Source organism: Cantharellus anzutake (assembly GCF_015039405.1).
Source record: "Cantharellus anzutake strain C23 chromosome Unknown EI90scaffold_84, whole genome shotgun sequence".
NCBI lineage: Eukaryota > Fungi > Basidiomycota > Agaricomycetes > Cantharellales > Hydnaceae > Cantharellus > Cantharellus anzutake.
In genome coordinates, this window is record NW_024067034.1 from 283,507 (window position 1) to 349,932 (window position 66,426).

A 66,426-nucleotide genomic window follows, 5' to 3' on the forward strand; every position below is an offset into this window, starting at 1 on the left:
TGAGCTGTTCCTGGGTGAAGACTGGGCAGAAGTTTTGCGGATTGAGGCAGGCATAGTCCCTATCCCACTCTTTGGGATAGACATCCCAGCATCTAGTCAACACATCAGGCTTGGCACTGAGTCTACCAGGATGAAAAGGGACAATCATGTTGAATTGGGAAAGGAACTCGGACCAGCGGGCTTGCCAGCAAGCGAGGAGTTTCGTGGTGGAGAAGTATTCCAGGTTCTTGTGATCCGTAATGACATCGATGGGGTTGGTGGAACCTTCAAGATAGTGACGCCAGGAATGGAAGGCTTCTTAAATGGCTAGGAGCTCCTTGTCATGTGTGTCATAGTTGAGTTCCGGCGCCGTCAACGTCCATGAGCGGAAAGCAACAGGACATATCTCTTCATCAGTACAACAAATAGAAATAATACCTGATATCGCATAGTCCAAAGCGTCAGTTTCAATGATTAGCAGCACATCAGGAACCCAATGTGTCAATATAGGAGCGGAGGTGAAAGCGTCCTTGAGGTGTTGGAAGGCAGAGCAATGTAGGCGGGCACAGCTGGTACCATGCAAATGAGCCGATTATCGCGATTCTACCACTCTCATCAAGCACCCCACTTCCAACACACATCTACCACTGTTTCAGATACCCCTTCCACATGTTCCATATTTTTTCCGATTTTTTCAAGCCATTCCTGACCACAGACAACCATCAGTTTCCAAATTGGGCAACTGTCACCCGCATATTCCGCCGCTTCCTCCATATCTCCATCAATTCTCCACCGATCTGGACAAATTTGGTATTGTGGGAAAGCCATTGTCAACACGAGTCGAACGATGTTACGAGTGACGGATTTGGTTCAGCGGTTGAGGCGATCGCCATGGTTCTTTATTTCCTTAACAACATCAATATTGCTCTGATATTACTTTTTTTCTTAAGTGTCCCTTGTGGATCTGTTGCCGTCCTAAACCCGTCGGATCATTCGGATTTCCACGTATTTCTTTCATATTTATAGTTACCCTCTTTCCTGTATTTACAAAAAAGGACTCCCCCAACAGAGAGAGGTGCTCCCCAACGAACATGAAGTTTTAGCAAGAAGTTTACCAGTGCCCAGGGTGGCGAATACGAAGCCAAAGAAGCTCAAGACATAGTGCAGGGACAGAGTTCCCATTAGTTTGATTTCTAGTGAGATTTACGAGTTTTTTTTTTTCATTTTTATCACATCACACCCGGACCATTTCTCCTCCCCCCTCCTCATCATCCAAACCTCCCCTGAGCATTCCCAACTCTGTGGCCCCCTCTCTTTCTCGTTAGGGTGGTAGATCCCTTGCCCCCTTACAGCGACAGTCATCAGAGAATACCCAGGGTACTCCCTTATGAGTGAGGTGGGTGAGAGGAATCACAATGTCGGAATACTCATGAATGAAGTGGCAATAGAAGTTAGCAAATCCCAGAAAGGATTGGACATCCTTTACTTTATGTGGCTTGGGCCAATCCTGGATGGCTTTGATTTTCTCTGAGGACATGGACAATCCATTTGGAGAGAGGATGTCCGTCGTATCAGTATGGAACTCACACTTCTGTGGATTGGCAAATAAGCTGTTAATGCGGAGTCTATGCAGGACCTTGCGAACATGTTCCTCATGTGAGGCCATGTCAGTGGAGTAGATGAGAATGTCGTCAAGGTAGACTACCACACACACATTGAGGAGATCAGCGAAGATGGAATTCATGAACCACTGAAATGCTGCAGGGGCATTTGACAGACCAAAGGGCATTACAAGCCACTCATAGGAACTGTAGTGCATGTGGAAAGAGGTCTTCCACTCGTCCCCAGTGGCGATGCATACCAAGTGGTAGGTGTGCCAGAGATCAAGCTTCATATAGACTTGGGCATGGCTGAGGTCAGAAATGCGTGGAAGTGGATAGCGGTCTTTCTTCGTGATCTTGTTGAGGCCTCTAAAGTCAATGCAAAGATGGAGGGAACCATCCTTCTTGCAGACAAAGAGCATGGGGGCGGCGTGGGCAGAGGATGACAGGCAGATGAATCCCGATGCCAAGTGCTCATCGAGGAAAGTGCATAGGGCCTCAAGTTCAGAAGGAGAGAGAGAGTACAAAGTACCCAGTGGTGGATGCGTACCTTCCTCTAGCTCAATCTTTAGGTCGAACTCACGATGTGGCGCAAGCATATTGGCTTTCTTCTTGCTGAAGACGTCTGCAAACTCATGGTACGCCATTGGTACAGCTGAGAGGTCGGTAGGCTCAGAAGGAACAGACGGATTAGTAGCTGCAGCACGCAGCTCACTGAACAGAACAGAAGTGCTCATGGCAAACGCTACTGAGCCTTCAAGTCAACAGGCCTTGGTGAAAACCTCGGCACTGACAAGCTCGATAGGCAGCGCATGGCTAATGGATGGTTGTGGTGTGTTGACAGACGGAATGCTTACTGACGGATCAGGATCCAGAGGTTCAGCGGAAGCGCTTATAGGTTCTAGGTGGGATTGTGTTGGCGCTTGGAAGGTTATACTACTCGATGCCCAGTCAATCAATGGATTGTTGCAGGTGAGCCAGTTATGCCCAAGTACCAGAACACACGTGCCATCTAGTGGAGTGACATAGAAAGTCGACAGAATGATGACACCAGACAGAAAGCGGAGCAGAAGGTTGATGGCCTGCGTAATAAGGTTATTAGTAGTACCATCAAACAAGCGGAGTTGAAGTGGGTCAACAGAATAGGTTTCAAGATGGTTCTGATTGACAAAACTACTATCTACGAAACAATTGGATGAGCCGGAGTCTACTAAGGTGGGGTAAGTCCCTCCAGGTAGAGTGGCAGCGACATAGGCAGAGTCCAATGAAGAAGAAGAAAAAGGAACAGTGGAAGGAGGAAATATTTTTGAGCCAGGGACATTCCCCCTTGAATCAGGAAACAGTTGAGAGCCAGGGGCATACCCCTTTGAAGGCGAAACAAGTGGAGAGCCAGGGACATTCCCCTTTGAAGATGGAAATCAACCATAATCAGACACAAAAAAAATAGGAACAGAAAGAGAGTTAGAAGAAAGAGTGGACGCATTAAGGCAAACCACTCAAAGCGCACTTTCGCGGTTGTTACGACCGTTCAAGAGTGCTGGACTCGAAAGATCAATGACTAGTTTTTTGCCTCATCAGAGACAATGAGTTCGGCATCAGGCACCTTGGTGATCGCCTGATGGGCCTTAGTTGCATTGGAAGATGATTTTTGGCAGTCCCTTGCCATGTGGCCAGGCTTACCACAGAAGAGGCAGAGTTTGTTGTCGACTCGGCGTTGACACTCCTCAAGAGTGAGCTTACCATCTTTACCGAGTTTTGTCAAAAGGTCGGAGATGAAGGGAGTAGACTTAGCACCGGATGGCTTGTCCTTAGGCACTTTACTACCAGAGGTGACAGTGGAGGAAGGAAGCGATGAAGAAGTCAAAGAGTTCTTGTTGCCATCAGACTTGGTGGGCTTAGAGGATGACAGAGCAGAGGGAGAGGCAGCGTTGTTGTGGGAAGGTCATATGCTGTCTTGGCAGCGTTCCCAGTAATGGGTGTCAAGCTCTTGTGCAAGATCATGAAGATCCCACAATGAATCAGGCCTACCAGATCGATAGATCTCATCCTTAAGACGATCAGGCAACCCATCATAAAAAAGAGACTGAAGCACGCCTTCACTGTATCTGCGTAACTGTGAAGCGGAATGGTTGAACTCAACAATATACTTGCTAATCCTTGGTTGTCCTTCATAACCAAGGTTTTGAGTTGGTGCTCCGTGTTGCGGGCAGGGTTGTGTGAACCGAAGTTCTTGCAGAGTTCCTGGATGAAACGTTCCCAGTCATCTTCCCAGGGAGGTGCTTGACCACCAGGTGTGCATAAGAGATCAGGTTCGAACCAATTGAGTGCGGAGCCCATTAGGAATGACTGAGTGTAGATAACCTTCTTACAGTTGGAGCTAAATGCCTGGGGATGTCCCGGAAATTTAGTTGACACTGAACTAGGAACGTAGGGAGTTTCTTTTGGTCCAATCCATCAAACTGGTCAGGCTTGTGCACCTTCATGCGATAATTGTTGATCGGGGCAGGTGGCAGAGGTGGTGGCTGACAAGGGACGTTGGACTGGGCAAGAGCTGCAATGGCTCGAGTTAACTGAATCAGGATGCTTGCCTCATCTTGCATGTTAGCAGGATCATCAGGATCAGGGTCGTTACCAACAGGACCATCAGGAGGTGGAACAACTGGGTCGACTGGCGGTGGCAGCCTTGACAAAGATGGTGGAGGATGAGGTGCAGAAGGTTCGGGAACTGTGGTGGCATCGACATCACCTTCCACTTCAGCCTCAGATCGGGACCTTGTTACAACAGGTGTCGACGATCATTGGCCTCTGCGGTCAGCTGTGAAGCTAGCAAAGGGTGTGTTGATGCTGAGGTCATAGTCGTCAGGAATCCCGAGACCAGATTGGTGTTGCTGGGTGGAGGTGGATGGTTTGCGGGTCTGCGAACGAGTTATGTAGTGTCTAGAAGCCATTTGGAATGCGCAGTGAGTTCGAATATACTGTCAGAAACTGTATTCGAGGTGATCACAGGAAGCAGAGCGGAGTGCGGTGGCGTGAGTGTTCACTTAGCTAATGTGCAACTCCGTTGCAAGGTGTCTTGGGAGATGGGACTTCGGCTTCAACAACTCAGCTGGAGCGTTGTGCCACACGTTCTAGGCTGTCCCATATTTCAGGGTAGCGGGAGGACCTTGCAGCGACGTTACTCAGGCGGGGATGAAACTTAGAGGTGAACTTAAGATGAGAGTACTTTGGGGGGATTTCTAGTTGATATGCGAACTAAGGTACATTGACAGTAAACTACAAGTATAAGTACAAAAGGAGAACAGAGAAGGGGCCGGTTGGTCCAGCGTGGGACGGGAGTGGAATGGTAAGTGCAACAAAACTAAAAGAGCGATGAGGACCAGGGAAATGGAACAGAGGACAGCAAAGTTGGGAGGCAGAATGAATGGCCGACAATCTAGGCGCCAATATGGTGGCAGATCAATGTCAATATACGAATAAATCAAATGTCAATAAAGGAATAACTGTCATATCCATACAATCCCGACCTCCGCTCCGGGCTCCTGGAACTCCGAACTCCGACTTCCGGAGCCCTACTTCCCTTCCGTCACTTTCTCCTTGCCAACTCCCAAGAGGTTATCCCACCTCCAGCTCGGACACCACCTTTGGTCCGACTCCAGAACATTCCGGGTCCGACCCCAACCTTGACACCTTCCAGACGAGTACGCAAAACCTATGCTCCCGACTCCAGACCTCCGCTCCAGAATCCTGTTCGCGTCTCCGTCTCCGGAACCTCCGGTCTTAGCTCCGACCTCAGACTTTGACCCCACCTCCGCTTATACCCATTGTATTGGTTAGCTCATTCCATTTAATTACGTTTGCCAATATTCCGGAGTTTAACTTCCGAGTTCGGACTTTCCGGACTTACGTCTGACCTTGCAACTATTGCATTGCTCCATTCAGTTCCACTATTCTCCCTCATTCCTATTTGGGCTGCTGCTTCCTTTCTATTCAGTCAGCTAGCCATTCCCCACTCCCAACCTCCTTCCTTCCTCCTTGGGCCATGGCCCTTCATTCCTCCTTTGAGAAACACCATTGAGTCAAACCCTTGACCCTCAGTGTTGTTCCTCTTTCCATCTCCCTTTGTCTCCTTTCGTCCTACCCTCACTCCTTTTGATTCCGGACCCCTCCTTATATACAATGTACATAGTAACTTGTAACCTCAGTCCGAAATCGACCTGAATTCCCCCAAGAGACTTTCCCTCTGCTAGATCCGAAATTAGGGACCCCCAGGACAACCAGCAATGGCACAGCGCTCTGCCTGAGTCGCTGAGGCCGAGGTCCTTCCATGCTAAGTCTCCGATTCCATTCTGGAGTCGTCCAAATCCGCACGTTCTAACAATAACCAAGTGTCAATAAAGGAATAAACCAAATGTCAATAAGGAGCAGATCAGTGGCAACAATATTGACCACTAGTAAGTTAAGCGAATGAATACGAATAAAACGGTGTTGGCCAAATGGCTGAGGAACTCAAGTGGTGGTGGGAGAAAGAAGGAGGTGCCACTATGGGACTGTAGACGGGAACCACTATCGGCACCGCTAAGTGATGGACAACGGCGCGATTAACAGGCACGAATAATGGGTGCAAGAATGGGGGTGCAGATGATAGAAGTGGTAGAAGGGCAGGGACTTTGCGGGGCCATGACAGTCACTATAATGACCAGGTGCTGAATTGGAAGGTGAAGGGGTGTTGATCCTGCTCATGCTCTCCTCCCACTTCTGGTTCCACCTTGTAGATAACATTGCACAGTTCTATATAGAGACAAGTGAGCCTCAGCTGCAAGTGTGCCCACTTTGGCACATAAATTTTGATTGCATATCAGTGAGGCTCAGTGTCCTTGATATATAGCCCTCATTGGGCAAGGAGCAAATTTAATGCTAACCTGATCAAGTTCACTTGTGTATTTCTTTGCCACTAATGTGGAGTTATGCTGCTGGTGGGAACTTTCAAGGCCCTTGCCTATGTTGGGTTCTACCATAGCAGACATGTATTCCAGGTAGTTGTGCACAATATTACACTGTGAGAGAGATTGAGATGAGTGCAAATTGAGTTCTATGTTACTTCCCTTGGTCTAAATACTCTCATCACCAATGCACTGTAGGAGAAATACTGGTCACTCTATGAAACCGCATTATGGAAATATGTGAGAAAATTACAAAACCCCTGTACAACAAGAAGAAATGAAAGGATAGCAGAGTTAGAATTTTAACAAATTTTTACAAATTTTTACAACAACATACAACAGATGTGAAGATAGAAAATTAATAAAAATACTTCAAGCTTAGCATAAATAGGACGAAATGCTTGGGAGAATTTATAGCAAATATTCAAGCAAGAACGAGGCCAATTGGGTAAGATTTGACCATGAAACCAACCTGAACACCTCCATGGAAACCACTTTCCCATGTCTGCACACATAGGCAAGGCTGGAAGTACTGCAGAACAAAGATTCTGGAGGAACTGATGCAAAACCTGATGTTGTGTTTACAGTAACTTGTGAAAAGTGATAGATGCTCCATGGGATTCCATGGAATTTCATGGATCTTCTGTGTCATATCCATACCAACTCCACCCAACCTCTGACCTACTCTGCCACCGTTCCAGTTCACTTCTGGTTCATCCTCTCCCTCACCTCCACCATACCCTCTGGTATACTTCCAGTCCACCTCCACCTCCAATCTCTGGTACCTTCTCCGGTACCCCATATCCTCATCATAAAATTTTATTAATATTTCTATCTACCCAACATTACTACAGACCTCCTAGGACCTCCACCAACCCTGCAAAGGTTTTCCCATTATCCAATAGCTGTCACTGATCCCACCCTTCATTTACCCACTCCACAGTGCTTGATAAGGCAATTCTCTCACAAGCTCGCCAACCTGGCAAGTGGGTAAGTCCATCTTGGGTTTTCCCTTTTGTTAGAACGTGCGGATTCGGACGACTCCGGAATGGAATCGGAGACTTAGCATGGAAGGACCTTGGCCTCAGCGACTCAGGCGGAGCGCTGTGCCATTGCTGGTTGTCCTAGGGGTCCCTAATTTCGGATCTAGCAGAGGGAAAGTCTCTTGGGGGAATTCATGTCGATTTCGGACTGAGGTTACAAGTTACTAGGTACATTGTATATAAGGAGGGGTCCGGAATCAAAAGGAACAAGGGTAGGACAAAAGGAGACAAAGGGAGATGGAAAGAGGAACAACACCGAGGGTCAAGTGTTTGACTCAATGGTGTTTCCCAAAGGAGGAATGAAGGCCAAGGCCCAAGAAGGAAGGAAGGAGGATGGGAGTCGGGAATGGCTAGCTGACTGAATAGAAGGAAGCAGCAGCCCAAATAGGAATGAGGGAGAATAGCGGAATTGAAATGGACAATGCAATAGTTGCAAGGTCCGGAGTAAGTCCGGAAAGTCCGAACTCGGAGGTTAAACTCCGGAATATTGGCAAAGGTAATTAAATGGAATGAGCTAACCAATACAATGGGTATAAGCGGAGGTGGGGTCAAAGTCCGAGGTCGGAACTAAGACCGGAGGTTCCGGAGACGAGACGTGAACGGGATACCGGAGCGGAGGTCCGGAGTCGGGAGCATAGGTTTTGCGTACTTGTCTGGAAGGTGTCGAGGTTGGGGTCGGACCCGGAATGTTCCGGAGTCGGACCGAAGGTGGTGTCCGAGCCGGAGGTGGGATAACCTCTTGAGAGTTGGCAAGGAGAAAGTGATGGAAGGGAAGTAGGGCTCTGGAAGTCGGAGTTCGGAGTTCCAGGAGCCCGGAGCGGAGGTCGGGATTGTATGGATATGACACCCCCCTCCTCACATTTGTCTTGTATTATGTATATAACATAGTTGATGGCACTTCAGTGCAAAATTGATGACTAGATTCCCCCAGACTCCTTCCCAGTCGCTCACATGATTTCTCCAAGGTTTAGCCGCAACTTATGTTGCCTCCGAAATCTGTCGAGCGACTGGTACAACTTGCAACATGTGATGTTCCCATGCTAAGTTGTAATGAGTTGTACATAGGTTATGGAATATAATTTTTAGTATTTACGCATGTGGTCATTGCACCCAACCCAACCTGTGGAGACTAAGGGAGCACATCCAAGGTTGTGAAGTCAATATCCGGGTGTGTGCAAAGTTTAACAGTTTATATATCACTTAGTTACCAGTCACTTGTTTGTGTCCGGTGGCATAAGTGGTACAGTGTTAGCTGAGGCTATGCAGTTTTTTTAAGTGGCACATGTTTGATTCTCACTTAGGGAAACTTTTTTCGGGCCTCCCATGGAATAATTGTGTGAAATGGTTGTTTTCTGTACACTAAGGAGTGGAGGGTATGAAAAGAAAAGGTTTCCTGAGTGAGAATCGAACATGTGCCACTTAAAAAAACTGCATAGCCTCAGCTAACGCTGTACCACTTATGCCACCGGACACAAACAAGTGACTGGTAACTAAGTGATATATAAACCATTAAACTTTGCACACACCTGGATATTGACTTCACAACCTTAGATGTGCTCCCTTAGTCTCCACGGGTTGGGTTGGGTGCAATGACCACATGCGTAAATACTAAAAATTATATTCCATAACCTATGTACAACTCATTACAACTTAGCATGGGAACATCACGTGTTGCAAGTTGTACCAGTTGCTCGACAGATTTCGGAGGCAACGTAAGTTGCGGCTAAACCTTGGAGAAATCATGTGAGTGACTGGGAAGGAGTCTGAGATTCCCCAGAGTTTGCACCCCCCCATTCTGAAGTTAAGGACCCAACACTAGTGTTACTGAACATTGGCACAGTGCTCCCCTCCGAGTCGCTGAGGCCACAGTCCCTCCGCTCATCCTCTACCTCTGGCCTCCCTTCCAGGGAAAGGTCCAGACATGCTCATTCCCTCCTTGCCATGTTCTGACAGTATTTTTCACTGATAATGTTCCTTTAATGCTGACTATGTCTAGAGTGATTCATACCCATTCACAGACTCATGGCTTAGTTCTGGATGCAACACCAAGAGCAGACACCAGTTCTGGTCGTCCTGTTCCAAGTAGACGTGCTGGAGCTGAGTCTCCTAGTCCTATTTCTCGTACCATTCCATCTACTACTAGCTCACGATCTTCCTCTGAAAGACGTTCATGAACACGTTCACATTCCTTACATTCTCAACCTAGACATTCATGCTCCTGCTCTCAAGCTACATGTGACTCTTTTGTAGGTTCTGACTTCGACCATGTTGTCGCCAGTAGCACACACGACTTGGCCATCATCATCGAGGCTGTCAATGAAGATGGGTTGGTTCCTCATGAACCCATCCCTCTTGTTGACCTTAACCTCCCTATTCCACAATGATGAAGTTGAGCAAGTTCCTGTTCCAGTACTCGCCCAGTTAGCACAAGCGATCACCTATCTTGCTCACTCCACCACTTGTCCCACTCCGATCCCTGTTCCAGTCCCTGCTCCCATACAACCTCCCACTCCGTCCACCTCCCTTAGAACCAAGGTCCAAGAACCCAACCAGTTTGACAGGGTTGATCCCTGCAAGCTCCACACCATCTTGGTCCAGTGTGAACTGAACTTTCAGGACCACCCCCTGGCCTTCATGAGTGACTGCTCAAAAATTATTTACATGCAGTCATTCTTGATGGGGATGGCCCTTGATTGTTTCGAACCGGACCTGCTGGAAGGGCTGCCTGAGGGCGCTTGACCTTTGTGGATGGATAACTTTCAGGAGTTTGTCTTAGAGCTCAAGGAGAACTTTGGCCCCCATAATCCAATGGGGCTGAAGATGAGATCCTCCAGTTGAGTATGAAAGATGAACATCACATAAACAAGTACATTGTTGATATGCTACACAGTTGCATGGTTATGGCGAGCCTGCACTTCATTGGTTCTTTTACGACGGACTGCCAGAGTGTCTCAAGGACGATTTCTCACATGTCACCAAACCTACTTCACTTTCTGCCCTCCGAAAACTCGCACAGATGTTCAACATGCGATATTGGAAGCGTAAGGCTGAAGCTGGACAACATGTTAGACCTCCACCCTCCTCCACCACTACCTTCGACAAGTCTGCTGCATCTCAATCGGCAAGTACTTCCTTCCATCCTTCCTCTACTCCCTCCACCTCCACCTCTGCTGTGGTTGCAAAGCCTCCTAAAGACCATAAGAAGTCTGAAGGACACCCCACAGCCAAACTGGACCTCTCTTCAAAACTCGGTGAGAATGGCAAGCTAACGCCGGAAGAGCGTAAGCGCTGTTTCAATGGGAATCTTTGTATGTTTTGTGGTGTGTCTGGCCACATGGTCAAGGACTGCCCAAAATCATCTTCTCATGCTTCTAAGGCACAAATTGCCCAAACTGTGCGCTCTATGGCTCCTCCTGTATAGCCAAAAAATTAGTTTGTGACTCCGCAGACTCAGCATGAACCTGGGGTTGCATTACTCCCTTGCATGCTATCAAAGAGGTTTGCTTAAGTGCTGCCTTAATATCCAAAACATCCTCCCTCACCAGTCCCATCTCTTTCGTCCCTTTTTCTTCTTCTCTTTTTTCTGAAAATGGTCTACTCTCTCCTCCTCTGTCTCTCCCATCTGTTGTTGATCCAGGAAAACTGTTTTCTCCAAATGGTCTACCTCCTTCATCATCTGTTGCTCCAAATTCTTTGTCCTCACTTCCTCTTTCTCCTTTGTCCATTACTTCTGTCCCTCCTATTAATAAAAACACCCCTGATGAGCAACACCAAGCTCTCATTGATTCAGGATCATCAGATTGTTTCATTGATGAAAAGTTTGTGAATAAAAACAACCTGTCAACCTATCCGGTTTTACCTTTGTCTCTCTTGTTTGACAGGACCACAAATTCTGTCATCACTAAAACAGTGGACATAAAACTCCATTTTGCTTCTGGTAACATCACCCAGACAAATTTCTACGTCACCTCATTGGATGGTACTTGTTCCATGGTTCTAGGACACAACTGGCTCACCTGCCACAATCCGTTGATTGACTGGGTAAAGATATCTCATTCCGAATCTCCAAACATACCAGTCCTGCCTCTGCATGCACCCCCTCTGTCGCATCTGGAACCTATTCCACCTTTTGACTCCACTACTCCAATTACACCAATTGCATCTGACTGCCAGGCTCCCTCCATCAAGTTCATTAGCCGCTCTGCATTTGCGAAGTTGTGCAAACTCAAAGGTTCTACTTCATATAGCCTGAGCACACTCCTGTTAGAAGCTAAGCTCCATGCTGCTTCTTCAGCCCCCAAAATTGTTGACCTTTAGGCTGTTCCAGAGCAGTACCACAAATTTGCAGATGTGTTTAGCAAGAGCAAAACCTCTATACTAGTGCTGCATCATGAATACGACTTAAAGATCAACCTTGAGGAAGGCACATCACCACCCTAGGAACCCTTTACTCTCTCTCTCTCTCCCCTGGAACTTGAAGCTCTTGCATGTTCTTGGAGGAACACTTAGCTTCTGGTTTCATCCACCCTGCTACATCCTCCCATGCAGCACCAGTTCTCTTTGTCCACAAGAAGGACAGCTTGCTCTGCCTTTGCATTGACTTCCAAGGACTGAACAAGATCATGAAGAAGGATTGTTATCCGCTTCCCCACATATCAGACCTCCTTGATGCTCCTAGCCATGCCAAAGTCTACACTCAACTCAACCTCCACCATGCATACCACTTGGTCTGTATTGCTGCAGGCGACGAGTGGAAGACTTCATTTCACACCTGCTATGGATCCTACAAATGGCTAGTCATGCCATTTGGTCTGACTAATGCCCCTGCAGCCTTCCAACAATTCGTCAACATGATCTTTGCTGACCTCTTGGACATTTCCGTGGTTGTGTATCTGGATGATATCCTCACTTATTCCAAGGACATTGCTTCTCACCAGGAGCATGTCTGTGGGGTTCTCCGGAGACTCTGTGCTAACGGCCTCTATGCCAATCTGAAGAAATGCGAATTCCACACCAATACATGGAGTATCTTGGCTACTGCTTATCTCCAGCTGGACTCACCATGTCCGTGGAGAAGGTTAAGGCTGTCAGGACTGGCCTGAGCCCCATGTCAGGGCACACCCGCCTGACCCAGCTCCACCCAGCCCCACCTGACCTGGTACCCCGCTGTCCACCCCCCTCACCTCCCCTCTCTTCCTTCTCTCTCCTCATCCCTGCTTCCTCACTTTCTTCCTATTTTACTTCTTCTTTATTCTCTCTTTATTTCACATGGATGACCTTTCTTTATACCAATGTACCATTGACCCATTTGCAGCATGCCCATGGCGCTGTTGTGGGGACAACTCCGTGTACCGCAAAAAGTCGGATTCTGCGGAATTTGGTCACCAACACGCAGTACATCTCCGCTGACGCTCCCGATACTCATTCTATCACTATCCAACACTCCATACACTCACTCCATATTTTTCCTTATTTTCCCCATCATTCCCGACAGCCCCAAGCCAAATTCCCACGCCCAACCACGCTGCTAATTTCACCCCCTCTCCAGATCTCCATAACCACACATACAACCCAGCCATTTTTCTACCCGTTGGTGATGCTCTACCATCCTTCTTCACCCCCGGAGCATTTCCCAGAATGGCAATCCCATACCTGGATGATTCAGCATGGAGTATAGTCTCACATGGTCTTGACAGCACCTGTCAATGGCCACATCTCAAGAAGTACTGCACCAATTGGGATGAATAAGGGCTCGTTGAAAAGCTGGAGACGAGGAGGTTGCTGACGGGAGGATAGGCGGGCGCTGTGGCGAACTGTTGCGGAGTTAATTTTCACAATTCCCATTTCGGACCCGTTGTCACATTTTCCCCATTCATTCATATTTCTTTTATTGTTTCTTTGTTCCCAATTGGATATTCATCATTTACGGTTGCCTAACGGCCCGTTTACATTCCCCCAGTCCATTCATTCCATTTCAAACATATATAAACTAGATAACAGCTTGTACATAACAAGTTAGTACTGAATAGACCCATGAAAGAGAAAGCAGAAGTTGCATCCAAGTGGCAAAGACGCCATCCACGACTCTAACGCCTCCCCTGAGTTACTTGCTTACGTCTAAGACCCCTCTTATCAGAATCCTCAGCCTTGACGTCCAAGAGAGACGTAGGTGAGTGTTTGTTTGAGGTTCTAGCAGACCCGGTAGCGCCCCAGGACCAAAACCCAGCCCCACGAACCACACCCGCACACACTACCACCCTCCCCCTTCTCTCTGTCTCGAGTCTAGGCAATAGACCCGTTACAGCACACCCAGTCCAGGCACCCCAGGTGACTTCCCACTGTGCCCAGCATGCATGCTCACACTGGATGCCCTCAGGATCTCCCACAGAGACACCCGGGTGGTTACAGCTGTGTGCGAGGGTGATGTGGCATCCATCATGTGACCCAAGCCGCATGTACATAAAGATACCTGAAGTGGGAACCAAAGAAGTAGCCTTCTTCTCACCTTTCCACTTCAGGTAAGTAGTATAGCATTCCCCTTTTAATAACAATAACACCTTTCCACTTCAGTCTAAGTGGCCAGGGACCATTTTCCCGCATCGGGCCTGTCAGTATGCACGCCCAATCTGCCCCCTGCCAGGCTCTCAGCCTGGGCTTCCTTGACCCCAGACGAGTCCCTGACACCCTGTAAGGTTAAGGACATCCAGTCCTTCCTTGGCTTCACAAACTTCTATCAGCATTTCATCCACAAGTATTCTGACATTGTAGTGCCCTTGATGTGGCTCTTCTCTGATGAATGTCACTCCGCTTTCCGTCTTCTTAAAGATGCCTTCACCTCTGCCCCATCCTTACTCATTGGGTGCCTGATGCTCCACTCATCATGGAGACAGATGCCTCCGATTATGCAGTATCAGGGATCCTCTCCATCCATTGTTCTGATGGTGAGATATGCCCTGTCACTTTTCGCTCACGTACATTGTCCCTGCCAGAGTTGAATTATGACACCCATGATAAGGAGCTCCTTGCAATACATGAGGCATTTAAAGGTTGGCATCATTACTTAGAAGGATCTGGAGATCCAATTGACATTGTCACTGATCACAAGAACCTCAAATACGTCTCCACTACGAAGCTCCTGATGCAGCGTCAAGCCCGTTGGTCTGAGTTTCTATCACAATTCAACATGATAGTCCACTTCCGTCCTGGAAAACTCGGTGCCAAACCTGATGTGTTGACTAGACGTTGGGATGTCTATCCCAAAGAAGGGGACATGGACTATGCTTGTGTCAGTCCACAGAACTTCAGGCCCATTTTTTCATCAGAATTTCTCACATCGTCCCTACAAGCTACCTGTCAGAGACCAGATCGAGATGAAGGAATGTCTCCAAGGTGGAGGGCTTTGGCCTCAGCAACTTATGCCAGGAGCGCTGTGCCAAGTTACACATCCATGCCCTAATTTACTTACTGGCAACGAGAACTAAAGGGGGTCAACTCTAGTCGATTTTATTACTGAGGTGTAACCTATGTACAAGTTTAGTATATATAGTTACAACAAGGGCGGGCCTGTAAATGGTGGGGCCAAGTGGAGCAGAGCTAATGGAGTTAAACATTAGCTGATTGAATATTACCAACAAGTTGGGTTACGGGGTTAGTGGAATGGCAGGCGATAACCCAGAAACGGAAAGGAGGGATAGGCCCAAAGGTGGGCTTGCAGGGCAAGCGAGTGAATTGCCCAGCGGAGGCAGGAGTGCGCTAGTGGACATTGGAGCTGTCCGGAAACCTTTGGGGCTCCGTACTTAGGGAGGCATAGGTAATATATTGAAAAGAGGGGGTGGTGACCATCGAGGGAAGCGGAGGTGATTATGGAATATGGGAGCTCCAAGGTTAGTGAGGAAGGAGCGGAGGTAGTCCAGAGAGATTGGAGGTAGTGGAAGTCGATGGCCATGGATGGATATGACACTACCTATCTGGCTGCTTCCATTATCAAAGCTAGTTCCATGGTCGATACAGAGACACTACACATGGACATCATCTCCACACTCCCCTTGGATACTTTTGTATCTTCACATCTCTCCTCTCCCATGCCTCCTGACTCTTGTTGGTCACTAGATGCTGAAGGCCTGTTGAGGCTGGACCACTGCATCTATGTTCCTGACCTGAATGATCTCCGACTTCGGATCTGGCATAATAAACATGATCATCCGCTTTCAGGCCACTTTGGCCAGAATCGGATGCTGGATCTGATTCATCGAGATTACACCTGGCCCAGAATCTGCACCTTCGTCAAGAATTATGTCTCATCTTGTACATCATGTGCCTGTGCCAAGGTCCCTTGTCACAAGCCTTTCAGCTTGTTGAAACAACTCCCCATCCCCAAACGTCCTTGGAACTCCATATCATAGAACAACTCCCCTCCTCCTCCGGTTTCACTTCCATGCTGGTCGTTGTGGATCACTTATCGAAGCAATGCATCTTCATCCCCACATACGATACCATTGAGTGCAGATTGAATTGCTAGTAAAGCATGGCAACTCAGTCTCAAGCAAATATGTGAAAGAGAACTGTTATTATATTACCTAGTAAAGCATGGCAACTAAAGGTAATATACAGAATATAAATTTAGAATGAAACTAAAGAATGTGGTGTTACTAACCTCAGTCTCAAGCAAATATGCAAAAGAGAACTGAGGGAAAAAGGAATTGAATGAATGGAAATTCCCATGTAGTTTGGGAGTGGAGTAGTCCGAAATGAATACAAAAGTGAAAATATTAGTTGGCCAGCCAGACGAATTCCTTGCTCAGCCGTGGGAATGTGGCTGTACAAACTCACCTGGCTGCACTTGCGTGCTGTTCTCCAACAACCATCACCTCACCAGAGCTGGTGAAGTTGTTCCTCCTCCACGTGTTTTCCAAACACGGAGTTCCTTCCAGGTCCAGAGTTCATTTCACACTTCTTGGTAAAGCCCTTGACATCCACCTTCACTTCACCTCTGGTTATCACCTGGAAGGAGACAGACAAACTGAGCATATGAACCAGAAGCTAGAACAGTCCTTGTGCATCTATTGCAATTATCAGCAGGATAATTGGGCTGAGCTCTTGCCTCTTGCAGAGTTTGCCTACAATAATGCTCCCAGCGCAACCACTGGCATCTCCCCTTTCTTCACCAATAAGGGCTACTATCCAAACCTCTCCATCCATCCAGAGCGAGATCTGTCTTCACTGTGCCATGGTCCGGGTGCTAGAAAACAATCAACAAAATCTCACTAAATCAGTACTCACTCCTGGTCCTTCTTGGACAGTCGTCAGGAGTCAGAGACACTGTATAAACTCGTATGTCACCCTCTGGCATCACTAAACTTATCAAACAACTTGTTACTTGGTGGGGGTGTCCCTTCTCATCGGGGGAGTCCTTTGTACCATACATGACAATGTGTGCTATAAGGAAATACAAATAAAAGCAATGAAAACAATATCAGAAACAATAAACTGAATGATGGAAATAGTATCCCTCCTAATTGAGCATCCAACAACCTTCTCCCGCCGTCCGAATGGACTCTCCTCGCTCGTAGCTTTCCAATGGTACTAATTTCATCCAAATCCATCCAGTGGTTCTTGAGATATGCCTGGAATTGGGTGGCCACTACATTGACAGGCGTGGGAATCTTGACTGTAGGGCTGGAAATGCATCGGAAAAATTGGGAAAAATAGGAAAATGGTAGAAAGGGTATCTGAGACCGTGTATAAAGTGCCTCGGGTACAGGGTGTTTGTCAGGGTGTCAGGATAGCGATTTCTGGGCTTGTTTGTATGGTAGCAGAGATTCCTGCCTACAATGCCCAGATCTGATATCAGGGTCCAGCCGATGCTAGGCACATCCCAGCCCCTGATTTTGAGGTCAGTACTTTGGTCTAAATCAAGGCCAAGTACTTCCATTCCACCAGACCTTCAAGGAAGTTGTCTGAGAAGAATCTCAGCCCCTTTGAGATCATTGCCCACATGGGTAGCCACTCCATCACGCTTCACCTCCCTGAGTCCATGAGAGCATTCACCCAGTCTTCCATGTGTCTCAAATCGAACCAGCCACTCCTAATGTCATTCCAAACCACAACCAACCTCCACCTCCACCGATTGTGATCGACAGACAACCTGAGTTCGAGATTGGAGAAATCCTCGACTCCAAGATCAACTGCCATAGATGGGGTTGTAACCTCATCTATACCATGCATTGGTTAGGTTATGAGGGTACTGACAAGGAATACTCTTTGCTCTTAGCTTCGGAACTTGATCACACTCCTGATCTCGTTGCGGCTCTTCACACCTGCTATCTGCACAAGCCTGGGCCTGAGTATTAGGTTCAATAAAATTTTCTTCTTCTTCTCCACCACCTCTCCTCCTCCAGCACCAACATCCTCCTAGGACCTCCACCAACCCTGCAAAGGTTTTCCCATTATCCAATAACTGTCACTAATCCCACCCTGTCATATCCATACAATCCCGACCTCCGCTCTGGGCTCCCGGAACTCCGAACCTGACTTCTGGAGTCCTACTTCCCTTCTGTCACCTCCTCCTTGCCGACTCCCAAGAGGTTATCCCACCTCCGGCTCTGACACCACCTTCAGTCCGACTCCGGGACATTCCGGGTCTGACCCCAACCTCGACACCTTCCAGACGAGTATGCAAAACCTATGCTCCCGACTCCGGAACCTCCGGTCTTAGCTCCGACCTCGGACTTTGACCCCACCTCCGCTTATACCCATTGTATTGGTTAGCTCATTCCATTTAATTATGTTTGCCAATATTCCGGAGTTTAACTTCCGAGTTCAGACTTTCCGGACTTACCTTGGACCTTGCAACTATTGCATTGTCCCATTCAGTTCCGCTATTCTCCCTCATTCCTATTTGGGCTGCTGCTTCCTTTCTATTCAGTCAGCTAGCCATTCCCCACTCCCAACCTCCTTCCTTCCTCCTTGGGCCATGGCCCTTCATTCCTCCTTTGAGAAACACCATTGAGTCAAACCCTTGACCCTCGGTGTTGTTCCTCTTTCCATCTCCCTTTGTCTCCTTTAGTCCTACCCTCGCTCCTTTTGATTCCGGACCCCTCCTTATATACAATGTACATAGTAACTTGTAACCTCAGTCCGAAATCGACATGAATTCCCCCCAAGAGACTTTCCCTCTGCTAGATCCGAAATTAGGGACCCCTAAGACAACCAGCAATGGCACAGCGCTCCACCTGAGTTGCTGAGGCCGAGGTCCTTCCACGCTAAGTCTCCGATTCCACTCTGGAGTCGTCCAAATCTGCACGTTCTAACACACCCTTCATTTACCCACTCCACAGTGCTTGATAAGATGATTCTCTCACAAGCTCACCAACCTGGCAAGTGGGTAAGTCCATCTTGGGTTTTCCCTTTCTTCTCACATTTGTCTTGTATTATGTATATAAGTCATGTACCATAGTTGATGGCACTTCAGTGCAAAATTGATGACTAGATTCCCCCAGAGTTTGCACCCCCCCCATTCTGAAGTTAAGGACCCAACACTAGTGTTACTGAACGTTGGCACAGTGCTCCCCTCTGAGTCGCTGAGGCCACAGTCCCTCTGCTCGTTGTTGTGGGGACAAGTCCATGCAGGCCAAACTGACATTGATTGCACACTTCACCCCCTACTGCATCGGGGACTAGGATTGGTGAGTAGTGGTAATAGTAGGAGCTGTAGAGACTGTAGAGGTGGTTCTGACGAGTCCAAGATCGTCGGATTTGGTGGAGTGGTTGAGGAGATATGACCTTTTCTTTATTTTCCTTACTATTTTCATTCATTCATGCATGTGACTTTCCTTTTATATTTGTATTGGACTCTTCCATGACGACTGTACAGACAGTTAGTTAGAGTTACACAGAGTATCAGCATCGTACTCCCAAGGACCACATACCTACCCTAGAGATAAAGAGAGACCTACCCCCCCCCCCCCCAGACCTGAGGTGTGAGTCTAGTTGGATAGACCCATTACATCGTCCTCTACCTCCAGCCTCCCTTCTGGGGAAAGGTCCAGACATGCTTGTTCCCTCCTTGCCATGTTTGGGAGGTCTGGACTCATGGGTAGTCACAGGCTCCCATTGGTGTCCATGGACACCCATGGGCATTCATAGGCATTCATGGGTGCTCATGGGTGCTCATGGACACCCATGGATGCTCATGAACTCCCATCAAGGCCATTTCTGCAAAGCTTCCATATGCTTGTTATTTTACATTGTTAAAAAGGATTTGATACTCAATGCTGCCATTTTGCTGTAACTATCCCTATGGCTCATGGCATGGGTGATTGAATATGATGCACAGATGATTAGAGGATTTACATTGTTCAATTGACTGTTACAAGTATTTCATGGATTCACTACAAGCAGGCAGGCAGTCATATGTATACTATGATGTTGCATTATTGGAATTGAAATGCCAATATGTCAGCATAACATGAACCAGAAAATCATGATTGTTAGGGTGCATGTGACTCAGCTGTGAACTATAGAGTTGGAACCAGGAATTGAGTTGCTCAGCTGCTTCTGTATTGAAGGCACACTGGAGAACTACTTTACCATCTTTTCCTTTGATAGGGGTGATGAGGTTAGGATGTCTGCCATCAGTTGGTGCAGGGTTGCAGAATGTTTGACATCTGATCTCTTCTTTATGGTTTTTGAAGTGGAATGCATCAACCAGGAACTGAGTAGTGGCAAACCAGGTATCTGCAGCACCAGTTGACAGCAGTGTACCAAGGATTCTGCAAGCTTTGTCAACAACAATATAAGTTGGGTGAGAGTCAGCAGTGGGAAATAGATTGGTGCTCATCTGAATGATGTTGGTTGGACTTTCTGACACTGGGAACTTAGCCCAAGCAATCACACATCCACATGGCCTAGTCACAATCTCAAGGCAGTGAAGGTGGTGATATCTCCATGTATGACATATATGCTTTGAGGTTTGAGAACCTTGTTGTCCTTCCCTATCCTGAAGGCCTTCTGGCTGGTGGTGAGGGGTAACTTGTTCAGGATCTTCTGGTTCCCCTGAATCCTGCTGAGCAAGTTGATGAGCATTGAGTACCCATGGCTCTGCTGTGCTATGCTTGTTCCCCAGTCTACTGTTGGCATCATAATGTGGCAGTAACCATCATATGCTCTCACCCAGTAAGTTGAGAGAAGATCTTCCATCATCTTTGATGATCAGGATCTGAACATGCTCCAGTAGGTGGATTTTTGGTTCTCTCCTGTAGACAATCAACAATGCCACAATGGCCATGGCTCATTTGGTGGTTATGGCAGAGTTTTTTGGAGTGAAAATCAATGGGTGCATTAGGGCAAAGGGGCATTGAGCAGAGCCAATGGCCCATGTTGATACCATTAATGAAAACCATATCTACCCCTCTTGTCTCATCAATCACATCAGCACCCAGATGCTACACAGACAGTATGGTCAGCAAGTTAGTCAAATCATTGAGGCTTGCAACATACCAGTGGTGTTCCAGTGACTACAGCAGGAACTACATCATTCAAATTGTGTGATACCTTTGAGATGCCAGTTTTTACTCTGAAAGGATGGAAACAATTCACACAGAAATGCTGCAGTGCATTGGGGATTATTTTGACATTCCCAGGAAAGAAATGTGACCCAATAGCACCTGTCAATTGAGTAGTGGTAGTGTTTTGAGGTTTCTCCAGCTGAACCCCAGGTGATTTGCACATCTGAATGGACTCATGGTAAACAAACAAAGTCCAAGCATGTGTTGGAGTCAACTTGAAGCCATCACATGCTGATGCATGTTGTTGATTGTAGAATGAAGCAAAGGCATCAGAGGACATGTGGGCTGTGTAGCACAGAAGGGACTGGGACACTGCCACACATCGGTTTACCCAGATCTTTCCCCCAATGTGCAGGTAGGTGCAATCATTGTTGTACACATCTTTCAGCCTCCCATTGAAGCATGTGTGGTAATGATCAGGGAAATGTGCTGCATTGCAATCTCTGCAATTCCCCTGCACCATATAGCCCTGCTTAACTCCATCATTCTCCAGTATGTAAATTGAGTGCATTCCCCTTGTAAGTCGGAGATAGCCCCCACATACTTGACATTCAGAAAAACTTGGTCCAAGAAGTACTGGGTGTGAGATAGGAAGATCAGAGTGTCAGGGCACATCTTCAGGTCGCTAGCATAAGTAGCGCATTGCCACATGACCCATGATCCCATCAACTTCTGCTTCTTTTCCACTTCTTCATCTCTGGTTTGATCCGGTCTGCAGCTGTTGGTTATGACACCGCATGATCTTCTATCTTCCTTGATCCGATACTACCAGTTATTAGTTAGTTGGCTAGTTACCACCTCTACTGTGTATATAAGACCATGTGCTGGCATGGGCATGTCTGTCAGGGCAATAGCCCCGAACCCCGAGTCACATGTAAACTAGATAGATATAGTCACGTGGACAAGCGGGAACCTCCGGGTAACCGCTTACACACCACCGTAAAATACATCATCTTGTATCACTTACGGCTTTGTGTGCTGAGCAACCCCAAAGACCTCACACTTTTTTAAGTGCATGAGGTGTGTTTTACAACACAACCCACAACTATAAAATCTCAACATCTGATTCGGAAGCGCTTATGGTGCCTAAACACGCCCGCAAGGGCAAGGTCGCATCTGCAGCGACGTTAAAAAGAAGCGAGCGGTTTATTAAGAAACCGCAATCTCCCATCATGGGAGATTCAAACCAAAAGCCGTCGTCAGATGACGACGAGGATCAACGCGATCCGGGAAAAGCAACCACTTCAGGGCTGGTCCCTGAAGACTTTAGAAACTTACGTGGAGTAAGTGCGGGGCAAAATACCCCCAGAACTCCACAACAAACCGATCTAACCCAAGCTGGGGAAGATCCCTTACCTCCCCACGAGGTAATCGACTTGCGCGAAAAACGCGTAAGCGCCGAACGATCAGCCCAAAAAGCTGATCGGATAGAGCCGCAGGAAACCCCAGGGCCCCACTATCCCCTAGAGTTCCCAATCACGTCCCCAAGTCAAGCCCTAAAGGCAGACAAAGGGAAACAAAGGGAAGAAACCCCGCGTCGGCTATCCGAAAAACTACTGGACTTGTTCCAGGTTCCGTCCGAATGGAGGACGGAAAGTGAAGATCAACTTCTTCTCAGGCTGAAAGCCCGAGAAGGCGCGAAAATACGCCCTGAGAGCAGGATCTCTCAGAGCGTGGAAGCTCCAAAAGAGCCTCTGCTGTTTACACCCCCACGCACCATGCCAGACAAGGCAAGGTCGCCAACTTCGGAGGAGGTCTCCGAGATAATGAGGAGGAGGCGAACTGAAATGAGGGAGTTCGCTGAGGAAGCCTTACGTAAAAATAAGGAGAAACCAGCGAACAGACCCCTCTATGAAAGGGAAGCACCCTCCGCAACGGCCTCGCCAAAACAAAGCGAGCGTGGAGTGTTCACTCCAAGAACCCATTCTGGAACTCCCAGAAGCGGAAATGTCAACTGGGGAGAGTCACTGCTCGCCCAACCAAACTTCCTCCTGGAAAACCAGGAATCGCGCATAATAAACGCGATAAACTCGATCCAGAAAAAGATCGAGGAAACGAACCATAATAGCACGGCTCGTCTAGAGATAACTCTAGAAAGAATGGCCAACGCAATCGATGCGTTGACAGAAAAAATCAGCGAACAAACAGATTTGCTGAAGGAAATAAACTCCTCACAAAAAAGTGAGGAAACAAATAAACACCCCTGGACCACGGTCCAGGACATAAATAGAACTCGTGAAAAATTCACGAAAAGAACCACCAGTGAAAGCACACTGGAATATCACCAGCGACTCGACAGAGACGCTAAGGAGATCCTTCTCCCAAGGATAGGAGAAGACGATGCCGAGAGAAGACATCGTTCAGAGATCAGAAGGAGAATTGGCACGTACCAAAGGTTCGGCCAAACATCCAATTATGACGGACCTCTCGAACAGAGAGGTAACGCATTCATACCCTCTCAAAACAATGAGAGAATACAAATACAACTTCAGGCGAATTCGCCTGAAACCAAAGAAATGCTGCGAGAAAGATTCCCCCCAGCAAAAACCCCCCCAAAGGAGAGATCTCCATTGGACAGCGACCCCGCGAAGGCAGGGGAGCAAGAAGAGTACCTGGAGAAATGGTACGAAAAGGCCATAAGAATGGCCGAAGTGAGAATACTCACTCCCTACCCAGAAGGAGTGAAGCCAGAAGCCCTAAAGAATGGGCCGGCATTCCCTGACAAGAAATGGTCAGGGGAGAACGACATGGAATCGTTCTGGCAGTGGTTCACAGAGCTACTGGGATTCCTCGCCTTGCGAGGATGCAAAGGTCCCCAATTCGACGAAGTCCACCTGGACTGCTTGATTCGTGGATTAGGGGGACCCGCATTTGACCTCGGAATTAGACTCCGAGACGAAACTCTCCTCAGAGGAGACGAGGGCATGTTCCTCGAGGTTCTCAACATATTGATGAGAACCTTCATCAAAGCCTCCGCCGCGTTGAACGCGACAAAGAAATACCGCAACGTCAAATACGAAGCGGAAAAAGGCCTAAAACAGTTCTACTTAGAACTGTCAAAAGCAGCGTCCCAAATGGTGACGCCGCCAGACCAGGCGTCCTTTAACGCCAGGTTCTTAAACTACATTCCCCTCGAATGGAAGAGGGAAATGATTGCTCATGATAGAATCAGAGCAGACTTCTCCTCAAATGAGGAGATGTTAAAAGCAATATCTCGTGTAGACGAGATAATTGACGGGCTGAAGATGTCTTCAGCCTACAAATCAGGGTACTATACCCGAACAACCACCACGGCAACAACGAGCCGCGGCAAAGCCCTCCCATCAGGAAAGAAAGCGGAAGAGCTGAAACCCAGATGGAAAGAGGATACATCCTCGAAAAACTCGAGGAAAACTGACCAAAAGTCAGTTCCAATTTGCGGCAAATGCGGCAAAATAGGGCAAACGAAAGATTGCCCAAGACACAATATAACGAGCGATGAAAAACCAAGGCGTATAGCTGCCATGGAAATCGCGAACTCAACAGATGAAGAGTCAAAAAGCTCATCAGATGAGAAACCAGAGAACAACTCTGGTAACTCCGAAGCATCAAGCTTCGAAGTGGAGGACCCATACGAAGGACCTCAATACTCACCTGACTCAGAGGGTGAGGAAGTCAACGTTGGGACCATAAGAATGGGCCCAATGTCAGTCGTCGACCACGATGACATAAATTATAAAATCAAACTGGCTGTAGCACACCAGTTAGAAAACACGGCAGACGAAAAAGTCGCCGAAGCCTTGGTGGAAGCACCAAGAAAAGACGCCTTGGGGAAATACACCAAAGTACCCAAGGAAAACAAGGACAAAGGGAAGAAGGACCAAAAGTCCATCGAAACCCAGTCCCCTTTATTTGATGCGAAATTCCGCATCTCAAAAGACGCGGGAAAATACCCCGTAAACAGACCGCTCTCAACAAAGAGAACGCTAACGGCTCACATAAAAATAGCAGGCATAAAAGCCTATGCGCTATTCGATAGTGGAGCCGAAACGGACGCTTTATCGCCGGACTTTGTCCGCGCGGTCCACATCCCAATCCTTCAACTGGAGAACCCAGTCGTCCTCCAAATGGGGACGAAAGGAACAAGATCACAGATCCTGTTCGGAACTAACGTGGACGTTGAGATCAACGGCCACGTAGAAAAACACTACTTCGATGTAATTAACATCGACAGGTATGACGCCATCTTCGGCGCCCCCTGGTTAAACAAAAACCAGGTAAGCTTAGACTTCCGGTCCCACAAAGTGAGAACGGCGAACAAGGGCAACATAGACACCCTTGGAATAAGCGAAGACCGTGTGACGAGATCACATGGAGGGAAAACTCGAGCAAGAGCCCGAGAACAACCAAAAAAGAAGCCCCCCTGACAGGGAGGCGGGACTGAAACACACCTCAGGGTAATCACAAGAAAATACCCTGAAGGTTGGCCCAATCCTAGTCCGGAAGGACTAGAACTTCCAGACGTACCACACCTGGAAGGTCTCTCCATGAACAACCCCGAGTTCGAAATACTCAGGGAGTGGTGGAGAGAAAAATTTGAAACCGTAATGGCGCCAGCGCCATTAGAAATGCCTCCCCTGAGGGAAGTGAACCATCGAATCCCATTGAAGGATCCGAACAAGAAATTTCGGGAAAACACCCCGAGATGTCCCGCAGCACTGCAGGAAGCACTAGCGACCAAAATAGATCGCTATGTAAAAGCAGGATGGTGGTATCCTGCGAACAGCGAGCGAGCATGCCCGCTACTGTGCATCCGCAAAGCAGATGGATCTTTGCGCACGGTAATAGACGCGAGGAACCGTAACTCAAACACGATCCTCGACGTCACACCAATGCCAGACATGCGACTGATCCAGGAATCAGTTGCCAGAGCAACATACCGATCAAAGATCGATATGTCGGACGCGTACGAACAAATACGCGTGGATCCAGATGACGTCCATAGGACGACATTCTCCACGCCCCACGGGACGTACAACTCGAACACGATGCAGCAAGGAGACTGCAACGCTCCCTGCACCTTCCAGCGCGCACTGACCTGGGAACTACGAGGAGAAGTAGGCAGACGCCTACACGTCTGGTTCGACGATATATTCACCAGCACAAGCTCGGTGGAAAACCACAATAAAGCACTATTGTGGTTATTCACTCGCCTAAAAGGGGCGAAATTCTACATAAGCCGGAAAAAATTCCAGCCATTTGCCCCAATCCTAGACGTTCTAGGAAGCCGAGTGGACGAACAGGGCATCCACGCTCAAGCGGATAAAATGGAAAAAATCCGCAACTGGCGAGAGCCAGCAGACCACACAGGAGTCCTAAGATTCCTGGGAATGGTAGAATATCTATCGATATTCATGCCAAACGTCAGCGGTTACACAGGACCACTGCAAACAATCTGCTCAAACAAGCAGACATTCAGGTGGACACCACTCCACCAGAAATGCTTCGACGAAATCAAACGTCTAGCATGTAGGGCTCCGATCCTGAAGCCCGTCCAGTGGAACCCACCGGAAAGCCTCTCAGAAGAAGAGAGGACCAAACTCCACGTCTGGGTCATAACAGACGCATGCCCAGCGGGCATGGGTGCATTAATTGGACAAGGCGAAAGGTGGCAGACTTGCCGCCCGGCCGCATTCATGTCCAAAAAGTTCACCAACACACAACGTAGGTACTTTGCCTACGAGCTCGAGGCACTGGGTGTCCTCGAAGCGCTCATGAGATGGCAAGACGACCTCATGGGAGGCCGTGAATTCACAGTAATCACGGACCACAAAGCTTTGGAATATTTCAAAGCGAAAAACCACAACTCAGGAAGACACCTGAGATGGCAAGCCTTTTTCGCAAGCTTCAATTGCGAAATAAAATACGTGGAAGGCCACAAAAACAAAGTGGCAGATGCACTCTCAAGATACTACGACTCGTCAACGGACGAGGATCTGCATTTCGACGATTATGTGTCGGCGGACATCCACCTGGACAAAAATGCAGAAGATATCATTCCTGACAGAATCGAGGAATACGAAGAACTGCTACTAAGCAGTACCCTGAGTAAAAACTCAGAGAAAAAGAGACTCGCAGCGATACGCACGAAAAACACCCTAGAGGAAGCTCTAGGGGGGAGCGATAACCTAGAGGAAACTCTAGGGGGGAGCGCCCAAAATCTGGAAGAAATCATAACTCCAGAAAAGAACCTTCGAAAACAATTCGAAGAAAAAGACCTCATTGAGGCAATAAAATCTGGATACTTGAAAAGCCAGATCCACCGGGAAATCCTAGAGAACCCGGGGAATTTCAAAAACTTCTCCGTAAAAGACGGACTGATAACCCGACTTGGAGAAGGAGGAACGACCCAGATAGTAGTCCCGAAAGGAAACTACGAAAGGAAGTCCATTCGGGGAATAATCCTCGAGAGCATCCACGAAACACTTGGACATCTAGGATCCAAGAAAACAGTGGAAACCCTCCGTCGACACTTCTGGTGGAAGTCGATGAGAAAAGACACCCACAAGTTCTGCAGGTCTTGCGGAACTTGCCAAACAACCAAGAAAAGCACCAGGAGAAATCCCGGAATGCTTCACCCACTCCCGACCCCCGAGGCACCATGGTCATCAATAGCCATGGACTTCACAGGTCCATTCCCAACAAGCTTGGGATATGATTACCTCTGGGTAATCATCTGTAGGTTGACGTCCAACGTCCACCTAATTCCAATAAAAACAACAACGAACGCACTAGAACTAGCATTCGTATTTCTTCGTGAAGTTGTAAGACTCCACGGTCTACCACACTCGATCATATCAGATCGAGACTCGAAATTCACGTCAAAATTTTGGTGCGAACTACACCGAATACTCGGTGTACAGTTGAAATTCACAACTGCATTCCACCCGCAAGGCGACGGCCAAGCGGAAAGAATGATACAAAAAGTAGTACAAATACTACGCGCGATGGTTAGACCAGACCAACGCGACTGGGCAGCGAAACTGTCGATGGCGGAATTCGCGATCAATGCGAGCTCGAACACATCGACAGGATTTGCCCCGTTCGAATTAATCTACGGCCATATGCCAAAAATGTGCCTAACAGCACCACTCTCGGACTACCCGGGAATAAACGACTTTGCTCAAAAAGCGAAGGAAAACCTCATGGCAGCACACGACGCGATAATACATAATCGCGCTGCTCAAACAATCCAGGCGAATAAGAAAAGACGCCCGGACCCGCCTTTGAAAAAAGGCGAGCTCGCATACTTATCCACAGATAAGCTGAACCTACCCAAAGGCAGGGCAGGAAAACTAAAGCCCCTATACATAGGGCCTTATGAAATCCTGGAAACATTTCCAGAAACGTCCAACTACGTCCTCAAGTTGCCACCACAACTTGAACAACGCGGAATCCACCCAAGATTCCATGTATCCCGGCTAGCACCTCACGAGCCGAATGACCAGGAAACCTTCCCAAATAGGGAAGTAAACATATTCTACGATTTTGGGGAAGACCCTGATCGCGAAGCAGTAGTTCACGAAATCCTAAACCACGCGTGGGTTCACAACGAACTCTGGTTTAAGGTTAAATGGGAACTAGGGGACACCACATGGGAACCCCTAGGAAATTGCGACGACCTCGTCCACCTGGACGAGTACCTCACCTTACAAAATGTAAGGGAACCAGAAAAACTCCCTATCAAAGAAGACAGGGAACTCTCGGCATTATTACGCCCCCAAAAACGGAGGCGGAAGAAGTAAAGCCGAGGGACGATGGCCCACAGCCAAGAGCGTGGGAAAGTTCTGGGCGAGTAACTCGCCCGGACAGCCACACCATGTACAAGAAATCACATGGGCTAGGCAAGCAACTCGCCTAGACCACGTGAACCACAGGCTCACGTGCAAAAGAACACACAACCGCGGCAAATCCCACGCACACAAGAACGAAGACCCCTCCCACCGCCACGAGTAACATAACGACGAGATGTCGTTCTCTGGGGGAGGCAACCCTTGGTTCGATCCAAACAAACCGCCGGATATCGAAATACGACAACCCGGGGAGCAAGGCTCCCCAGAACAACAACAACACCAGGCGCAGATAAGCGCCATGGATTACACGATGCACGCAGCACAAATGAGTGCTGCGAACCATCAACCATCCGCGTTGCCAACAGGCATCGCACACCCCCAGCCTCCCCAAAGAGGCTTCCAACCATACGCGGTGCAAACTGCACCGATGGCGCAACAAGCGCCATTCCAGGGGCAGCATTTGCTGCTGCAGCCCCAGGCATACTCCCCAGGGAACTTCCCTGGCCAGATCAACCCCTGGTTTAGCCAATTCGGCCCAGGTCCAACAACGCCCCAGCCAAATGCAGGCTGGGAATCAGCCATCGCGTCAGCAGTAGCTGCTCAGACAGGTCAACTCCGTGAGGAGCTGAAAGAAATGAAGTCCCTCGTAGGAGGGAGACGAGGGAGCGACAGCGGCTCCTCGTCCAGACCGTCCAAGCGGGCACGGTCTAATAACTCGAGGGCGTCAGAAGACGCCTGCGACCATTGCGCCCACTGGAGGCGCGAATACAATAGAGCACGAAGAGATGCTGAGGGCATCTTTGACTCTCTGAAAGACGCAGAGAGAGAAGTCAATCTCCAAAAAAGGGAGATCGAATTACTGAAACGCGAGCTCAGAGAGGCACGCGCACTGGCAGACCTCGCTGCCAAACCCATCATGACGGGGGCCTCCCAGGTCAGGGGGAGGGGATACGGTTCCGGGCCTCATGAGGCGCGACCCCAAATGGGGACTAGCGCATCAAGGGGTGGGGCACCGACTATCCCGCCACCCCATGGGCAGGCGACCCTGTCCGGGTTGCATAAAGGCCCGCCCTCAGAGGGGCAAACCCATGTCGAGGGGAAGAGGGAGAGTGGTAGGCAACCGACGGCAGACCCTAAAACGGGGACCACTGCCAGAGGCGGCGGGCCACTGAGTACCTCAGCACCCTATGGGCAAGCCACCCTGCAGGGAAGTGTCCACATGCTATACGAGACCGCCGAACTCAACGAGTTCGGCAAAGTCGAAGCTCCAGTCGACATAACAATCGACCCCAACTTCCCCATGAGGAGAATAGTGGGGTCAGAAGCGGTGCATGACGCCGCATACGCTTGGTGGACAAGCGTGAGTGGGAAAGAATTCGTACACTGGTACGAACAGGCTGAAGCCGCCTTCAAAAGCGGCAAGGTACACAGAACCCTTCGCGAAAAAGCGAAGGAAACCGAGAAATACTTCTTGGGACTCCCGAGCATCGCAAGACTCGCGGAGGAATATAATTCCCCGGAGAACAAGGGAAAAATCTCCTGGGAAAGTCTAGGCAAAGCTGCCTACTTAAAGTCCCAGTTCAAACCACTCAGGACTCCTGAGGAACGTGCCGCAAGAACGGCGGAGCGGGAAGCGAAAGCTTCCAAACACCGGGAAAGAGACGCAAGTCTCCGAGCTGGACAACCAGCCCAACGACCATCCTTCCCCATGGGAAGAACGGTAAACCTACCGTACTCTACACCTGAGCCAAGCAGCTCAGGAACACAACAACCCGCTCCCACCCAGGGAGCACCCACTTCGTCGAGCCCACAGCCCGACAATGTAGCCCAGGCTACGTCATCGCATCCGACGCAGCAATCGGATGTCCAGATGAACAACCCGGAGGAAAACCCTCCTCCGGGGCAATGAATCCACCCTTGAGAGAAAGGAGAGTGACACGGTAATACGCCATCGAGGCGCCCGTGAAAACACCCCCCTCAACTCGAGGCCCCGCACACAATACTGTATGCGAGGAACCGCAAGTAACAATTGCGGAAATCTCCACTCCGCCAAAAGACCCACACCCACCACCGCTCGTGTGTAAACACCACTTACACACGAACCCTCACAGAACAAGTGAGGAACACCAAAGAAATACAACCTTTGGGTCGAAATCCATTTTCGACAAACTCCACCACTTCTTTCTTCTCTCCCTGCGATACCAATGTATCGCCATTCACTTCAAAGTAACGGCCCACACTCATTCAAACCCCTTCTCTTCCTTTCACCAACATGTACAAAATTGCCCACTTTAAAGTGGCGACAACAGAAACACTCATTGATAATTCCAAACTCAATGTAAACCAACTATCAAAATTCTGTTTTTATTCACTATCAACTTTGTATGCGTCGCATATGCAACGCAAGGGGGGAGAATGTCAGGGCAATAGCCCCGAACCCCGAGTCACATGTAAACTAGATAGATATAGTCACGTGGACAAGCGGGAACCTCCGGGTAACCGCTTACACACCACCGTAAAATACATCATCTTGTATCACTTACGGCTTTGTGTGCTGAGCAACCCCAAAGACCTCACAATGTCCCCCAGCTTTGCTATCAACTAGGTTTTGGGGACTTTCCTTGTTGCGAGCATGCACAACCCTGACACAGAGGGAAGGATGAACTCATGTGAGATATCAGGATCCTTTGCTGCCTGATTGACGATTTCCTCCTGGCTATTTGGGGGAAGTCCAAGGCTAGCAAGCTCTGGATGTGCAAAGATGTAATTGGCAACCCACTTAGACCATGCTGTGGCATAGTTGGGGGAATAGAGTTCAAGTTGTTGGAGGGCATGGTGATGGAGGACATCTCCATTTTGGAAGAGGATACCAATTACCAACATAGCATAGGCACTGATATTTGGCTGTGCTCTGCTTAGTTGTTCTGCAAAGACAGTGGCACTGACACCATAAGGGCCTGGGATGAAGAGCATTGATATCACAAAGATGAACGAAAGAATTGGATGGGAAAAAACAATTTGGGATTTCTGCAAGCTATAAGTACATTAGGTAAGAACTGTCAGGAACATGTTGGACACATATCCGGATGATCTGCAAGGTGCACGAAGTTGTCCAGGCTCGTAAGGTCAGAGGGGTGGGACTTCAGCTTCAGTGACTCAGGTGGAGCGCTGCACTTCGTTCTTACGTTGTTATCCCAATTTCAGACAGGAGCCTTACAATGTAGAGAAGAGACAAGGGGGGAAATCCAAGTCAATATACGAACTGAGGTACATCCAGTGTAACCTACACACATTATAAGCACAACTAACTAAATAGGACTGGCCTGGAAGGAGTGGCAGATCAAGCAAAATATTAATGAATGAAGAAATAGACAAATGGTTAATATCAGCAAACTTGGTCAACAAAAGGCAAGCAAAAAATAATGAGTGGCAAAGGAGGAACAATAGTCCGCAAGCAAACAAAAGAGAAAAGGCCGTCCAGCCATCTAGCAAGCTGTCCACCTGCCACAATGAACCACTCGAACGGGAAACCTTGGTTGGAAGGTGCATGCATGGGGAGAAAGTGCAGATGAGGGACAGATGATGATGGCAGTGGGTGGGATGGGCCAAGTGGCACTAGGACGCATTGATGGAAGTGATGGTGTAGGTGGGATAACCTACTATACCCTACATCACCAGTATTTTCGTGGTTTTATGTTCCTTAAGGATTTCCCATATGCGATGATCACCTACCAATGCCAATGGTGCATAAAAACATTTTATTTCATTTATTATGGAGTACAATTGCACATAATGTGCTGGTACTGAATTGGTCCAGCCTGAAAACTATGTATGCTTAGCACTATTGGGTGCCAAGAGACGATCAAGAGCTCAGAAAATAGAGAAAAATCATAAATATGGATCCCCCGAATTTCATCCCGATCGACCCAGCTGTTGTGGAACAATGGTGGTGATGATTTCTCATCTTACCATGAGATTCCGCACAATGTCGAAAGGCACATGAGGGTGGCAGTGTCGAAAGTCCTGTGCAGCAGAGCCGAGATCCGTACTTCAGGAGATCACGAAACTGGTTTTTGGCCCAAAATGGAAATCACAAGCCGTATCGAAGTAAACAAACAACCAAAATGCACTCTGGAGTGCTCAGAAAAATTCAGAAAAATCACAAAGGATGCGTATGAAGATCCAATTGACATGGGGACTCTCATGGACACTTTCCAGGATGTCTAAACCTGCACACAGGCCTAATTTCATGATTCTCATGCCCACCACTCGGTCAAATCTCAACCATTTGGGACAAATTTGGTATCGGGAGAAAGCTACAAACCCGGGGAATCGAATGGAGAGGTCAGGAAGGGGTGTTACAGGTAGGAAGAGACGGATGGTGTGATGGTGGAAATTGGTGGAGGACAGCAATTATTAGTGGATATGGCCCACTTATCGCTCCTGTCTTTCTTTTATTGAACTTCCATGTCGGCTGTTGGACTTATCAGCCATACTTAATGGTCCACATGGTGTCCGTAGCAACAATATTTCACTTCATATTTTCTTTTCATTTGTTTTTCCACAGTATTGCCATTCCATGTGTTTAAAAGCTCTGTACACATAGGAATGGAAAAGAGACCTCCCTTTTGACTACAAAAGAGACTGTAGCACTGAGAGATCCAAGTAGAAAGAAATTCTAAGCTTAACTCCTTGAGTATTATAAGGAATCCCTGACGATTGTCCAAGCAAGACCAGGGGTATGTAATTCTTAACGAGTTTTTGTGATTATTTTTGTTTTGTTAGCACCCGGACCGAATCCAGGATGAGCTTAAGGCATCCCAGACTCCCTCCCCACGGATTTGCTTGCATTTAGGGGGTTAGATCTCTAGCCCGCTTGCAACAGATATGCCAGGTCATGACAGACAAGCAGTTAGGGTTCATTCAGAAAGACAATTACTTCTTGGCTTTGTATGTAGCATTTTCACACAAATTGGTTGGCCCACCACCATGCTCATTGAGATATTGAAGGTATTTCTCAACACCACCCATGTTTGGAATGAAAGATGATGTGTTAGGATCTTCAGCTGCATACTCAAGGTCTTTAACCTTCTGGCCATCTGTCAAAAACCCCGAACGAGGCTAATGTGCATGAGTCCGAATGCAGGTGGGGCTCAACTAGAGGGGATCCGAGAGCTCCGGTAGTGAACTGAAGCTTCTCCAGGAAGCCCAGGTCTGCTGGGTGGTACAAGAGGCTCTAAGAAGGATGTGGCCTCAGCGACTTGGAGGGAGCACTGTGCCTCCATTACGTCTCAGTTAGTCCATATATTTCATGTGTCTGAGGTATCTTGTAGGAAGAGGGTGGAATTCACTCATAGAGGGACTTGGGGTAACTTTTAGTTGAGATTAGAACTGAGGTACAATGGGTTCTAATCTACAAGTATTTATATAGAGGGAGGAAGAGAAGGACCTTAGTCAAAGTCCAAGTGATAATGGAAAACACCGAAAGGTGCTGAATGATACCAAAAGGTCCCAAACGATATCCTTAACAGGGAACTGAGGTGTCGGGTTGAGGAGGGTGGAGTAGAAGGCTGGAGGATGAATGGGAACGAGAAATGGGTAAGAGGAAGTTAGCCGACTGAATGGAAAGAAGACAACAGTCATACTATAAATGGAAGGTGACTACTTTGTGATGATGTGAGTGGGATCACTGGAGGATGTGGGTAGCTCCAAAGGTGGAGTTACGTATCCGAAGGATGTTGGGTGACTCCAATAAATGAAATGGGAGAGGGAATGGTTTAGAGGTATGTCGCAGGATGTTGTCAGAGACTGGGAATATTGTCGGAGTTGGAAGTACTGTCAGAGTCGGAACACTGTCAGAAGGTGGATAGAAGGTGGATTGGGTTCTGTCTGAGTTGAGGTCGGAGGTGATGCAGAGGTCTGTTGGAGCACACGCATGGATATGTGGGCGGAAATATGCAGCACATCTGGAAGCGCTGTTCAAGGTTAGCAGAGTGGGATCGCAGCCTCAGCGACTCAGGTGGAGCGCTGTGCCCTGAGCTTGACGTTTGGGGGAGATCCCATATTTACAGACTGACACTCACAGCGGACTTCAAACAAGACTTGCAGGCAGAGCGGACCTGTAGGAGGAGCGCGGACTCCGTGAGCACGGACTCAGAGGGGGGGAAGCCCCCTTTGCAGAAGGAGAGACTCAGACCAGACAGGGGGGGTACTCTAGTTGATTTCAGACTGAGGTCCCTGAAAGTATTTACAAGGTATAAGTAGATAAGAGAAATCAAAAGAGGTGTCATATCCGTGCATACCCGATCCCGACCCGACTTCTGGACCTCCTCCTTCCCCACCTCCGGAATCCTACCCTACCGCTGTCCGTTCCGATATTCACCTTTGGTCCTGGCACCATACCACCCTTCACCTCCCATCTCCACTCCTCCATCACTCTCCTGTCCTATCTCCGTCCGCTCCGATAACCACCTCGGACCGAACACCACCCCTCTCGCCACCCTCCTCCTACTCCTCCGCTCACTCCTCCACTCCCTCCTCCACTCCCTCCCCTGCTCCCTCCTCACAACACCTCCACCCTTCCATCGTCCTCCTACTCTTCTCCTGTCTGCTCTGATACCCACCTTCGGATCTGACACCTCTCCTCTCTTCCTTCCCCTCTCTTCCCTCTGGTCCTCTTCCGCTGACCTCCCACCAAGTTATGACCTTCCACCGCTGACCCATACTTCATACTCAGGCACCGCTCTTACCTTTGCTCCGAGCCTCCGTCATAGTTCCTACCTCGGACTTTGACTCCACCTCGGTCTTAGTCCATTGCATTGGTGACCTCATACTACGTAAACACCATTGCCAATATTCCTTGGACTCTCAACCCCGCCTCCATAAGCTCCACAACCTCCGAGCTTCATGGATCATCTTCAGCACCTTCGCCGCTTGTAATGTATTTCTTGCGTTCCCCCTCATCCCTATTTGGACTGCTGCTTCTTCCCATTCTAGCCAGTTAGTCATCATCCCCACTTCCCCTCATCCTCCTGCCCCTCTGGGCCTCACCCTCCTTACCTCCTTTCAGACGTATCACAGGTTCTGCCTTATGACCTTCGGTACCGCTCTGCTTCTGTCATCCCTTTGTTCCTGTTCAGATGCCTTCGTTCCGATTCGGTTCCCTTTCATTTCCTTGTGCTTTTGCCCCCTCCATTATATATATCGGTGCTTGTACATACTCGTAGGAGGCTCAGTCCGAAATCGACCTGAAATGCCCCCTAGAGACTTCCTGCTTGCCTACTGTGAAATTAAGGACCAAATGGACAAACAGCAATGGCACAGTGCTCCGCTTGAGTCGCTGAGGCCAAGGTCCCTCCACACTAAGTCTCTGATTCCACTCCGGAGTTGTCTGAATCTGCCTGTTCTAACAGCTCTTGTGCTATCGTCCTTAAACATAACTGGCTCGCCCGATACAATCCGTTGATTGACTGGGTAAAGAGCAGTTTAACTTTCCAGACGTCTGAACAATCCAGTTCGATTCCCCAGAGCTCTCCTGAACCATCGCCAAATGCTGTTCCTACAGTGGACACATCGGTTCCCATATCCAAAGACACACCGAGTAATCCTGACCACCAGGCTCCTTTGATCGAGTTAGTCAGCCCTGCAGCATTTGTCCACGCTGCCTGACTCAAAGGTTCTGTAACCTTCAACCTGAGCATCCCGTCCCAAGCAAGTGAGCTGCACTCATCCACCTTGTCCGAGCCCGCCGAGCTCGACACTGTACTGAAGGTCTATCACGAATTTGCTGATGTGTTTAGCAAAAGCAAGGCTAACACTCTGGCACCTGTCAGGGCACACCCGCCTGACCCGGGTCCACCCAGACCCACCCGGCCACACCACACCCACTCCCCACTGTCCAACCCTCTCCCTCCTCCTTCCTCCCTCTCCTCCCCTTTTCCTTTCTCTCTTTCTTCCCCTTTCTTTATCTCATTCCTCCCATCTTCCTTTTCTTGTTTATTTCCTTCTATCTACACGGACCACCTTCCTTTGTATCAATGTACTATTGACCCATCTGGCCCACACACCCCGGATGGCTTCCCGCTGTGCCCAGCACGCGTGCATGCAGTGGACGCTCTCAGGATCCCCCATGGGGATACCCGGATGCCTGCGGCTGTCTCCGAGGGTGATGTGGCACTCATCATGTGACTCAAGCCGCATGTACATAAATGTACCTGAAGTGGGAACCGAAGAAGTAACCTTCTTCTCACATTCTCCACTTCAGTCTAAGTGGCCAGGGACTGCTGTCCCTTCCCGGACCTGCCAGTACGCATGCCCGGTTCGCACCCTGTGAGGGCCCTTCTGCCAGGCGATACATCCGGACCCCCTCTACCCTGGACGCGTCCCTGACAGCACCACATCATGAGTTCGACCTGAAGATCGAGCTAGAGGAAGGTGCGCACCCCCATTGGGAACCCTGTATTCCCTATCCCTGACCGAACTTGAGGCTCTTCGAGCATTCCTAGACAAGCACCTGGCAACCGGCTTCATTAGGCCGTCTTCATCAGCTCCCACCATGCCGGTGCTCTTCATCCACAAGAAAGATGGATCGCTCCGTCTTTGCATGGATTTTAGGGGCCTCAATCGGATTACAAAGAAGGATAGATACCCGCTGCTCATATAGCAGATTTGCTAGATGCCCCGAGTCAAGCGAAGGTCTATACGAAACTCGACCTGTGGCATGCCTACCATCTTGTGCACATTGCCACAGGCAACAAGTGGAAGACCTCGTTCCGAACCCACTATGGTTCCTATGAATGGCTAGTCATGCCATTTGGGCTCACCAATGCACCTGTGGCGTTTCAGCGGTTCGTCAATTCTATCTTCGCCGACCTCTAAGATGCCTGTGTTGTCGTATACCTGGATGATATCCTAGTGTACTCTGAGGATGAGGCCTCCCATGAGGAGCACGTCCGGGAAGTCCTCCGAAGGCTTCGACAGCACAGGCTATTTGCCAACCCAAAGAAATGTGAGTTCCATACCAAGACTACAGAGTACCTCAGGTACGTACTTTCTCCTAGCGGACTTGCCATGTCCTCAGAGAAGGTGAAAGCCATCCAAGATTGGCCCAAGCCCTGTAAGGTAAAGGACATTCAGTCCTTCTTGGGATTCGCTAATTTCTATCGGCACTTCATCCACGAGTATTCCGATATTGTGGTACCACTGACCCAGCTCACCCGAAAGGGGGCCCCCTGGGTATTCACTGACAATTGTCGTTCGGCTTTCCAACGACTTAAGGACGCCTTCACTTCCGCCCCCATTTTGACCCATTGGGTTCCCAACGTGCCGATCATAGTTGAAACTGACGCCTCCAATTATGCGATTTCAGGCATTATCTCTATCTGTTGTGCGGATGACGAGATACACCCTGTTGCTTTTTGTTCGAGGATGTTGATGGCACCGGAACTCAACTATGACACCCATGACAAGGAGCTTCTAGCAATCTATGAAGCATTCCGAGGGTGGCGGCATTATTTGGAAGGTTCCAGTACCCCCGTCGATGTGGTTACTGACCACGAGAACTTGGAATACTTCTGCACCACGAAGCTCCTAACGTGCCACCAGGCTCATTGGTCTGAGTTTCTCTCTCAATTTAACTTGGTTGTCCATTTCTGCCCGGGAAGACTCGGTGTGAAACCAGATGCGTTGACTAGACACTGGGACGTCTACCCCAAAGAGGGGGATAGGGACTACACTCACGTAAACCCTCAGAACTTCCAACCGGTGTTCATGCAGGAGCAGCTTGCATCCTTGTCAGGGACATGTCCGGGGTAGAGGGGGTCTGGATGAATCGCCCAGCAGAAGGGCCCTCATGGGGTGCGAACCGGGCATGTGTACTGGCAGGTCCGGGAAGGGACAGCAGTCCCTGGCCACTTAGACTGAAGTGGAGAATGTGTTATTGTTATTAAAAGGGAAAACTATACTACTTACCTGAAGTGGAGAATGTGAGAAGAAGGTTACTTCTTCGGTTCCCACTTCAGGTACATTTATGTACATGCGGCTTGAGTCACATGACAAGTGCCACGTCACCCTCAGAGACAGCCGCAGGCATCCGGGTATCCCCGTGGGGGATCCCGAGAGCGTCCACTGCATGCACGCGTGCTGGGCACAGCGGGAAGCCATCCGGGGTGTGTGGGCCAGATGGGTCAATAGTACATTGATACAAAGGAAGGTGGTCCGTGTAGATAGAAGGAAATAAACAAGAAAAGGAAGATGGGAGGTATGAGATAAAGAAAGAGAGAAAGGAAAAGGGGAGGAGAGGGAGGAAGGAGGAGGGAGAGGGTTGGACAGCGGGGAGTGGGTGTGGTGTGGCCGGGTGGGTCCGGGTGGACCCGGGTCAGGCGGGTGTGCCCTGACAATCCTCCCTAAGAGCTACATACCTTGCCGAACCCATGCTATGAGCGAGCTCCCTTGTCGACGTCAACGCCATCCACAAAGACATCCTAGCTGCCCTCCCCACTGATCCCGCCATCGCCGACTACCTCGCCGGCCCGATCCCAGAGGACTCCCGTTGGTCTCGAGATGCAGATGGCCTATTACGGCTAGACAACTGAATCTACGTCCCCAATGCCAACCACCTCCGGCTTTGCATCCTGAGGTATAAGCATGACCACCCGCTCTCTGGCCACTTCGGGCAGAACCGAACCTTGGATCTGTTACGCCGAGAGTACACCTGGTGGGGCATCCACACGTTCATCAAGGACTATGTGTCCTCTTGTATGGCTTGCACCCACGCCAAGGCCCCACGACACAAGCCATATGGCTTGCTCAAACAGCTACCTATTCCCAAGCGCCCATGGCACTCCATATCAATGGATTTCATTGAGCACCTTCCCGACTCCTCCGGCTTCACAGCTATCTTGGTTATCATTGACCAGCTATCAAAGCAGTGCATCTTTGTGCCAACGACCGATACCATAACAGCCCCAGAGTTAGCGAAGTTGTTCCTTCTTCATGTCTTCTCCAAGCACGGTGTTCCATCCCACATAACCTCTGATAGAGGTTCAGAATTCGTCTCCCACTTCTTCCGCTCCCTTGGCAAGGCTTTGGACATTCGCCTACACTTCACCTTGGGTTACCATCCCGAAGGTGATGGTCAGACCGAACAAATGAACCAAACACTGGAGCAGTATCTGCGCATCTATTGCAACTACCAGCAGGACAATTGGTCCGAGCTCCTGCCCCTGGCGGAGTTCGCCTACAATAATGCACCGAATGCTACAACCGGTGTTTCACCGTTCTTCACTAACAAAGGTTACCACCCAAACCTTGCTGTACACCCTGAGCGAGATCTGACTTCGGCACGAGCCCAGGAATACTCGGTCAATCTTGACTCTCTCCACCAATTTCTGCGTGAGGAAATGAACCACACACAGCAGCGCTATCAAGGCCCTGTGGATGCTTGACGACTACCTGCTCCCCCGTTCAACATTGGCAGCTCCACATCCATGAAGGCCAAGTACTTCCACACCACTAGGCCTTCGGCGAAGCTTGCCAATAAGAACCTTGGGCTGTTCGAGATCATTGTGCAGCCAGGTTCTCACTCCCGTACCCTCCACCTCCCCGACACCATTAAGGCTGTGCACCCAGTCTTTCATGTCTCCCAGCTTGAGCCCGCTGTCCCCAACTCCATCCTGAACTGCATGCAGCCACCACCGCCACCAATTGAAATCAACAGCAAACTTGAGTATGAGATTGCTGAGATCCTTGACTCTAAAATCGATCACCAGCGAAGCTGCAAGCTGTTGTATCTTGTACGTTGGGACGGTTACAAAGGGACGACAGAAGAGACTGAGTGGCTCCCTGTGACCAAACTTGGTCATGCCTCAGACCTCGTTGCAGACTTTCACTCACGATACCTGGATAAGCCGGGACCAACATGCACCTAAGACATGGGATGGAATGGATGGATTGCGTTAAGGATCATGTAAGAACAAAGTGGAGTAGGAGTCGGACATGGACGTTGTGGGCCGATCAACTCTAGACCCCATCACACTCGCCTCCCTCTCCCCCACTTCCCTCACCTCGCTCCATGCCTCTCTTCACACAACATTCACAGGGTGGTAGTCTTTCCCCCGCCACCAATGCAGCGGCAGGACGCTTTGATCAGGATGATCAGTAAAGGTTCCTGGCTAAGATCATACTGATCGGGGTACTCACCTTGCCTGCGACCACATCTGATGCCTTTGATCGCCTCTCCTCCTCAGCGGTGAGGCGTGCAGCCTCAGCTCGAGCCCTGGCCACCTCCTCTTGTTGTTGGGCCTCACGACATGCAATCTCAGCCTTGCGACACTGCAACCTCTCTGCTTGCTTCTGTTCCATCAGCTCCACATTGTCATCAGACTGATCGACAATGCCATCCTTGCTCCACATCCTTATATCTGCTGGATTCTTCTTGGGAGCCATGAGGATGGAAGATCAGGTTGTTGTGGTGGTAAGTTCGATCACCGCACCGACGGAACCAATTTTGGGCTCAGCCAAACCGATTCCCACGCCAGTTCCTTGGGACTTCAAGGGTTCAGTCCTAAGAGGGGGATACTGTCATGACCTGGCGTTCCCTGGAGTCAGATGACCTCCTCCCTGACCTTCTCCCACACCCGAACACTCCCCACACACTCCACTCGCCGCCTGTCACCATCTAACCACTCCCCACCACTTCTCCACAACCCCTCTCCTAATTGTCATTGAATGACCTAGTGGCACAGAGCACTGCGACCTTCTGTCCCATGTTTCACTGCACCCTGTTATCTCACGGCGAAGGTCACGTTCGACCTTCGCTGTCTTGAACACGTGTTCCTTGTTTGTTTTCCTTTCTCTTTTCTCCACCTGCAATCTCCGCAAGATCTGGCGACTTATTCTCTATTCAGTTCCCTAGCACTTATATACAGCTTGTAACTAGTGCTTGTACAGTAGTTCAAAATCAACTAGAACTTCTCCCTAAGCTTACATCTGTTCCCCATAAGACTTCCGCCTTCTAAAGTATCGGGACCGCATCGAGAACGAGGTGCAACGCTCCTCCCTGAGTCGTTGAAGCCGAAATCCCAGCCTGCTCGCCTAAGTAGCCTCGACCTTGAGATCGGTGGGGATTATTCCTCGCTAAAGCTCGGTTGTGGGTAGGACACCTGTATCACTAGCGGCCAACGTTCGGTTGCCTACGGCTACCATTGGCGAAGCTTTGCATGGTTCTGACACACATGGCTGCAGCACTGCGCATTGATAATTCCGACACATCCATGTCATGAATATTCCCTAGACACTACCATCCTTTCATTAGGGGTTCAAATTAGTTTATATGGCCAATGATGGTGTACCAACAATGTTATAGCTGATATTGAGGTGAAATGGGGTCGCGGTTGTACTGAACTCGAGATGAGTGCTGGGTGGTGTAGGCGGGATAATCGCCCATGCGCAGAGCCAGCTCGGATACCTGATTTCACGACTATAAAACCACTTCCATTCACACAACAACCTGATACAAATTCGACATCTAAAAATAATCCTAATTCTTACAATTCCAACGATACCAAAAACATCCCAATCGGTGGAGATTTGACAGAGTTTCGTGTTGGAGAAGTTAGGCACAGCAGCGAGTATGTGCGGGCATGGGAATCTCAAGTGGCAACCCAAAATTCCAGCCTCACTCGTTCCCACGGCGTCTAATAAATTAGTAAAAATGCCCATTGGCTGCGTAATAGTTCCATTCAGCTACAATTCCAATTTTGGCTTTTAATTCCGTAAATCCGTTGAGAAATCGCTTATTTTCTCATATTTTTATATTTTTGCATCATTTCAGTTATTGATCAATATTCTTTTATTGTTACTGTTACCCTTTTTTATTATTTCGCCTAATAAGGTACCCAGGTGCCATATGGTACCAATATTCCCCATCTATTCTTTCTAAAAATAATTATTAGATATAATCCTGTACATACCGGATTTTGAAGAGAAGTTCTCCCCTCCCCCAAATTCTCTAAGGTGCTAGGATGCACTAGAGTTGGAGTGAGTGCTAGGAATCCAACAGTAGGAATAAGGGCAACTGTCTAGCCCACAACGAGTGGGTAGTAGATTAGTTGAGCCCGGACCTTGCAGAATCCCAGAGAACCCACTCTGGAGTTAAGGATTGAGAGTGTAGCAAAGTATAGTCAAGAAAGTAGGAGTTTAGGGAAGTTGTCCCCCATGAGCTGTGTCAGCATAGAGAGCTGCAAGCCCTCTTTCAGCAGCTAATGCAATACATTAACATTATCCATCAGTGGGACTCAAATAGCTATGGTGCACTGAGCAAGGATGTGTATACAGTCTAATTGTGAGGTCTTAGGGTGGCTCAGCACACAAGGCCGTAAGTGATACAAGATAGTGTATTTTACGGTGGTGTGTAAGCGGTTACCCGGAGGTTCCCACTTGCCCACGTGACTATGTGTATCTAATTTACATGTGACTCGGGGTTCGGGGCTATTGCCCTGACATTCTCCCCCCTTGCGTTGCATTTGCGACACATACAAGGTTGATAGTAAATGAAACAGAGTTTTAATAGTTGATTTACATTGAGTTTGGAATTATCAATGAGTGTTTTTTGTTGTCGCCACTTTAAAGTGGGCGATTTTGTACATGTCGGTGAAAGGAAGGGAATGAATGAGTGTGGGCCATTACTTTGAAGTGAACGGCGATACATTGGTATCGCAGGGAGAGAAGGAAAAAGAAAGGAAAAAAAAAGGTGGAGTTTATCGAAAATGAATTTCGACCCAAAGGTTGTATGTCTTTGGTGTTCCTCACTTGTTCTGTGAGGGTTCGTGTGTAAGTGGTGTTTACACACGAGCAGTGGTGGATGTGGGTCTTTTGATGGAGTGGAGATTTCCGCAATTGTTACTTGCAGTTCCTTGCATACAGTATTGTGTGCAGGGCCTCGAGTTCGGGGAAGGTGTTTTCATGGGCGCCTCGATGGCGTATTACCGTGTCACTTTCCCTTCTCTCAAGGGTGGATTCATTGCCCCGGAGGAGGGTTTTCCTCCGGGTTGTTCATCTGGACATCCGATTGCTGCGTCGGATGCGATGATGTAGCCTGGGCTACATTGTCGGGCTGTGGGCTCGACGAAGTGGGTGCTCCCTGGGTGGGAGCGGGTTGTTGTGTTCCTGAGCTGCTTGGCTCAGGTGTAGAGTACGGTAGGTCTACCGTTCTTCCCGTGGGGAAGGATGGTCGTTGGGCTGGTTGTCCAGCACGGAGACTTGCATCTCTTTCCCGGTATTTGGAAGCTTTCGCTTCCCGTTCCGCAGTTCTTGCGGCACGTTCCTCAGGAGTCCTGAGTGGTTTGAACTGGGACTTTAAGTAGGCAGCTTTGCCTAGACTTTCCCAGGAGATTTTCCCCTTATTCTCTGGGGAATTATATTCCTCTGCGAGTCTTGCAATACTCGGGAGTCCCAAGAAGTATTTCTCGGTTTCCTTCGCTTTTTCGCAAAGGGTTCTATGTACCTTGCCGCTTTTGAAGGTGGCTTCGGCCTGTTCGTACCAGTGTACGAATTCTTTCCCACTCACGCTTGTCCACCAAGCATATGCGGCGTCATGCGCCGCTTCTGACCCCGCTATTCTCCTCATGGGGAAGTTGGGGTCGATTGTTATGTCGACTGGAGCTTCAACTTTGCCGAACTCATTGAGTTCGGCGGTCTCGTATAGCATGTGGACACTTCCCTGCAGGGTAGCTTGCCCATAGGGTGCTGAGGTACTCAGCGGCCCACCGCCTCTGGCAGTGGTCCCCGTTTTAGGGTCTGCCGTCGGTTGCCTACCGCTCTCCCTCTTCCCCTCGACATGGGTTTGCCCCTCTGAGGGCGGGCCCTTATGCAACCCGGACAGGGTCACCTGCCCACAGGGTGGCAGGATAGTCGGTGCCCCACCCCTTGATGCACTAGTCCCCATGTGGGGTCGTGCCTCATGAGGCCCGGAACCGTATCCCCTCCCCCTGACCTGGGAGGCCCCCGTCATGATGGGTTTGGCAGCGAGGTCTGCCAGTGCGCGTGCCTCTCTGAGCTCGCGTTTCAGTAATTCGATCTCCCTTTTTTGGAGATCGACTTCTCTCTCTGTGTCTTTCAGAGAGTCAAAGATGCCCTCAGCATCTCTTCGTGCTCTGTTGTATTCGCGCCTCCAGTGGGCGCAATGGTCGCAGGCGTCTTCTGACGCCCTCGAGTTATCAGACCGTGCCCATTTGGACGGTCTGGACGAGGAGCCGCTGTCGCTCCCTCATCTCCCTCCTACGAGGGACTTCATCTCTTTCAGCTCCTCATGGAGCTGACCTGTCTGAGCAGCTACCGCTGATGCGATGGCTGATTCCCAGCCTGCATTTGGCTGGGGTGTTGTTGGACCTGGGCCGAATTGGCTAATCCAGGGGTTGATCTGGCCAGGGAAGTTCCCTGGGGAGTATGCCTGGGGCTGCAGCAGCAAATGCTGCCCCTGGAATGGCACTTGTTGTGCCATCAGTGCAGTTTGCACCACGTATGGTTGGAAGCCTCTTTGGGGAGGCTGGGGGTATGCGGTGCCTGTTAGCAATGCGGATGGTTGTTGGTTCGCAGCACTCATTTGTGCTGCGTGCATCGTGTAATCCATGGCACTTATCTGCGCCTGGTGTTGTTGTTGTTCCGGGGAGCCTTGCTCCCCAGGTTGTCGTATTTCGATATCCGGTGGTTTGTTTGGATCGAACCGAGGGTTGCCTCCCCCAGAGAACGACATTTCGTCGTTATGTTACTCGTGGTGGTGGGAGGGGTTTTCGTTCTTGCGTGCGTGGGATTCGCCACAGTTGTGTGTTCTTTTTGCACGTGAGCCTGTGGTTCACGTGGTCTAGGCAAGTTACTCGCCTAGCCCATGTGATCTCTGGTACATGGTGTGGCTGTCCGGGCTAGTTACTCACCCAGAACTCTCCCACGCTCTTGGCTGTGGGCCATCGTCCCTCAGCTTTACTTCCTCCACCTCCATTTTTGGGGGCGTAGTGATGCCGAGAGTTCCCTGTCTTCTTTGATAGGGAGTTTTTCTGGTTCCCTTACATTTTGTAAGGTGAGGTACTCGTCCAGGTGGACGAGGTTGTTGCAATTTCCTAGGGGTTCCCATGTGGTGTCCCCTAGTTCCCATTTAACCTTAAACCAGAGTTCGTTGTGAACCCACCTGTGGTTTAGGATTTCGTGAACTACTGCTTCGCGATCGGGGTCTTCCCCAAAATCGTAGAATATGTTTACTTCCCTATTTGGGAAGGTTTCCTGGTCATTCGGCTCGTGAGGTGCGAGCCGGGATACATGGAATCTTGGGTGGATTCCGCGTTGTTCAAGTTGTGGTGGCAACTTGAGCTTGAGGACGTAGTTTGACGTTTCTGGAAATGTTTCCAGAATTTCGTAAGGCCCTATGTATAAGGGCTTTAGTTTTCCTGCCCTGCCTTTGGGTAGGTTCAGCTTATCCATGGATAAGTATGCGAGCTCGCCTTTTCTCAAAGGCGGGTCCGGGCGTCTTTTCTTATTCGCCTGGATTGTTTGGGCAGCGCGATTATGTATTATCGCGTCATGTGCTGCCATGAGGTTTTCCTTCGCTTTTTGAGCGAAGTCATTTACTCCCGGGTAGTCCAAGAGTGGTGCTGTTAGGCACATCTTTGGCATATGGCCGTAGATTAATTCAAACGGGGCAAATCCTGTTGATGTGTTCGAGCTTGCATTGATCGTGAATTCCGCCATCGACAGTTTCGCTGCCCAGTCGCGTTGGTCTGGTCTAACCATCGCATGTAGTATTTGTACTACTTTTTGTATCATTCTTTCCGCTTGGCCGTCGCCTTGTGGGTGGAATGCAGTTGTGAATTTCAACTGTACACCGAGTATTCAGTGTAGTTTGCGCCAAAATTTTGACGTGAATTTTGAGTCTCGATCTGATATGATCGAGTGTGGTAGACCGTGGAGTCTTACAACTTCACGAAGAAATACGAATGCTAGTTCTAGTGCATTCGTTGTTGTCTTTATTGGAATTAGGTGGACGTTTGATGTCAACCTACAGATGATTACCCAGAGGTAATCATATCCCAAGCTTGTTGGGAATGGACCTGTGAAGTCCATGGCTATTGACGACCATGGTGTCTCCGGGGTCGGGAGTGGGTGAAGCATTCCAGGATTTCTCCTGGTGCTTTTCTTTGTCGTTTGACAAGTTCCGCAGGACCTGCAGAACTTGTGGGTATCCTTTCTCATCGACTTCCACCAGAAGTGTCGACGGAGGGTTTCCACTGTTTTCTTGGATCCTAGGTGTCCAAGTGTTTCGTGGATGTTCTCGAGGATTATTCCCCGAATGGACTTCCTTTCGTAATTCCCTTTCGGGACTACTATTTGGGTCGTTCCTCCTTCTCCAAGTCGGGTTATCAGCCCATCTTTTACAGAGAAGTTTTTGAAATTCCCCGGGTTCTCTAGGATTTCCCAGTGGATCTGGCTTTTCAAGTATCCAGATTTTATTGCCTCAATGAGGTCTTTTTCTTCGAATTGTTTTCGAAGGTTCTCTTCTGGAGTTATGATTTCTTCCAGATTTTGGGCGCTCCCCCCTAGAGCCTCCTCTAGGGTATTTCTCGCACATATTGCTGCGAGTCTCTTTTTCTCTGAGTTTTTACTCAGGGTACTGCTTAGTAGCAGTTCTTCGTATTCCTCGATTCTGTTGGGGATGATATCTTCTGCATTTTTGTCCAGGTGGATGTCCGCCGAAACATAATCGTCGAAATGCAGATCCTCATCTGTTGACGAGTCGTAGTATCGTGAGAGTGCATCTGGCACTTTATTTTTGTGGCCTTCCACGTATTTTATTTCACAATTGAAGCTTGCGAAAAAGGCTTGCCATCTCAGGTGTCTCCCTGAGTTGTGGTTTTTCACTTTGAAATATTCCAAAGCTTTGTGGTCCATGATTACTGTGAATTCACGGCCTCCCATGAGGTCGTCTTGCCATCTCATGAGCACTTCGAGGACACCCAGTGCCTCGAGCTCGTAGGCGAAGTACCTATGTTGTGTGTTGGTGAACTTTTTGGACATGAATGCGGCCGGGCGGCAAGTCTGCCACCTTTCGCCTTGTCCAATTAATGCACCCATGCCCGCTGGGCATGCGTCTGTTATGACCCAGATGTGGAGTTTGGTCCTCTCTTCTTCTGAGAGGCTTTCCGATGGGTTCCACTGGACGGGCTTCAGGATCGGAGCCCTGCATGCTAGACATTTGATTTCGTCGAAGCATTTCTGGTGGAGTGGTGTCCACCTGAATGTCTGCTTGTTTCAGCAGATTGTTTGCAGTGGTCCTGTGTAACCGCTGACGTTTGGCATGAATATCGATAGATATTCTACCATTCCCAGGAATCTTAGGACTCCTGTGTGGTCTACTGGCTCTCGCCAGTTGCGGATTTTTTCCATTTTATCCACTTGAGCGTGGATGCCCTGTTCGTCCACTCGGCTTCCTAGAATGTCTAGGATTGGGGCAAATGGCTGGAATTTTTTCCGGCTTATGTAGAATTTCGCCCCTTTTAGGCGAGTGAATAACCACAATAGTGCTTTATTGTGGTTTTCCACCGAGCTTGTGCTGGTGAATATATCGTCGAACCAGATGTGTAGGCGTCTGCCTACTTCTCCTCGTAGTTCCCAGGTCAGTGCGTGCTGGAAGGTGCAGGGAGCGTTGCAGTCTCCTTGCTGCATCGTGTTCGAGTTGTACGTCCTGTGGGGCGTGGAGAATGTCGTCCTATGGACGTCGTCTGGATCCACGCGCATTTGTTTGTACGCATCCGACATATCGATCTTAGATCGGTATGTTGCTCTGGCGACTGATTCCTGGATCAGTCGCATGTCTGGCATTGGTGTGATGTCGAGGATCGTGTTTAAGTTACGGTTCCTCGCATCTATTACCGTGCGCAAGGATCCATCTGCTTTGCGGATGCACAGTAGCGGGCATGCTCGCTCGCTGTTCGCAGGATACCACCATCCTGCTTTTACATAGCGATCTATTTTGGTCGCTAGTGCTTCCTGCAGTGCTTTTCGGCTCCACTATCAAATAGCGCATAGGCTTTTATGCCTGCTATTTTTATGTGAGCCGTTAGCGTTCTCTTCGTTGAGAGCGGTCTGTTTGCAGGGTATTTTCCTGCGTCTTTTGAGATGCGGAATTTCGCATCGAACAAGGGGGACTGGGTTTCGATGGACTTTTGGTCCTTCTTCCCTTTGTCCTTGTTTTCCTTGGGTACTTTCGTGTATTTCCCCAAGGCGTCTTTTCTTGGTGCTTCCACCAAGGCTTCAGCGACTTTTTCGTCTGCCGTGTTTTCTAACTGGTGTGCTACCGCCAGTTTGATTTTATAATTTATGTCATCGTGGTCGACGACTGACATTGGGCCCATTCTTATGGTCCCAACGTTGACTTCCTCACCCTCTGAGTCGGGTGAGTATTGAGGTCCTTTGTATGGGTCCTCTACTTCGAAGCTTGATGCTTTGGAGTTACCAGAGTTGTTCTCTGGTTTCTCATCTGATGAGCCTTTCGACTCTTCATCCGATGAGTTCGCGATTTCCATGGCAGCTATGCGCCTTGGTTTTTCATCGCTCATTATATTGTGTCTTGGGCAATCTTTCGTTTGCCCTATTTTGCCGCATTTGCCGCAAATTGGAACTGACTTTTGGTCAGTTTTCCTCGAGTTTTCGAGGATGTATCCTCTTTCCATCTGGGTTTCAGCTCTTCCGCTTTCTTTCCTGATGGGAGGGCTCTGCCGCGGCTCGTTGTTTCCGTGGTAGTTGTTCGGGTATAGTAACCTGATTTGTAGGCTGAAGACATCTTCAGCCTGTCAATTATCTTGTCTACACGAGATATTGCTTTTAACATCTCCTCGTTTGAGGAGAAGTCTGCTCTGATTCTATCATGAGCAATCATTTCCCTTTTCCATTCGAGGGGAATGTAGTTTAGGAACCTGGCGTTGAAGGACGCCTGGTCTGGAGGCGTCACCATCTGGGACGCTGCTTTTGACAGTTCTAAGTAGAACTGTTTTAGGCCTTTTTCCGCTTTGTATTTGACGTTGCGGTATTACTTTGTCACGTTCAACGCGGCGGAGGCTTTGATGAAGGTTCTCATCAATATGTTGAGAACTTCGAGGAACATGCCCTCATCTCCTCTGAGGAGAGTTTCGTCTCGGAGTCTAATTCCGAGGTCAAATGCGGGTCCCCCTAATCCACGAATCAAGCAGTCCAGGTGGACTTCGTCGAATTGGGGACCTTTGCATCCTCGCGAGGCGAGGAATCCCAGTAGTTCTGTGAACCACTGCCAGAACGATTCCATGTCGTTCTCCCCTGACCATTTTTTGTCAGGAAATGCCGGCCCATTCTTTAGGGCTTCTGGCTTCACTCCTTCTGGGTAGGGAGTGAGTATTCTCACTTCGGCCATTCTTATGGCCTTTTTGTACCATTTCTCCAGGTACTCTTCTTGCTCCCCTGCCTTCGCGGGGTCACTATCCAATGGAGATCTCTCCTTTGGGGGGGTTTTTGCTGGGGGAAATCTTCCTCGCAGCGTTTCTTTGGTTTCAGGCGAATTTGCCTGAAGTTGTATTTGTATTCTCTCATTGTTTTGAGAGGGTGTGAATGAGTTACCTCTCTGTTCGAGAGGTCCATCATAAGTGGATGTTTGGCCAAACCTTTGGTACGTGCCAATTCTCCTTCTAATCTCTGAACGATGCCTTCTTTCGGCATCATCTTCTCCTATCCTTGGGAGAAGGATCTCCTTAGTGTCTCTGTCGAGTCGCTGATGATATTCCAGTGTGCTTTCACTGGTGGTTCTTTTTGTGAATTTTTCACGAGTTCTATTTATGTCCTGGACCGTGGTCCACGGGTGTCTATTTGTTTCCTCACTTTTTTGTGAGAAGTTTATTTCCTTCAGCAAATCTGTTTGTTCGCTGATTTTTTCAGTCAACGTGTCGATTGCGTTGGCCATTCTTTCTAGAGTTATCTCTAGACGAGCCATGCTATTATGGTTCGTTTCCTCGATCTTTTTTTGGATCGAGTTTAACGCATTTATTATGCGCGATTCCTGGTTTTCCAGGAGGAAGTTTGGTTGGGCGAGCAGTGACTCTCCCCAGTTGACATTTCCGCTTCTGGGGGTTCCAGAATGGGTTCTTGGAGTGAACACTCCATGCTCGCTTTGTTCAGGCGAGGCCGTTGCGGAGGGTGCTTCCCTTTCATAGAGGGGTCTGTTCGCTAGTTTCTCCTTACTTTTACGTAAGGCTTCCTCAGCGAACTCCCTCATCTCAGTTCGCCTCCTCTTCATTATCTCGGAGACCTCCTCCGAAGTTGGCGACCTTGCCTTGTCTGGCATGGTGTGTGGGAGTGTAAACAGCGGAAGTTCTTTTGGAGCTTCCGCACTCTGGGAGATCCTGCTCTCAGGGCGTATTTTCGCACCTTCTCGGGCTTTCAGCCTGAGAAGAAGTTGATCTTCACTTTCCATCCTCCATTCAGACGGAACCTGGAACAAGTCCAGTAGTTTTTCGGATAGCCGTCGTGGGGGCTCTTCCCTTTGTTTCCCTTTGTCTGCCTTTGGGGCTTGACTTGGGGACGTGAGGGGGGACTCCAGGGGATAGTGGGGCCCTGGAGTTTCCTGCGACTCTATCCGATCAGCTTTTTGGGCTGATCGTTCGGCGCTTACACGTTTTTCGCGCAAGTCGATCACCTCGTGAGGAGGTGATGGATCTTCCCCAGCTTGGGTTAGATCGGTATGTTGTGGAGTTCTGGGGGTATTTCGCCCCGCACTTACTCCACATAAGTTTCTAAAGCCTTCAGGGACCAGCCCTGAGGTGGTTGCTATTGCCGGATCATGTTGATCCTCATCGTCGTCTGACGACGGCTTTTGGTTTGAATCTCCCTTGATGGGAGATTGCGGTTTCTTTATAAACCGCTCATTTCTTTTTAGTGTCGCTGCAGATGCGACCTTGCCCTTGCGGGCGTGTTTAGGCGCCATAGGCGCTTCCGAGTCAGATGTTAAGATTGTGTAGTTGTGGGTTGTGTTGTAAAACACACCTCATGCACTTAAAAAAGTGTGAGGTCTTAGGGTGGCTCAGCACACAAGGCCGTAAGTGATACAAGATAGTGTATTTTACAGTGGTGTGTAAGCGGTTCCCTGGAGGTTCCCACTTGCCCACGTGACTATGTGTATCTAATTTACATGTGACTCGGGGTTCAGGGCTATTTCCCTGACACTAATGGACAGTTGCGCCGGGTCTAACAGCCTCAATCGGCAGGTGTTTCACAGATGGGAATTGGGGCCTTCACAATCGGCAATTGGAAGCCCATTCCATAAACTCAGAATCAATTCTAATAGGGGTAAGACTGAATTAAATATAGTATAGGTAGAGGGCATCGAGCGATGCACACATTCATGACCTTAAATAACTAAGCACCCATTTTGGGAGACATCCATACCCCATTATTGAATGGATTCCCACAGGGATAAGAGTGGTCAAACAGGTCAATATTTAGTGCAGTGCTCTTCTGTGTGAGCCGGTTTTCATTTGAAGTTGTTTTCACCGTGCACATGCTTGGACATGTGCAGTTTGGGTGGACACATCTGGGTATTCCAGATTTTGCTGATTTGCTGAGTTTCAGAGCACCCAGCGGCTATCATACATATGCCACCAATTTTAATGGAACCCATCCACACCATTCTGTGCTTTCATTTGCAACTGCTTTCACACTCTTAATGTTGGAGAATATAATATGTTCCCAATAGTATAGAGTTTAACAGCCTTATACCAGCATGGCTCAAGGGCGAGTAGTGTATGGATGCACGCTAGAGGTCCTGGGTTCGATACCAGGCTTGTCCATGATTTTATGTCCTTGCCACATGACCTAGATTTGAAGCCATTTGAATTGGAGCTCCGGATAAGTCCAGTAGTCGCACCGGATACAATTTCAACACTTAACTGTCAGGGCACACACCCTGACTAGCCTGGACCCAGACCTGCATCCAGACCCGCTTCCACCCACCATGCTTCCCACACACGTGCATGCTCCACATGCCACATGCTCTGCACCCAGTTCCTACCCCTTCATGTGACTTCCGGGTATCCCCAGAAGTTTTCCTGATATGGTGGCCACTGTGGGAAGATGAGAAGTTAGCTTCCTTCTCATCTTCTTACCCACAGTAGGCAAGTGTACATTACTTGCCTTTATCTTATTGATCTTCTTACCCACAGTAGGTTGTGCCTGGATAGGGCTGGTTACACCAGTATGCTGTGGACCATAGGGGAGGGTCATGGAGACCTGGGAGTCAACCCCTGACATTAACACTCATACAGACAACTTGTCAATTCATTAACTCCATCCAAGACTCGCTCGCATTTGAATCAACTCCATGCACCCTCAAATATACAGGTGCATATCACCCTGTGAGCAACCAAACCATAGTTTCCATGGAGCTTCAAATGGCCTCTCATTCTTAACTGCTGGAGGCTAATCAAATCACTGCAGCATGACCGAATACAATGTTGATTGCAGTATATAATTCCTTCATACAATGAATAAATGCTGCACCTCCATGACTCTCTGGTACTTATATATATGTATACACATCGATGGTGATGCAGATCATATTCATGGACATGCTGATGTGTATCATCAATGAGGGGTCGACATTCTTTTCCACTGATTTCCCCAATTCCAAGGATTGGAGGGCATTAAATCTATATGTTTAGCGAAGATAATCGCCTGCATGTAGTGTTAGAGACCAAGCCAAGTGTAGTACATCCCGCCGCCACTGCCTGCAAAGACTACCCCCGATAAGCTGAGATAAAACAATTATAAGGTTGTCATATTAGAGCGAAATCCACGTGTTTGTCAGGGCACACCTGCCTGACCCAGGTCCACCTGGACCCACCCGGCCACACCACACCCGCTCCCTGCTGTCCAACCCTCTCCCTCCTCCCTCTCCTCCCCTTTTCCTTTCTCTCTTTCTTCCCCTTTCTTTATCTCATTCCTCCCATCTTCCTTTTCTTGTTTATTTCCTTCTATCTACACGGACCACCTTCCTTTGTATCAATGTACTATTGACCCATCCAGCCCACACACCCCGGACAGCTTCCCACTGTGCCCAGCACGTGCGCATGCAGTGGACGCTCTCGGGATCCCCCATGGGGATACCCAGATGCTTGCAGCTGTCTCTGAGGGTGACGTGGCACTCATCATGTGACTCAAGCTGCATGTACATAAATGTACCTGAAGTGGGGGCCAAAGAAGTAACCTTCTTCTCACATTCTCCACTTCAGGTAAGTAGTATAGTTTTCCCTTTTAATAACAATAACACATTCTCCACTTCAGTCTAAGTGGCCAGGGACTGCTGTCCCTTCCCGGACCTGCCAGTATGCATGCCCGGTTCGCACCCCGTGAGGGCCCTTCTGCCAGGCGATACATCTGGACCCCCTCTACCCCAGATGCATCCCTGACAGTGTTGAGCATATAGCCTGTCAAAGGGCCTCCGACTATTCATTTAATGATGTGATGCAGATTAGACAAGCTTGCTACCAATCAATGCCATTAATATAATAACAATATTAAAGAGACAGCGGCATTGTTGCTCAGAGATTCCTGTAGTTCCGAATCAGGCCGTAGAGGTCATGAGAGAAGGTATTAAAGGAAAAGTATGTGATGGTGGACAGGGAGAAACAGCAGACAACCAGGGGAGACTACTGTACTGGCATGACCAACAACCGGTCATGCATCACGCTGACCCTGCCAGTCAGCGTTTTTTTGGAATTTATCACACATCACACAGGCCTGCCGGCCCAATGTCTGGTGTCACGCACTTTGAGTAGAATATAGTGGCTGTGCAAGCTTTCAATTCAAATGTTCCAACTACATTGTTAAAAGCGTGTCTGTCTCCAGATTTCTCACCTGTTTAAGCTGCTTACCCCATCCCAACTCACCACTACCAACTTCAGACCCAACTGCCACAGTGAATTCTCCAATGGATTCTGCATTGTCCTCTTCAGCAGCATTCCAACTCAACTGAAGGCCACCATTCACGTCGGCAAGGCCATCAGGCAGGGTTCCGGTGTCGAGATGTTCATAAACCTCCTCCAACATCACCTCCACATCATCCTCTATGGCTTCTGAGAATTGTCCTTCATGTACTACCGTAGTAGAGTTAGGATGAATCCCACTGTCACCAGTAGGATGCTTGCGAGAACAGCCTGTAGCAACCAATGAGAAATTTGGGGGTGTTGTTGTATGTGATAGTTTCCTCAGCACAAGCCGCAATACGGCTGGCAAGCACAAATCCATCCATAATACCGGGCAGAAAATTTGACATGAGAATTTCCATTTCAAAATTCAAATATTATCAAATTCTCTCGGATATAAGACAGAAAACCCGTTGTCCGAGGGGCAGTTCTGGCCTCGGCCTGTTGACTGTCACGCATCACTCAAGCTTGCCGGTTGGATGTCCGGCGTCACGCTCCAAACTGGATGATGCGTGACCGGTTGTTGGTCGTGCCAGTACAGTAAATCAGACCATTTTTGAACGTTCGAACCAAAGCCCAAGATCCAAGCCCCAGTCTCATATGATTTCGAAGGGGTGGGTCAAGATATTAGAGAAGCAAGCTGCATTGTACGATTAGAATCTAGACGACGTTGCGCGAAACCGGCTTAAGTGTCTTCAGGATGGAATCCGCGAATTTCGAGATGCAACGCTGGACCGTACTCCTCTTCCTACTGAGTCCCCTGCGGAACGCGACGAATCTCTCTTTCGGGATTTGCTGAGCCGCTTTCGTGGAAACAAAACGAAGAGGTGGGTAACCATGAAGGTCACGAGCGGGGTAGAGGTCAAAATGAGGATAACCCATTCCCTTGGCATAGATGGGGCGTATGTCGTCATGCGCACTGCTGTGATGCACCGCTGCTGATGGGTATAGATCAAAGTAAGGATAATTCTTCCCTGCAGTGTAGATGGGACGATAACCGCCAGACGACTGAAGATGCTGAGCAGTCGCATTAGTCAGTCAATCAGAAAGAGATTTGAGGCCAACATACGTTGTCAACACAGTCTGCCTCACTATGGACCGCATAGCGCATTCCGGAAGGATAAGTAGAGCTGGTCTGGAACATCCTGTCAACACTGATTGTAAGATTTTGTTGGGATGCAAGGCAGGAGTAAAGCCAGGTGATGCGAGAATGAGAAATCTAGACGATCTTCGACTCGTTTTATGGTCAGAAAAGCCCTTTAGTGCGTGGTCCGAATCTGGATTGGTCTAGTCAGAATCTTTATGAGACTGGAACATGGTAGTGTCAAAATTAATGTGTGAGAAAGACATATTCGGAAGTTCGGCATTCAACATATGTATTCTTCGTGTGGCAAGTTGGCAAGAGGAACCAAGCGAACTGGAAGCCAGATTTGTATCTGTAGGGGACTTGGCGCCACGGGCACTGATCACCTTAGGATTGCGTGAGCCACTGTTAATTGCGCGCGTGCGGGAGAATGCTCCAAATCGTCTTTTCCCTCGGTCAGAAGCGTCTGAAATGCGTTGCATGCAACAGAGCTAAGTACATACAGTCAAAAGTCCAATTACATCGTGACACAAGTCAAGAATTAAAAGGAAGGACAAATACTATTATCATTAAATAATATCATCGACAAGTATTGCCAACATATAGAGTTCAAGCGGGGGAGCAATTGCCTTCGGATATGCAGCCAGGTAAGTGCTGGATCATCTCATCGAGAAGAGGAAATTTTACCATAGAAGTTGCCGAACGATTGCGTATTCGCGTTAACAGAGATCGATACTGCTGGCGATGTTGGATAGGGCTGTCATCCAGATTGACAGCCCCTCGCCGGGTGGGCAGGGCATCAGTAAGTCATTGCGGGTGGTCGAAGCAGGTACGAACACTTGTAATGACCGCTCCTTCTAGATCCGTAGTAGAACCACACCCAGCCACCCAGCGTGACGGGGAAGTCGACATTGCCTTGAGCCGTGCAGGTTTGCATATCGACATCCACTTCAACATTGGCTGGGCCATCGCAAGTGACAGTGTCTTGAACTGTGGTTCGAGCATCATTCGTGGTCTGAGTAGTGGAACCCTTGGTGTTGGTGAGATCGACAGAAACAGTTTCTGGTGAATTGAGAATAATTTTCGCGGGGTACATTGTGAATGTATAAAGCCGCCTACCGGAAACTGAGAAAGAGAAATCTGCGGTTTCTGGAATTCCGATCGTAACCCCAGCAGTGAACTGGGTCGAGCTACCGAGCTGAGTTGAAGCTAGGATAGGGATAAAATGGCGACATTAATGGACGCTGGCACATTTCGACTCACTCTCAACTGTGGTCGAGGCACCCTTGATTAATATTTACTTGTGCAGAATTGCTACCTGTAGCCTAGGAAATTTATGAATTTCTGTGATAAAGCCGGAAGTGGAAAGACTCACAATGTATCCAGTGAACTTGGTGCTTGAGCGCGAGCACGTAGGATCTGAGCTCCAGTTCGCGGTAAACGTCATCGGATCCGGGTAACATGCTTGCGCGGGATTACCAGGGCACCGTTTCGGGTTAACAAGCGGTTCCAGCGGTACGGATGAATACACAAACTTCAGGGGGATTCACTGCTATAGTGTCCCAATCACCACCCCAGTTGGCCGTCGCATAGTTCTGCGTCAATGATGCAATATGAATCGTCAAGGTACAAGTTCGTGTTTACAAACACTTGCCTTGGCGTCCTGAAGGGCATCGCCCATCGCGTTCAGCTGATCCAGAGTGATGCTCTGGCACAAACTCTGCTGACGGATATGGAGGGAGCTAGAGTTGTACGCTGCCTTAGCCTCTTCCTCATTCATGTGGGCTGGGACGCCAGGCCGCCTCCGTAGAGTAGGGAAAGCCAGAGCGGAGAGAATGAGAGCCGGGGCAATGGAAAAAAGCATATAAATAGTGACCAAAATCAACAGGGTCGGTGGTTCTGGTAAGGACAAGGCTGAGACGCGTTTGCTGAGAACTTAGAGCCTTGGCTCCCCCTTCCCATTTTATATACATCAAAATGACCACCGGCTCGAGCACAAGCACGACTGTTGTTGAGTGAGGAGGCAAACAGTCACCATGGGAGCTGACTCGGGCACTGACTTTATAGCGAGTGACAAACAAATCTGCGCGTCCGATCTGGGTGAATGACCCAGATGGTCATATAGTTAGCCAAAATTAGCAAAAAATCAATGGCGAGTGCTCACTCTTTCCTAACTAGTCAATGAGCTGCGTTCCTTTGGACGCGCAGATTTCTCTAACATTCTTGTAGCCTCGAACGCAGCGTTGCGAAAGGCGCGCAATTGAATCATATACCTAAAAGCTCAGCCAAGGAAGACAAGTTGCGTGGGCGCATCATGTGGCTGTGTGCTACAGCTAGAGTCACTGTTCACGCCGCATCAAGCTTGATCAGGCTTCAGGGCGGTTCAGATCTCCGCCCAGTTGGTTGGTGATCACTTCTCAGGACACGTCTCCTTTCCGCCGCTTCTAAGAAATGTTTCGCGAAAGGTATCTTCCTTTGCTCGGGTTCTGAAGGAAGGCACCCCGGCGATGCCAGCATAACCAGTGTGGAAGTGACTGGTGACTGTTGCTGTAACAACTCGATCTGCCAAGAGCTTGTTTTCCCTACACAGTTGCCAAGCCAAGGTTGCCCATGACGCGAACAATCATTGGCGATGTACAAAGGCAGGCAGATTACTAGCTTCTATTATTGGGTACAGAGGCAAGGGATAGACAATTCGTCATCAGACTTCGTGAACCGCGTACAGCTCCAGTCCTTCCTTAGTTGGTCGATCTTACCTTTCATCCATAGCTCCTGTTTCTTGCCGGTATCATGTGCACAGTCTGCCTAGGAATGCCTTTTAATTGTCGCTTGCTCCCACTTCCTTACGTACTTCTGGAATCATTACAGCTCCGTGTTGACTTGGGTCGCCGTCCTTCTGCACTTTAGGATCCCTTCTATTTATTCTCTGGCCTAATTTGCTGCCTGACACTTTTGTTTTTTCAGTGCACATCAGTATGACGTGATGGCAGAACCTGGTGCGCAGCAATAGGAATTTATTAGAATTTAAATTGTTGGCCGAGCCAAGAGGCTTTAATCTGTTTAGATACCGGAGCCAATTGTAAGATCTACCACTTATGAGCACATTTGACCCAGGAGATAGTCAGTCGCGGAGCGACGCGTTGAGCTATGGCATAAGTCGGGACCCCAAGTTGCGAGTTCAATGATTGGGATAATGTCGATTTCGAGTCTGTTGAGCGAGTGTATGGAAACAAGAGACGAGTTCAACGATGAGATCGTACGAAGAGGACCTGAACTCATGACTGGAACGAGGCTAGGAGAGAGCAGCTTCGTGTTTTGAGTCTAACCGAGTAAGACTCAGAACTGTTTTATGGTCAAATTGCAGCGCCCGCAATAGTCATTCAAGCATCATAGAGGTTGTTATCCCATTACTGAAGAGGCAGCTCCAAAGTTTTTGCATGGAGAACAAGAGGAAATGTTGCACATCCCTCCGCGAGTTTCCGTCGTCAAGTTGGGCTTCTCCTGATGACGGGTGTGCCTGTGAGCTCCGGATAACGATCAAGGGTATAGATCGAGGTGTGAAGGAGTCGCCCCCAAAGGCACAGCGGCCCTAGCCTGGAGATTGTACGGGACTGATCTTGTACTAATGACGGTACCCTGGCGGGAGCAGAACCGAATTTGTTTTCAACACATCCGTGTGACGAAGGAAGGGGCTGGTCTTATTTTCGCATTCTCCCTTAGCTTGATGTATGATGTGGCCTTCACTATGTCTGGGACTACACTCCCACGTTCGGACGACCCCACTGTACAGGGGCGGAAACCCAGCACCAAATAAATCTGCTAAGTACTCTAAATATCGACGGCGAGGAAAGATGCACATGCAGAGGACAAGAGAATGATTCACCTAATTGGAGAACAAAATTGCATAGTCATACAAATGCGGTCCTCGATATGTGTAAATCAAAGTGCACATGGGACAATAGCGTGAGTGTATTTTGACCGTCATCGATGAGAAAAGTTGTTCTCTTGATTAAAGATGGAGGCTATTCTACCCCACTCTAGTGCTGCCTAGCGACGGGATCAAGGGACTTCAGGAGGTGATAGCAGACCGCGCAATCTTGCCTGAGCTAGAGGAAGATTTGCGCTTGTCGGCTAGACCACAGAGATGCAGAGAAATATCGTGTACATGAGGCAACTTGGTTGTCGCAGCAATTCGGGCCAATTATAGGTAGAACGAGAGGATGGTGTTTATAACCTTCGAGGTACCGACCCAAGAGCGAGGAGGCGATGAATATATCGACTAATGTCCCTCAATCCTTGGAATTGGGGGAATCGGTGGAAAAGAACGTCGACCCCTCATGGATGATACACGTCAGCGCGTCCATGAATATGATCCGCATCACTACACGCCGGTACCGGGATGTCCGTTAGCCCCATAAGATCGACTATTAACTGATGGAGTGGGCCGTTGAAGGCACGATGTGCGTATGTACCAGCACCGGAGAACTTGAGATTCATGGAAGCGCAGCATTTAGTCATTGTCATTGGACATAATATTCGGTCAAGCTGCAGTGAAGGTGTGATTCATCTCGGCAGCCTATCTGAAGCTTCGTGGAAACTATGGTTTGGTTGCTCGCAGAATGATATGCAGCGGTATATTTGAGGGTGCGCGGAGTCAGGAATCGAAGCAATCCTTCCGAACGAAGTGAAATCTGGCGTGAGCAGAAAGCACAAATGACGGATACGAGGTCCCTCAAGCGCGTGCGAGTTTCGGGACAGGTTCCATTAGATTGGGGGCACTTTCAGCATACGTATGATAGCCGCTGGGCGCTCTGGTGGGTTGAAGCTCACAAATCAACAAAATCTGAAATGCCCAGATGTGTTCACCTGAACTGCATATGCCCAAGCACGCACACGATAAAAACGACGTCGAGTGAAAAGGAGTGCACTGGCTCGCATAGAACAGCACTGGTGGTTCGGTTAGGGAACAGATAGGGCTGCTATTATGCGAGGAAGCCACGGGAGTTCAGGCGTGTCGGGCCATTTTCGTTTTCCACCGGCCGGGGTGGGTAGAAGCGCCTGGATAAGGGGGGAATAGTGGAGCCGAGATAATGTGCCGAAACCATCGAGTTCACATGCACAGGAGTAAGATATCCAGATTCGAAGGAGAAGTTCCAGCGGGATTGGAGACACACCTCCGCAGTCTCCCCCGGGGTGACGGGTCGAAATAACGGCTACAGTTGTCCATGCGACGGTAGTTAGCAGGCCAGCTGTAGTCAAACGCTCGAATGAGGCAAACGGAAGCAAGCGAGCAGGAAGGAACTTCCATTTCCAGTATTGAGTCGCCATATTTATTTCTTCACCAGGTCTCCCTCTCTCTTGAAGTGGCAACACACGTCTTTCGTTGTGTCCGCCCTTGCGGGTGAACGAAAAATAGGCGAGCTTCTCTCCTTGAGAGAATAGTTGCCAGGTGAAGGCGGTTCCATCCATATTTCAGCCCGTGGTCGGAAGGCCATCGAGATTTTCTCAGACTCGAGATGGTGAACAGAGGAATCTCTCATGCCTCAGAATGAACAGATCCCTTCACATAATGTGCGGTCGGCGCAAGATTTTTATAACCTTTTAACCTTCAGTCGGAGCAAGATAAGAGTCATCCTGCGGGACTTTGGACCGCTTGTCGATCACTCAAGCATCACAACAACTCATTTATTATGGGATGGGGCTCTGCGGGCCTGTCTACTCTTGAGACAGGCAACAGTATGTTTGACGCTCATAAATTCAATATGTGGCTTGAAGAGCAATGCCTCCATCATTCACGGGAATGGGAGAGCGGAGGAACTTGATCCGTCTCTCCATTCCAGCGAACTATGGGTGTATAGCCTTCAAGGACCTCATTTTGTAATTATGGAAATTGGGATGTCTAGAAATGCAGCGCGCACCACTCCTGGGAGCATCAGTGGTATTCACATCGCACACTGCGCGCCGTGCAGCCCTCGCCTTTTTCCAGGATCAGACATGCGATGTCTGGTCTTTCAGGCAGAAATGGGTCAAGAGCGTTGGCTTCGACTACATAACGACACCAATATCGCAGACAGACATACGCTTGACATCAGCACTGTTTAACGCGTGAAGACACATGGACGGGAACAGTGAATGGACCTAACACCATCAACTTTAATTAGGAGACCTGGTGGAAGGGCCAATGACGGAACTCACGTTGGCATTCCATTACTCATTTTGTAGTGAAATGAGCTGTTTGTGAACGCTCAAATGTAAGCGTACCAAGGGAACGCCAAGGGAGCGACTTCCTCAGACGTGGGGCTATTGTGTATGGGCCACAGGAACCTCTCGCCACACGGAGAGTTGCGTTTTGGCTTAGGCGCCCGGCACAAGACTTTGCATTCACCGAACTGGATGCAAACTTCCGCAATTGTTTAGTTGCGGCTTGTCATTCATGTGTTTATCTGTGGTTGTGATGTCTGTAGCTGCACCTTGTGTTTGTGCTTGCCTTGGGCATCCAAACACGTGGCGGACCCGAAGAGTGGGTCTAAATTCCATCGATACGGCGCAGGGCCGCCGGTGGGAACGAACCTTCCTCATTTATCACAATACCAGCTAGACACTTAAGTAATTTTTGTTACATATCTCCTTTTTTTGGGCATTCCTGATGAGACGAATTTTTACATCGAACAGCAGATCGCGACCTCATCCCACCTGTCCTCTTTCAATCGTTGGACTCCGTATGAGCATTTTCCGTGCTCGCTGTCAATGGAGTGGGGTGGTTCGTGAACTGTGTCTCAAGAGAAATCCCTCTCGAAATCGGAACTGAGTGATTCGGCCAGGAAGATCTGGACACTTGATCTTATTCACGGAATATTGCCCAACAGCAGCACTCCTAATTGGCTGAAGGGTCCACGTCGCATTTGTGGAAGCATTGCTGGAGCTTTCTTTGCCACAAAGTTGCGTCGGCGACACCGTGCACCGCTACACTATGATACACAACTACACTCTCCAGCAAAGATCCTAATTTATTCAGACGTGCGGCAAACTCTATGCCCCAGTTCAGCGGTGGTTTTAGGGATGACTTTGTCAGGGTGCGCAAGTCCTTCTATATAGACTCAATTAGGACAATAATCCACGAATAACCAATCCGGCTAATATGCTGATGCATCGCCCTGATGACCGGATCTTTCCTAGCCATCTTCCTAACGAAAGAGTGAATATGGCTTCCCAACGGGCCTTCTCTCCCCCTCCTGGCGTCGTCTTGTATCGTCCCCCATCTCCTGCCCACGGATATTGTAGCGGGGGGTTTTGAGAGCAGTTTCGCGGTTGAACGAAGCTAAACGGTGCACTCGCTGACGAGGAATTCCGGACTTTGTGAAATATCAACTCGTATCCTGGGATCGTGTTGATATCGCTGGTTGGAATTTCGACGAAGAAAATGGCTTAATTCGGAAGGTTTTATTCATTCTTGCAGCAGTCTGGAGCGTGGTCATCACAAGGAGAGGATTGAATAGATCTGAAAGGCATAAAAGCCTGGTCTGAGCATTAGTTCTCCTTACCAGTTCCTTCTTCTCTCCCCCTCGCTCTCGGGACCCCAGTTGCTCGTTGTTCGTGCCGTCCCGGACCCCGCTTTCCACCGCACCCGACACCCTTAGCGCGTTACTCATGTTGCCATCCGAACCATCCGCCATCCTTGGAGTCCCTTCCTGCCTATTACACAGCAACTCTGATGCTTCCGATGATCTATAGGCTGCCGATCTTCGCTCACTGCACTTAGAGATGGCACCTTGGCCTTTCAACCGGCTTGTGACTATAGCCCCCATTTTGTGTGACCTTCCCTCGCTTCGTCAAGAGTACTGATCGACCAGCTTCGTTCCATCATATCGCCGGATCAACCATTACCTTCCTCCACGACTGCTTGGGATGGTGCCGATATGTTCTCGTCCGGGGCTTCGAAGACTTGTTGTAATGTGACCATCAACTAGGAAGCGAGAAACAACCTGAAGTAAATCGAGTACGGAGACGCATGAAAGCCCCTTCTATCAGATGGATGCGCAACCGCAGAGAACGACCCGGCTTCGCTCGAACGTTCTGACATGTCTACCAGTCCCTTTTTCCCTGCCCGGGAAATCCAGTCGCCACCTGCCATCACTATCTTCGGATCACTGGTACGGTCACTATAAACCCTTCACGGTCTCGGCTTCCTTATGCACGTTATCCCATCGGCCTTCCGCCACTACATCTTACCATTTGGGCTGTCAGATATTAGCCGCCATCCTCGAAGTCTGCTCCTGCACCCGTTCGCTAATCGATCCTGAAGCTGTGGGCTATATCTAGGCAGCTGATTGTTCGCAGCACCCCATATCTACAAAGAGACGTGCTCTTCGCCTTTTCAATCGGACTATGATTACAGCTCTCATCTTCATGCGACCTGGCCGTGTCTGGCGAAACCGCTTGTGGATCAGTTTTATTGTCTATCGGGTCTTTCCCTCTATGGCTGTTTGGGCTGGAGCCGCCTATGGACTCCGATGACTCGTTGTACACCTTACGCATTTGACGCGCTTTGTAGGTTCCATCGGTGGACAACAAAGCCGAGGCGAATCGAGTATGGGAACCCATCGCACCCTTTTCTATCCAATGGACGCACGGCGAGAAAGAACGAGCCGCCTGACTTTTCGCTCCAACTTGTTTCGTCATCGGGTCTCGTCGTATGCTCTTACCACAGCCCGTTTCGCTTGAAGCTCTCAGCCTTTCCCTCCTTGTGTGCTCATCGATCAGCCTTGTATTCTATTTCCGGGCCATCCCTCCAAGAAAAGCAGCGATCATGTCACTCCTGTTCTCTGAATAGTACGAATCACGATTTTCTCTTAGCTAGTAGGCAATGTTTGCTGACTCCGTTCGTGCAACGTTCTGTTTAGGTGTCATCGCGGTGCGTCGCATTTATTTCGGGAGAGGGAACCTTCAGCGGGACGCTCTCATGGCGTCGGTATGGACATGTTCCCACAGGCGTCTGTGCCTGTTGTCCATGCCCCTTTCCGTTAGGGTGGAACTTTGCGGGCCAGTTGGCTCGCACGGTGTCCACCCAACAGGTTTGGCCGTAAGTATCACTTCCCCTCTCACATTGAGACTCATGCTGACATCCTTACATGTCCAGGAATATCTTATGTCGCCCTCATCGGGCAAGGAGGAAATTTAATGGTAAGCCGATCAGGTCCACTAGTGTATTTCTTCGCCATCAACGTTGAGTTGCGCACGCTGCTGGCGGGAACTTTGCCTTGCCTTAGCCGATTTCACGACCCAGCCCCCCCGGGATGGTGTGCCAGAAGCTCATTGACCGTAAGTACAATTCCCTTCTCTCACCCGGATTCATGCTGGGTTCCGTTTGACCTGGTGACACAACACACCGACTGTTCTATGTTTTATGCCAAGTCGGTGAGGTACCTAACAATTGTTCTTCCTTTTTTCTCTATACGAAACCCCTTATCATTTTCATTTTCTTCTTTGCCCTCAGTTTTTATGAGGCTCTCCGCAGGGACTGGTGTTCGTTGCGATGTCTACCTGTACCGCACATTCTTTCATGTTTCCCCATGTTGGGTTCTACCCTGGTAGACGTGCATTTATTATGTACAATATATATTGCACTCGCTACATCATCATAGCTAAATTCAGGTTGCTGCTCTCCTTGGTTACGTACCTTGTATTATGTATAGTCCTGCGACGTGGAAGTCGAGCCAGCGGCGCTACTCCGGGAGTAGTGGTTTTGTTTCTAATGCCTAAATGCTCAAACGTGATCCCCATGTGCACTGGTCCAGCCCATCCTCTGTATTACATTAATCGTTGGGCCCAGTTCGGGTGGTGCCCGACATTTTCAGGATCTGCGTTTTTCTGCTGCTGGTGCGCGGCCCACTGTCTGCAGTCTAACATGGCCATCGATGCCACACCTCTGCCACACGTACTCTCATGATTATTAACAACGGATCGGAGGATGGGGCTCACATGAAGTAATGAAGAGACTTGTCGCGGTTCTGCTTTCCCCTTTTTTCACGCAGACAGCATTTCCTCCGTAACGGGATCGATATATAGCTGGAAACCGGATTGCCAGCAGCCACCACCATTAGCTATTAATTGTTCCCCCCTTCATCGAGCTGGTTCGGCCCCATGCACCGAGGTTTATTTCCAGCAATATGGGCGATTAAAAAGTCGGGAATCTTTGCAGGCGGGACGTGCTAGTACGTGGGTGAGCGTTCAATATATACAGGCCGCTGAACTCGATCCTCCCACGAAGAACGCAAATTGATCCTGCGGCGCGAATGACGATACTTATCCCCGACGGGTTGGAACGAAGCTCGTTTTTGACACTTCTGTGCGATGATCGAAAGGGGAGGCTGACCCTGATGTGTGATTTGACCTGGATC

The 66,426-nt window shown here is 49.0% G+C and overlaps 5 protein-coding genes across 5 annotated transcripts; 1 reads left to right on the forward strand and 4 right to left on the reverse strand.

Annotated features, from left to right (window-relative positions):
- Positions 1-19,981: 19,981 nt before the first annotated feature.
- EI90DRAFT_2939540 (uncharacterized protein) lies at positions 19,982-20,494 on the reverse strand (the record flags this gene model as incomplete). Its single annotated transcript, XM_039055229.1, has 1 exon — positions 19,982-20,494. A coding segment is annotated over one exon (513 nt), but the record flags the coding sequence as incomplete, so codon positions are not given.
- Positions 20,495-54,781: 34,287 nt separating this feature from the next.
- Positions 54,782-55,295, reverse strand: EI90DRAFT_3132162 (uncharacterized protein; the record flags this gene model as incomplete). Its single annotated transcript, XM_039064454.1, has 3 exons — positions 54,782-54,817; positions 54,878-55,176; positions 55,235-55,295. The coding sequence occupies 3 exons, from the start codon at positions 55,293-55,295 to the stop codon at positions 54,782-54,784; spliced, it is 396 nt and encodes a 131-aa protein (XP_038910259.1).
- Positions 55,296-55,436: 141 nt separating this feature from the next.
- EI90DRAFT_2612991 (uncharacterized protein) lies at positions 55,437-56,293 on the reverse strand. The gene is made up of 2 exons (XM_039053335.1): positions 56,015-56,293; positions 55,437-55,962 (listed from the first exon to the last, which is right to left on the reverse strand). The coding sequence occupies exons 1-2, from the start codon at positions 56,087-56,089 to the stop codon at positions 55,606-55,608; spliced, it is 432 nt and encodes a 143-aa protein (XP_038910260.1). The 5' UTR covers positions 56,090-56,293; the 3' UTR covers positions 55,437-55,605.
- Positions 56,294-56,828: 535 nt separating this feature from the next.
- On the reverse strand, positions 56,829-57,893 carry EI90DRAFT_3020592 (uncharacterized protein; the record flags this gene model as incomplete). Its single annotated transcript, XM_039057526.1, has 5 exons — positions 56,829-57,238; positions 57,293-57,314; positions 57,405-57,493; positions 57,531-57,624; positions 57,678-57,893. 5 exons carry the CDS (start codon positions 57,891-57,893, stop codon positions 56,829-56,831), a joined length of 831 nt encoding a protein of 276 aa, XP_038910261.1.
- A 6,551-nt stretch (positions 57,894-64,444) lies between these two features.
- Positions 64,445-65,384, forward strand: EI90DRAFT_2613152 (uncharacterized protein). The gene is made up of 2 exons (XM_039053336.1): positions 64,445-64,858; positions 64,930-65,384. The coding sequence occupies exons 1-2, from the start codon at positions 64,540-64,542 to the stop codon at positions 65,205-65,207; spliced, it is 597 nt and encodes a 198-aa protein (XP_038910262.1). The 5' UTR covers positions 64,445-64,539; the 3' UTR covers positions 65,208-65,384.
- The last annotated feature ends 1,042 nt before the right edge of the window (positions 65,385-66,426 follow it).

Excerpts from the sequence above, each read along its gene's own strand:
- EI90DRAFT_2612991 (XM_039053335.1), bottom strand. The coding sequence starts at position 56,089 with ATGTTCCAGACCAGCTCTACTTATCCTTCCGGAATGCGCTATGCGGTC. Across the intron at positions 55,963-56,014 it reads AGGCAGACTGTGTTGACAAC|CATCTTCAGTCGTCTGGCGG; the intron begins GTATGTTGGCCT and ends GCGACTGCTCAG.
- EI90DRAFT_2613152 (XM_039053336.1), top strand. The coding sequence starts at position 64,540 with ATGACTCGTTGTACACCTTACGCATTTGACGCGCTTTGTAGGTTCCAT. Across the intron at positions 64,859-64,929 it reads TCACTCCTGTTCTCTGAATA|GTGTCATCGCGGTGCGTCGC; the intron begins GTACGAATCACG and ends CGTTCTGTTTAG.